The following is a 72,089-nucleotide window of genomic DNA, read 5'->3' as shown; positions in this document are numbered from 1 at the left end:
ATATATACTAAGGATTTTGAGGGTTTTTGGACAACACAAAACAGCCACGTGCTGCCCTCTCTCTCTCTAGATCTGTTTCTCCACTAGTTTCACCGGTGCTTAGGCGAAGCCCTGCTGGAATAGCATCACCACCACCACCACGCCGCCGTGCTGGAGAACTCATCTACCTCTCTGCCCCCTCTTGCTAGATCAAGAAGGCGGAGATCGTCATCGAGTTGTACGTGTGTGGAACGCGGAGGTGCCGTCCGTTCGGCACTTGATCGGGATGTATCGTGGGACGGATCGTGAGACAGTTCATGGTACGATTCGTGGGACGGATCGTGAAGACGTACCACTACATCAACCACGTTTATTAACGCTTCTGCTTAGCGATCTACAAGGGTATGTGGATCCGATCTCCCTCTCATAGATGATCATCACCGTGATAGGTCTTTGTGTGCGTAGGAATTTTTTTTGTTTCCCATGTGACATCCACCAACAGTGGCATCATGAGCTAGGTTCATGCGTAGATGATATCTCGAGTAGAACACAAAAGAGTTTGTGGGCGTTGATGTTCGATTTGCTGCCCTCCTTAGTCTTTTCTCGATTCGACGGTATTGTTGGATTGAAGCGGCCCGGACCAACCTTACTCGTACGCTTACGAGAGACCGGTTTCATCGACTAACATGCAACTTGTTGCATAAAGATGACTGGCGGGTGTCTGTTTCTTCAACTTTAGTTGGATCAGATTTGATCGAGGCGGTCCTTGGAGAAGGTTAAATAGCAAATTGCATATCACTGTTGTGGCTTTGCGTAAGTAAAATGCGATCATACTAGATACCCATAGCAGCCACGTAAAACATGCAACAACAAATTAGAGGACGACTAACTTGTTTTTGCAGGGTATGGATGTGATGTGATATGGCCAAGGACATGATATGATATATTGGATGTATGAGATGATCATGTTGTAATAGTTAAATATCGACTTGCACGTCGATGCTACGGCAACCGGCAGGAGCCATAGGGTGTCTTTAAACTAACGTTTGAAAAGGACGTGGATGTCGCCTAGAGGGGGGGGGGGTGAATAGGCGCTTTAAAATAGTTAAGGTTTAGGCTTGAACAAATGCGGAATAAAACTAACGTTTAATATGTCAAGCACAAAACCTACAAACAACTAGGTTCACCTATGTGCACCAACAACTTATGCTAAGCAAGATAAACAACTAAGTGATAGCAAGATATATTACAATAAACAATATGTCTATCACAAAGTAAAGTGCATAAGTAAAGGGTTCGGGTAAGAGATACCGAGGCACGGGGAGACGATGATGTATCCCGAAGTTCACACCCTTGCGGATGATAATCTCCGTTAGAGCGGTGTGGAGGCACAATGCTCCCCAAGATGCCACTAAGGCCACCGTAATCTCCTCACGCCCTCGCACAATGCAAGATGCCGTGATTCCACTAAGGGACCCTTGAGGGCGGTCACCGAACCCGTACAAATGGCAACCCTTGGGGGCGGTCACCGAACCCGTACACGTGGCAACCCTTGGGGGCGGTTACCGGTACCCGTACAAATTGCTCGGGGCAATCTCCACAACCTAATTGGAGACCCCGACGCTTCCCGGAGCTTCACACCACAATGATTGAGCTCCGAGACACCACCAAGCTTCTAGGACGCGAAAGCATCCACGAAGAACAATATCAAGGGTACTAAGTACCAAAGGTAGTAAGCTTCTCAACTTCTCACTTCCACGTATCACCGTGGAGAACTCAAACCGATGCAACTAATGCAATGGCAAGAACACACGAAGTGGTCAAGTCCCTCACACTCAAATCCCTCCACAACAACAAAAGATATGGAGAAATATGAGAGGAAGAACAAGGAGCTCACAAAGAACTCCAAGATCAAGATCCAAGGGGTTCCCCTCACATAGAGGAGAAAGTGATTGGTGGAGATGTGGATCTAGATCTCCTCTCTCTTTTCCCTCAAGAACAAGCAAGAATCATTGGAGGGATTGAGAGTAAGCAAGCTCTAAGAATGTCAACAATGGAGGTAGAACAAGAGCTCAACGGATGGATAAGACCATGGGGGAAGAAGACCCCCTTTATATAGTGGGGGAAGGAATCAGACCGTTACCCCCACTTTCTGCCCGAGCTCCAGTGGTACTACCGCTGGCTGCAGCGGTACTACCGCTGGCACTCCAGCGGTACTACCGCTAGCACTCCAGCGATACTACCGCCAGCTAGCGGTACTACCGCTGGCACTCCAGCGGTACTACCGCTGGGCCCATGATAGTGCAACGGCACTACCACCGCCAAGAAAGTCTTCGCAAAAAGGTCCGTCCACGAACAACCGCTAGGCAGGCGGTACTAAGCTCCTGGAGCGGTACTACCGCTGACCAGGGGCGGTACTACCGCCAGTCAGCGGTACTACCGCTAGGGCCAGCGGTACTACCGCCAGCTCCAGCGGTACTACCGCTCGCCACTGAAACAGCCATAACTTTCGCATACGAGCTCCGAATCGAGCAAACCCAAGCTTGTTGGATTGAGGACGACAAGGGAAATCTTAAGACCATGCGGTTATGAATATGCCAAAGCTCTAGAGATGTGAGATCTCTATGAATGAAGAACCGGCAAAAACTCCAACATCGAAAACGTCATAGTAGATGCATATGGACTCCGTTTTCGATGAACTCGAGCTTGTCACGAAGATGACCATAAGCTCTAAAACTCACAAAGGGAAACACCAAACAAGAACCAAGAAGTATGATGCAAGGATGCAAATGGTTTGAGCTCTCAACGAATGATACAATCAAGCTACTCACTTGAGAGCCCCCCTTGATAGAACCACAATCTATCCTAACCAGAAAACCTATCAAGGGGAAACCTATACCTTGCACCTCGTCCTCTTGAGCTAGATGATGATGATCTTGGCTTCCTCAAGATGGACCACCTTTCTTGATTGTGTTGGCTTGATGAAGACTAGTTGATTTCTCCCCCATACTCACTATGGGTGAGCCACTCTTCAGCATATCTTCACAAGTCCATTGTCACCACAATGGACGGCAAGCTTCAAGCATGCTATCTTCGTGCTGATCCACTTGAACTTGCACATCGCAATCTTGATGACGATCACAACTTGACGTCATACTCCATGGGTTGTATGAGATCTTCCCTTTTACGCAAGCCCATGGAAACACACCTAACCCCCACATAGAACTCTCACGAAGACCATGGGTTAGTACACAAACACGTAATGGACAATGCTTACCATACCATGGGATCACTTGATCCCTCTCGATACATCTTGTACGCTTTGTGTGTTGATCATCTTGATTTACTCTTTGTCTGAGATCTTGATCAACCATTGATGATGATCACAACTTGACGACTCCATGGGTTGTATGAGATCTTCCCTTTGACACAAGCCCATGTAAACACACCTAACCCCCACATAGAACTCTCACGAAGACCATGGGTTAGTACACAAACACGTAATGGACAATGCTTACCATACCATGGGATCACTTGATCCCTCTCGGTACATCTTGTACGCTTTGTGTGTTGATCATCTTGATTTACTCTTTGTCTGAGATCTTGATCAATCATGTGTCTCTATGACCATTCTTTGGATAATACCTTGAATACCATCTTGGTCATCATATAAACTCCTTGAACCCAACTGATGGACTTCAAGAAGTGCCTATGGACAAATCCATACCATGGGATCACTTGATCCCTCTTGGTACATCTTGTACGCTTTGTGTGTTGATCATCTTGATTTACTCTTTGTCTGAGATCTTGATCAACCATGTGTCTCTATGACCATTCTTTGGATAATACCTTGAATACCATCTTGGTCATCATATAAACTCCTTGAACCCAACAGATGGACTTCAAGAAGTGCCTATGGACAAATCCTATAAATGTAACTTAAGGCAACCATTAGTCCATAGGAATTGTCATCAAGTACCAAACCACATATGGAGATATATGCTCCAACAACGTTTGTGCTTGCAGATGCGTTTACTATATTGCTAGGTTGTAGCTTTAGTAGTAATATCATAGATAGCACGACAACCACGATGGCGGCATGATACGTCTCCAACGTATCTATAATTTTTGATGGTTTCATGCTATTATCTTGTCAAACTTTGGATGTTTTGCATGCCTTTTATTTATATTTTGGGACTAACTTATTAACTTAGTGCCAAGTGCCAGTTCCTGTTTTTTCCATGTTTTTGACCCCTTTCAGAGGAGATTTTGAAACGGAGTCCAAACGGAAGAAAATCCCCGAAAAGATTTTTTCTGGAACGGAAGAAGATCGGGGAGCTTGGGAGGCAAGGCAGGGGAGCCCCAGGGGCCCCACAAGCCCCCACCCCGCGGCCAGGGGGAGGCCGCGCCATCGAGGCTTGTGGGCCCCCTGAGCGTCCCCTGACCTAGGGGTTGCGCCTATATATTCCCTAAAAATCCCAAAAAAATCAGGAGATCATCGAAAGTACTTTTCCGCCGCCGCAAGCTTCTGTCTCCGCAAGATCCCATCTGGGGCACGTCTTGGTGCCCTGCCGGAGGGGGGATTCAGACACGGAGGGCTTCTTCATCAACACCATGACCTCTCCGATGATGCGTGAGTAGTTCACCATAGACCTACGGGTCCATAGCTAGTAACTAGATGGCTTCTTCTCTCTCTTGGATCTTCAATACAAAGTTCTCCATGATCTTCATGGAGATCTATCCGATGTAATCTTCTTTTGCGGTGTGTTTGTCGAGATCCGATGAATTGTGGATTTATGATCAGATTATCAATGAATCTTATTTGAGTTTCTTCTGATATCTCTTATGCATGATTTCAGATCCTTGTAATTCTCTTCGAGTTGTGGGTTTTGTCTGGCCAACTAGATCTATGATTCTTGCAATGGGGTAAGTGCTTGGTTTTGGGTTCGTACCGTGCGGTGACCTCACCCAGTGATAGAAGGGGTAGCAAGGCACGCATCGTGTTGTTGCCATCAAGGGTAAAAAGATGGAGTTTTCATCATTGGTTTGAGATTATCCCTCTACATCATGTCATCTTGCTTAAAGCGTTACTCTGTTCTTCATGAACTCAATACACTAGATGCATGCTGGATAGCGGTCGATGTGTGGAGTAATAGTAGTAGATGCAGAAAGTATCGGTCTACTTGTCTCGGACGTGATGCCTATATGTATGATCATCGCCTTATATATCGTCATGACTTTGCGCGGTTCTATCAATTGCTCGACAGTAATTTGTTCACCCACCGTAATACTTGCTATTTTGAGAGAAGCCTCTAGTGGAAACTATGGCCCCCAGGGTCTACTCCACACCATATTTTTAGCCTTACACTTTTTACTTCGTTGCACTTTCCGCCTTCAGATCTCACTTTGCAAACAATGTTGAAGGGATTGACAACCCCTTTGAAGCTTTGGGTGCAAGCTTGTTTGTGTTTGCGCAGGTACTTTGGACTTGACGAGACCCTCCTTCTGGATCGATACCTTGGTTCTCAAACTGAGGGAAATACTTACTGCTCCTGTGCTGCATCACCCTTTCCTCTTCAAGGGAAAAACCGACGCAAACCAGAGAAGTAACAAGAAGAATTCCTAAGCGCCAGGGAAGGACTTTTGTTGCCGCAGCAGAAGAATTTCTGGCGCCGTTGCCGGGGAAGAAGATCAAGTCAAGAACTCATCCAATTAGGTGTCGCAAACTCATCTCTTGCATTTACTTTGTTTGCTAGTTGCCTCTCGTTTTCCTCTCCCCCACTTCACCAATTTGCCTTTTTCGTTCGCCCTTTTTCTCGCCTGCTTTTTGTTTGCTTGTGTGCTTGCTTGCTTGCTGAAGTCGCCATGAACGAAAACACCAAACTTTGTGACTTCTCAAATACTAATAATAATGATTTTATTAGTACTCCGATTGCTCCCGCCACTAGTGCGGAGTCTTACGAAATCAATGCCGCTTTGCTGAATCTTGTTATGAAAGAGCAATTCTCTGGCCTTCCTAGTGAAGATGCCGCATCCCATCTCAATACCTTCATTGAGCTTTGCGATATGCAAAAGAAAAAAGATGTGGCTAATGACGTGATTAAATTGAAGCTTTTTTCCTTTCTCATTGCGAGATCGTGCAAAAACTTGGTTTTCTTCTTTGCCCAAAAATAGTATCGATTCTTGGGATAAGTGCAAAGACGCTTATATATCCAAGTATTTTCCGCCAGCTAAGATTATCTCTCTGTGTAATGATATCATGAATTTCAAGCAACTTGATCATGAACATGTTGCACAATCTTGGGAGAGAATGAAATTAATGATTATAAATTGTCCCGCTCATGGCTTGAGTCTTTGGATGATTATTCAAATCTTTTACGCTGGCTTGAATTTCGTTTCTAGAAATATCTTGGACTCTGCCTCAGGTGGAACGTTCATGGAAATCACGTTAGGTGAATCCACAAAGCTCTTAGACAACATCATGACAAACTACTCTCATGGCACACTGAAAGGTCACCTACTAGTAAGAAGGTACACACTATAGAAGAAATTAACTCGTTGAGTGCTAAGATGGATGAGTTAATGAATTTGGTTGCTAGTAGAAGTGCTCCTTTGGATCCTAATGATATGCCTTTGTCTTCTTTGATTGAGAGTAGCAACGCTAGCTTGGACGTTAATTTTGTTGGTAGGAATAACTTTGGCAACAACAATGCTTTTAGAGGAAACTATGTACCTAGGCCTTTTCCCAGTAACTCCTCTAATAACTTTAGCAACTCCTACAACAATACTCATGGAAATTACAATAGGTTACCCTCTGATCTAGAGAGTAATATCAAAGAGTTCATCAACTCTCAAAAGATTTTCAATGCGTCCATAGAGGAAAAACTACTCAAAATTGACGATTTGGCTAAGAGCGTTGATAGAATTTCTTGTGATGTTGATGCTTTGAAAGTTAGATGTGCTCCTCCCAAAATCAACATGGATGAAACTTTGAAAGCTATGCGTGTTCCCATGATTGAGAGCTAAGAAAGAACAGCCCAAATTCGTGCTAGACATGAATGGCTTAAAAAGGCGTGTTCTCGTGATGAGGATCACGAAGATCTTAAAGTGCTTGGTGTGACTCCCATTGAATCTTTGTTTTCTTGTGTCAAACCTAATGATTATGGGGCTGGATATGAATCCACTTTGGTTGAAAAGTGCCCCAATGATTCGGAGTCCATCTATCTTGATGCTAAAAGCATTAAAAGTGGAGTAGAAGACGTTAAAACTTTGAGTAGTAATGAAATTACTACCGTGGATTTCAAGGAATTCAATTATGATAGTTGCTCCTTGATTGAATGCATTTCTTTAATGCAATCCATGTTGAACTCTCCACACGCTTATAGCCAAAACAAAGCCTTTACCGATCATATCGTCGAAGCTATGATGAAATCTCTTAAAGAGAAACTTGAATTGGAAGTCTCCATCCCTAGAAAGCTTCATGATGAGTGGGAACCTACCATCAAAATCAAAATCAAAAACTATGAGTGCAATGCTTTGTGTGATTTGGGTGCTAGTGTTTCTGCGATTCCAAAGTCTTTATGTGATGTTCTGGGTTTTAATGAGATTGAAGAGTGTTCTCTTAATTTGCATCTTGCTGATTCTACTGTCAAGAAACCCATGGGAAGGATCAATTACGTTCTTATTATTGTAAATAGGAACTATGTACCCGTGGATTTCATTGTGTTTGACATTGATTGCAATCCTACATGCCCTATTATTCTTGGTAGACCTTTCCTAAGGACTATTGGTGCTATCATGGATATGAAGGAAGGGAATATTAGATTTTAATTTCCTTTAAGGAAGGGCATGGAACACTTTCCTAGAAAGAAAATAAGACTGCCTTATGAATCCATGATGAGGGCCACTTATGGTTTGAGCACCAAAGACGACGATACGTGATTCTGTCGCTTCTATGCCTAGCTAAGGGCGTTAAACAGTAGCGCTTGTTGGGAGGCAACCCAATGAACTTATCTTTTTCTTTCTGTTTTTTTGCGTCCACACTTTCATAGTTCTGTTGTGCTTGTGTTTTTTGTGTTTGAGCCAAGCAAAGCCTTTATGACTAGTCTTGGTAATGGTTGTTTGATCCTGCTGGAAAAAGACAGAAAATTTTCGCTCACGAGATGATTTTTCATTTTTATTCAGAAAGAGATTTTGAGTTGATTCTTTTTGCTTCTGATTGATATGCTTTTTCCCAGGCTGTCGTAATTTTTCATATTTTTTTGAGGTACCATAAGTATACGAAGTATACAGATTGGTACAGACTGGTCTACTTTTGACAGATTCTGATTTTGTTGAGTTGGTAACTTTTTTTGATGAAACTATGGTTAGTATCGGGGGGTACTAGCCATGGAAAAGTGAGAATACAGTAGCCCATCATCAATATAGATGGAATTCAAGTTTGCTACAGTACCAAAAGAAGTGGTAGTTTGTTTTCTTGTACTAATGTTATCACAAGTTTCTGTTTAAGTTTTGTGTTGTGAAGTTTTCAAGTTTTGGGTGATGTTCTCATGGACAAAGAGATAAGGATTGGAAAGAGGTCAAGCTTGGGGATGACCAAGGCATCCCAAGCCAAATTCAAGGACACCAAAAATCCTAAGCTTGGGGATGCCCCGGGAAGGCATCCCCTCTTTCGTCTTCCATCCATCGGTAACATTACTTGGAGCTATATTTTTATTCACCACATGATATGTGTTTTGCTTGGAGCGTCTTGTATCATAGGAGTCTTTTCTTTTTGTTGTGTCACAATCATCCTTGCTGCACACCTTTTTGAGAGAGAGAGAGAGAGAGACATGCACTCATCGTGATTTTGCTAGAATGCTCATAGTGCTTCACTTATATCTTTTGAGCTAGATACTTTTGCTCATAGTGCTTCACTTATATCTTTTGAGCTAGATACTTTTGCTCATAGTGCTTCACTTATATCCTTTGAGCTAGATACCTTTGCTCTTGTGCTTCACTTATATCTTTTGGAGCACAGCGGTGCGGGATTTGGTAGTTGGCTTATGCTATGAAAGTAGTCCAAAATGTGCTAGGTACCCAAAGAGGACGCAAAAACCTCCATCTTCATGTGCATTGAGTAGAAAGAGAAGTTTCGATTCCTCTCAATTAGTTTTGAGACATGGATTCGGTAATATTAAGAGTTATGTTAGTAGGGTGTTGTGAATCTAGAGATACTTGTGTTGAAGTTAGTGATTCCCGTATCATGCACGTATGGTGAACCGCTATGTTAGGAAGTCGGAGCATAATTGATCTATTGATTGTCATCCTTTGTGTTGATGTCGGGATCGCGCGATGGTTTACACCTACCAACCCTTCCCCTCGGAGTATGCGTTTAGCACTTTGTTTCGATTACTAATAAAAATTTCCGCAACAAGTATGTGAGTTCTTCATGACTAATGTGAGTCCATGGTATAGATGCACTTTCACCTTCCACCATTGCTAGCCTCTCTAGTGCCGCGCAATTCTCGCCGGTGCACAAACCCACCAAATTCCTTCCTCAAAACAGCCACCATACCTACCTACTATGGCATTTTCATAGCCATTCCGAGATATATTTCCATGCAACACCCACCGTTCCGTCTCATGACTTGTGCCGTCACTCTCATATTGCCTTTGCATGATCGTAAGATAGCTAGCGAGATGTTGCAACATCATACGCCATGCTAGATCGTTGCACATCCCGGTACACTGCCGGAGGCATTTCTTATGGAGTCATCATCATTGTGATCTTTGAGCTTTGAGTAAATAAAAGTGTGATGATCATCATTATTAGAGCATTGTCCCATGTGAGGAAATAAAAAAAAGATCCCAAAGAGCCCAAAAAAAAAAGAGAAAAGAAAAGAAAAGAAAAAAAGAGAGGCCTAAGAGCCCAAATAAAAAAAAGAAAAGAGAGAAAAAGAGAGAAGGGACAATGCTACTATCTTTTTCCACACTTGTGCTTCATGTTAGAACCATGTTCTTCATGACTGAGAGCTTCTTGCTTTGTCACTACCATATGCTAGTGGGAATCTTCATTTTATAACTTGGCTTGTATATTCCAATGATGGGCTTCCTCAAAATTGCCCTAGGTCTTCGTGAGCAAGCAAGTTGGATGCACACCCACTAGTTTTCCTTTTGAGCTTTCACATACTTATAGATCTAGCGCATCTCTTGTATGGCAATCCCTACTCATTCACATTGATATCTATTAATGGGCATCTCCATAGCCTATTGATACGCCGAGTCAGTGTGACCATCTCCTCCTTTTTTTGTCTCACAACCACCACCACACTCTATTCCACTTATAGTGTTATATCCATGGCTCGCGCTCATGTATTGCGTGATAGTTATAAAAACTTTGAGAAAGTAAGAGTGCGAAAACAATTACTTGGCCAATTCCGGGGTTGTGCATGATTTACATTAGTTGTGTGAGGATGATGGAGCATAGCCAGACTATATGATTTTGTAGGGATAACTTTCTTTGGCCTTGTTATTTTGAAAGTTCATGATTACTTTGCTAGTTTTCTTGAAGTATTACTGTTTCCATGTCAATAGCAAACTATTGCTTTGAATCGTACAGATCTGAACATTCTTGTCACGTGAAAGAAGTTGCAAAGGACAACTATGCTAGGTAGCATTCCACATCAAAAATTCATTCTTTATCACTTCCCTACTCGAGGACGAGCAGGAGTTAAGCTTGGGGATGCTTGATACGTCTCGAACATATCTATAATTTTTGATGGTTTCATGCTATTATCTTGTCAAACTTTGGATGTTTTCATGCCTTTTATTTATTTTTTGGGACTAACTTATTAACTCAGTGCCAAGTGCCAGTTCCTGTTTTTTTTCTTCATGTTTTTGACCCCTTTCAAAGGAGATTTTGAAACGGAGTCCAAACGGAATAAAATCCCTGAAAAGATTTTTTCTGGAACGGAAGAAGATCGGGGAGCTTGGGAGCCAAGGCAGGGGAGCCCCAGGGGCCCCACAAGCCCCCACCCTGCGGCCAGGGGGGAGCCGTGCCATCTAGGCTTGTGGCCCCCCTGAGCATCCCCTGACCTAGAGGTTCCGCCTATATATCCCCTAAAAATCCCAAAAAAATCAGGAGATCATCGAAAGTACTTTTCCGCTGCTGCAAGCTTCTGTCTCCACAAGATCCCATCTGGGGCACGTCCTAGTGCCCTGCCGGAGGGGGGATTCGGACACGGAGGGCTTCTTCATCAACACCATGACCTCTCCGATGATGCGTGAGTAGTTCACCAAAGACCTGCGGGTCCATAGCTAGTAACTAGATGGCTTCTTCTCTCTCTTGGATCTTCAATACAAAGTTCTCCATGATCTTCATGGAGATCTATCCGATGTAATCTTCTTTTGTGGTTTGTTTGTCGAGATCCGATAAATTGTGGATTTATGATCAGATTATCTATGAATCTTATTTGAGTTTCTTCTGATCTCTCTTATGCATGATTTCATATACTTGTTATTCTCTTCGAGTTGTGGGTTTTGTCTGGCCAACTAGATCTATGATTCTTGCAATGGGAGAAGTGCTTGGTTTTGGGTTCATACCATGCGGTGACCTCACCCAGTGACAGAAGGGGTAGCGAGGCACGCATCGTGTTGTTGCCATCAAGGGTAAAAAGATGAGGTTTTCATCATTGGTTTGAGAGTATCCCTCTACATCATGTCATCTTGCTTAAAGTGTTACTATGTTCGTCATGAACTCAATACACTAGATGCATGCTGGATAGCGGTCGATGTCTGGAGTAATAGTAGTAGATGCAGAAAGTATCGGTCTACTTGTCTCGGACGTGATGCCTATATGTATGATCATTCCCTTAGATATGGTCATGACTTTGCGCGGTTCTATCAATTGCTCGACAGTAATTTGTTCACCCACCGTAATACTTGCTATTTTGAGAGAAGCCTCTAGTGAAAAATATGGCCCCCAGGGTCTACTCCACACCATATTTTCAGCCTTACACTTTTTACTTCGTTGCACTTTCCGCCTTCAGATCTCACTTTGCAAACAATCTTGAAGGGATTGAAAACCCCTTTGAAGCGTTGGGTGCAAGCTTGTTTGTGTTTGCGCAGGTACTTTGGACTTGACGAGACCCTCCTTCTGGATCGATACCTTGGTTCTCAAACTGAGGGAAATACTTACTGCTCCTGTGCTGCATCACCCGTTCCTCTTCAAGGGAAAAACAGATTCAAACCAGAGAAGTAACAAGGAGAATTCCTAAGCGCGAGGAAAGGACTTTTGGTGCCGCAACAGGCACAATTATGGAGATCATGATGATGGAGATCATGGTGTGGTACCGATGACGATGAAGATCATGCCGGTGCTTTGGTGATGGAGATCAAGAAGCACAAGATCATGGCCATATCGTGTCACTTATGATTTGCATGTGATGTTAATCCTTTTATGCACCTTATTTTTCTTAGAATGACGGTAGCATTATAAGGTGATCCCTCACTTAAATTTCAAGATAAAATTGTGTTCTCCTCGACTGTGCACCGTTGCGACAATTCGTCGTTTCGAGACACCACGTGATGATCGGGTGTGATAGACTCAACGTTTACATACAACGGGTGCAAAATAGTTGGACACGTGGAACACTCGGGTTAAACTTGACAAGCCTAGCATGTACAGACATGGCCTCAGAACACAAGAGACCGAAAGGTCGAGCATGAATCATATAGTTGATATGATTAACATGGAGATGTTCACCACTGAAACTATACTCAACTCACGTGATGATCGGACTTGAGTTAGTGGATTTGGATCATGCGCCACTCGAATGACTAGAGGGATGTCTATTTGAGTGGGAGTTATTAGTAATATGATTAGCTAAACTCAATTATCATGAACATAGTCAAAAGGTCTTTGCAAATTATGTTGTAGCTTGCGTTGTAGCTCTACTGTTTTTAGATATGTTCCTAGAGAAAATTTAGTTGAAAGATGATAGTAGCAATTATGCGGACTGGGTCCGTAAACTAAGGATTGTCCACATTGCTGCACAGAAGGCTTATGTCCTTAATGCACCGCTCGGTGTGCTGAACCTCGAGCATCGTCTGGGGATGTTGCGAACATCTGACATACACGTTTTTTATGACTACGTGATAGTTCAGTGCGTAATACTTAACGGCTTAGAATTGAGTCGCTGAAGACGTTTTGAATGTCACGGAACATATGAGATGTTCTAAGAGATGAAATTGGGATTTCATGCTCGTGCCCTTGTTGAGAGATATGAGACCTCCGACAAGATTCTTTGTCTACAAAGTAAAGGAGAAAAGCTCAATAGCTGAGCAAGTGCTCAGATTGTCTGAGTGCAATAGTCGCTTGAATCAAGTGGGAGTTAATCTTCCAGATGAGATAGTGATGGTTCTCCAAAGTCACTGCCACCAAGCTACTAGAGCTTCGTGATGAACTATAACATATCAAGGATAGATATGATGATCCTTGAGCGATCGCAATGTTTGACACTACGAAAGTAGAAATCAAGTAGGAGCATCAATTGTTGATGGTTAGTAAAACCACTAGTTTCAAGAAGGGCAAGGGCTAGAAGGGATACTTCATGAAACGGCAAACCAGTTGCTGCTCTAATGAAGAAACCCAAGGTTGAACCCAAACCCGAGACTAAGTGCTTCTGTTATGAGGGGAACGTTCACTGAGGCGGAACTACCCTAATACTTGGTTGATGAGAAGGATGGCGAAGTCGACAGAAGTATATTTGATATACATGATATTGGTGTGTACTTTACTAGTACTCCTAGTAGCACGAGAGTATTAGATAGCGGTTCAGTTCCTAAGTGTTAGTAACTCAAAATAAAAGCTACGGAATGAACGGAGACTAGCTAAAGGCGAGGTGGCGATATGTGTTGGAAGTGTTTCAAAGGTTGATGTGATCAAACATCGCACACTCCCTCTACCATCGGGATTAGTGTTAAACCTGAATAATTGTTATTTGGTGTTTGTGTTGAGCATGAACATGATTAGATCGTGTATATTGCAATACGATTATTCATTTAAAGAGAATAATGGTTATTCTATTTGCTTGAATAAATACCTTCAATAGTTTATTGAATCTCGATTATAGTGATACACATGTTCATAATATTGATGCCAAAAGATACAAAGTAGTAATGATAGTACCACTTACTTGTGGCACTGCCGCTTGAGTCATGTTGGTATAAAATGCATGAAGAAGCTCCATGCGGATGGATCTTGGTAATCACTCATTTTTGAAACGTTTGAGACATGCAAACCATGCCTATTGGTATAAACGCATGAAGAAACTCCATGCACATGGATCATTTGGACTCACTTGATTTTGAATCACTTGAGACATGCAAATCATACCACATGGGCAAGATGACTGAAGGCCTCGTTTTCCTGTGAGATGGAACTAGAAAGTAACTTAATGGAAGTAATACATTTGGATGTATGTAGTCCAATGAGTGTTGAGGCACGCAGTGGATATCGTTATGTTCTTATTTCACAGATGATTTGAGTAGATACTAGTGTATTTGCTTGATGAAACACAGATCGGAATTATTGAAAGGTTCAAAGTAGTTTCAGAGTGAAGTTGAAGATCGTTGTGACAAGAGGGTAACATGTCTACGATATGATCATAGAGATGAATATCTGAGTTGCGAGTTTGGTACACAATTAAGACAAATGTGAAAATTGTTTCACATCTCATGCCACCTAGAACACCATAGTGTGATGGTGTGTCCGGATGTCATAGCTGCGCCCTATTTGATATGGTGCATACTATGATGTCTCTTATCGAATTACCACTATCGCTTATGTGTTATGCATCAGAGACAACCACATTAACTTTAAATAGGGCACCACCTATATCCGTTCAGATGACACCATACGAACTATGGTTTGGAGAAACCTAAACTGTCGTTTTTTTAAAGTTTGGGGTTGTGATGCTTATGTGGAAAAGTTTCAGCATGATAAGCTCAAACCCAAAGCGGATAAATGCATCTTCATAGGACACCCAAAATAGTTGGGTATACCTGTTGGGGAACGTCGCAAGGGAAACAAAAAATTTCCTACGCGCACGAAGACCTATCATGGTGATGTCCATCTACGAGAGGGGATGTGTGATCTACGTACCCTTGTAGACCGTACAGCAGAAGCGTTAGTGAACGCGGTTGATGTAGTGGAACGTCCTCACGTCCCTCGATCCGCCCCGCGAACCGTCCCGCGATCAGTCCCACGATCTAGTGCCGAACGGACGGCACCTCCGCGTTCAGCACACGTACAGCTCGACGATGATCTCGGCCTTCTTGATCCAGCAAGAGAGACGGAGAGGTAGAAGAGTTCTCCGGCAGCGTGACGGCGCTCCGGAGGTTGGTGGTGATCTTATCTCAGCAGGGCTCCGCCCGAGCTCCGCAGAAACGCGATCTAGAGGAAAAACCGTGGAGGTATGTGGTCGGGCTGCCGTGGAAAAGTCGTCTCAAATCAGCCCTAAAACCTCCGTATATATAGGGGGAAGAGGGGGAGCCTTGCCTTGGGGTCCAAGGTCCCCTAAGGGTTTCGGCCGAGCCAAGGGGGGCAGCCCTCCCCTTCCAAACCGAGTCCAACTAGGTTTGGAAGGAGGAGTCCTTCCCCCTTTTCCAACCTCCTCTTTTTTTTTCTTTTCTCTTTGATTTTCTTCCTATGGCGCATAGGGCCTTCTTGGGCTGTCCCACCAGCCCACTAAGGGCTGGTGCGCCACCCCCAAGGCCTATGGGCTTCCCCGGGGTGGGTTGCCCCCCCGGTGAACTCCCGGAACCCATTCGTCATTCCCGGTACATTCCCGGTAACTCCGAAAACCTTTCGGTAATCAAATGAGGTCATCCTATATATCAATCTTCGTTTCCGGACCATTCCGGAAACCCTCGTGACGTCCCTGATCTCATACGGGACTCCGAACAACATTCGCTAACCAACCATATAACTCAAATACGCATAAAACAACGTCGAACCTTAAGTGTACAGACCCTGCGGGTTCGAGAACTATGTAGACATGACCCGAGAGACTCCTCGGTCAATATCCAATAGCGGGACCTGGATGCCCATATTGGATCCTACATATTCTACGAAGATCTTATCGTTTGAACTCAGTGCCAAGGATTCATATAATCCCGTATGTCATTCCCTTTGTCCTTCGGTATGTTACTTGCCCGAGATTCGATCGTCAGTATCCGTATACCTATTTCAATCTCGTTTACCGGCAAGTCTCTTTGCTCGTTCCGTAATACAAGATCCCGCAACTTACATTAAGTCACATTGCTTGCAAGGCTTGTGTGTGATGTTGTATTACCGAGTGGGCCCCGAGATACCTCTCCGTCACACGGAGTGAAAAATCCCAGTCTCGATCCATGCCAACTCAACGAACACCTTCGGAGATACCTGTAGAGCATCTTTATAGTCACCCAGTTACGTTGCGACGTTTGATACACACAAAGTATTCCTTCGGTGTCAGTGAGTTATATGATCTCATGGTCATAGGAACAAATACTTGACACACAGAAAAACAGTAGCAACAAAATGACACGATCAACATGCTACGTCTATTAGTTTGGGTCTAGTCCATCACGTGATTCTCCTAATGACATGATCCAGTTATCAAGCAACAACACCTTGTTCATAACCAGAAGACACTGACTATCTTTGATCAACTGGCTAGCCAACTAGAGGCTTGCTAGGGACAGTGTTTTGTCTGTGTATCCACACATGTATTTAAGTCTTCATTCAATACAATTATAGCATGGATAATAAACGAGTATCTTGATACAGGAATTATAATAATAACTATATTTATTATTGCCTCTAGGGCATAATTCCAACAGTCTCCCACTTGCACTAGAGTCAATAATCTAGCCCTCACATCATCATGCGAATTACATTGTAATAAATCTAACACCCTTACAGTTCTGGTGTTGATCATGCTTTGCCCGTGGAAGAGGTTTAGTTAGCGGGTCTGCTACATTTAGATCCGTGTGCACTTTGCATATATTCACGTCCTCCCCTTCGACGTAGTCGCGGATGAGGTTGAAGTGTCGTTTGATGTGTCTGGACTTCTTGTGAAACCATGGTTCCTTTGCTAGGGCAATGGCACCCGTGTTGTCACAGAACAAGGTTATTGGATTCAGTGCGCTTGGCACCACTCCAAGATCCGTCATGAACTGCTTCATCCAGACACCCTCCTTAGCCGCCTCCGAGGCAGCCATGTACTCCGCTTCACATGTAGAATCTGCTACGACGCTTTGCTTGGAACTGCACCAGCTTACTGCACCCCCATTTAGAATAAATACGTATCCGGTCTGTGACTTAGAGTCATCCGGATCTGTGTCGAAGCTTGCATCGACGTAACCTTTTACGGCGAGCTCTTCGTCACCTCCATACACGAGAAACATCTCCTTAGTCCTTTTCAGGTACTTCAGGATATTCTTGACCGCCGTCCAGTGATCCACTCCTGGATTACTCTGAAACCTACCTGCCATACTTATGGCCAGGCTAACGTCCGGTCTAGTGCACAGCATTGCATACATGATAGAACCTATGGCTGAAGCATAGGGGACGGTGCTCATATGCTCTCTATCCTCATCAGTTGCTAGGCATTGAGTCTTACTCAATCTCGTACCTTGTAAAACTGGCAAGAACCCTTTCTTGGACTGTTCCATTTTGAACCTCTTCAAAACTTTATCAAGGTATGTGCTTTGTGAAAGTCCTATCAGGCGTTTTGATCTATCCCTGTAGATCTTAATGCCTAGAATGTAAGCAGCTTCTCCTAGGTCCTTCATAGAGAAACTTTTATTCAAGCAATCCTTTATGCTCTCCAAAAACTCTACGTTGTTTCCAATCAGCAATATGTCATCCACATATAATATTAGAAACGCCACAAAGCTCCCACTCACTTTCTTGTAAATACAAGATTCTCCAACCACTTGTATAAACCCAAATGCTTTGATCACCTCATCAAAGCGTTTGTTCCAACTCCGAGATGCTTGCACCAGTCCATAAATGGATCGCTGGAGCTTGCACACCTTGTTAGCATTCTTAGGATCGACAAAATCTTCGGGTTGTATCATATACAACTCTTCCTTAAGAAAACCGTTAAGGAACGCCGTTTTGACATCCATCTGCCAGATTTCATAATCGAAAAATGCAGCTATTGCTAACATGATTCGGACGGACTTAAGCATCGCTACGGGAGAGAATGTCTCATCGTAGTCAACTCCTTGAACTTGTGAAAAACCCTTTGCCACAAGTCGAGCTTTATGAACGGTCACATTGCCGTCAGCGTCCGTCTTCCTCTTAAAGATCCATTTGTTCTGAATAGCCTTGCGGCCCTCAGGTAGTTCCTCCAAAGTCCACACTTTGTTCTCATACATGGATCCTACCTCGGACTTCATGGCTTCTAGCCATTTGTTGGAATCTGGGCCCGCCATTGCTTCTTCATAATTTGCAGGTTCATTGTTGTCTAACAACATGATTGACAAGACGGGATTACTGTACCACTGTGGAGCAGCACGTGGTCTCGTCGACCTGCGTGGTTCGACAGAAACTTGAACCGGAGTTTCATGATCATCATCATTAACTTCCCCCTCAACCGGTGTCGCAACGACAGAGGTTTCCCCTTGCCCTGCGCCACCATCCAGAGGGATGAGAGGTTCGACAACCTCATCAAGTTCTATCTTCCTCCCACTCAATTCTCTCGAGAGAAACTCCTTCTCGAGAAAAGCTCCGTTTTTAGCAACAAACACTTTGCCCTCGGATTTGAGATAGAAGGTGTACCCAACTGTCTCTTTTGGGTAACCTATGAAGATGCACTTTTCCGCTTTGGGTTCCAGCTTTTTAGGCTGAAGCTTTTTGACATAAGCATCACATCCCCAAACTTTAAGAAACGACAACTTTGGCCTTTTGCCATACCACAGTTCGTATGGTGTCGTCTCAACGGATTTTGATGGTGCCCTATTTAAAGTGAATGCAGCTGTTTCTAATGCATAACCCCAAAACGATAACGGAAAATCGGTAGGAGACTTCATAGATCGCTCCATCTCTAATAAAGTACGATTACGACGTTCGGACACACCATTACGCTGTGGTGTTCCAGGTGGTGTCAACTGTGAAACAATTCCACATTGTCTTAAGTGAGCACCAAACTCGAAACTCAGATATTCACCCCCACGATCAGACCGTAGGAACTTGATCTTCTTTTTACGATGATTTTCAACTTCACTCTGAAATTGCTTGAACTTTTCAAATGTTTCAGACTTGTGCTTCATTAAGTAGACATAACCATACCTACTCAAATCGTCAGTGAAGGTGAGAAAATAACGATATCCGCCGCGTGCCTCTACGCTCGTCGGACCACACACATTGGTATGTATGATTTCCAACAAGTCACTTGCACGCTCCATTGTTCCGGAGAACGGAGTTTTAGTCATCTTGCCCATGAGGCATGGTTCGCACGTGTCAAGTGAATCAAAGTCAAGTGACTCCAAAAGTCCATCGGCATGAAGTTTCTTCATGCGCTTTACACCAATATGACCTAAGCGGCAGTGCCATAAAAATATGGCGCTATCATTGTTAACTCTAACTCTTTTGGTCTCAGTGTTATGTATGTGTGTATCGCTATCAAGATTCAATATGAACAATCCTCTCACATTGGGTGCACGACCATAAAAGATGTTACTCATAGAAATAGAACAACCATTATTCTCTGACTTAAAAGAGTAACCGTCTCGCAATAAACATGATCCAGATATAATGTTCATGCTCAACGCAGGCACTAAATAACAATGATTCAAGTTCTTAACTAATCCTGATGGTAACTGAAGTGAAACTGTGCCGACGGCGATTGCATCAACCTTGGAACCATTTCCTACGCGCATCATCACTTCATCTTTAGCCAGCCTTCGTCTATTCCGCAGTTCCTGTTTCGTGTTGCAAATATGAGCAACAGAACCGGTATCGAATACCCAGGCACTACTACGAGAGCCGGTTAAGTACACATCAATAACATGTATATCAAATATACCTGATTTTTCTTTGGCCGCCTTCTTATCAGCCAGATACTTGGGGCAATTGCGCTTCCAGTGACCCATACCCTTGCAATAGTAACACTCTGTTTCAGGCTTAGGTCCAGCTTTTGGTTTCTTCGTCGGATTGGCAACAGTCTTGCCGCTCTTCTTTGATTTACCCTTCTTGCCTTTGCCGTTTCTCTTGAAACTAGTGGTCTTATTCACCATCAACACTTGATGTTCTTTACGGAGTTCAGACTCTGCGACTTTCAGCATCGCAAAAAACTCGTTGGGTGACTTGTTCATCCCTTGCATGTTGTAGTTCAACACAAAGCTTTTATAGCTTGGCGGCAGTGATTGAAGGATTCTGTCAGTGATAGCCTCTTGCAGGAGTTCAATCCCCAGCTCAGCTAGACGGTTTGAGTACCCAGACATTTTGAGCACATGTTCACTGACAGACGAGTTCTCCTCCATCTTGCAAGCATAGAATTTATCGGAGTTCTCATACCTCTCGATCCGTGCGTTCTTCTGAAAGATAAACTTCAACTCCTGGAACATCTCAAATGCTCCATGACGCTCAAAGCAACGTTGAAGTCCCGGTTCTAAGCCATACAAGACTGCACATTGAACTACTGAGTAGTCCTCCTTACGTGCTAACCAAGCGTTCTTAACATCCTGATCAGCCGTAGCGGGTGGTTCATCTCCTAGCGCAGCATTAAGGACATAATCCTTCTTCCCATCTTGTAAGATTAGCTTAAGATTACGAGCCCAGTCTACAAAGTTGCTTCCATCATCTTTCAACTTAGCTTTCTCTAGGAACGTATTAAAATTCAGGGTGACTGTTGCGTGAGCCATGATCTACAACACAAATATATTCAAAGTGGACTTAGACTATGTTCAAGATAATTAGAGTTTAACTTAATCAAATTACTCGCTAAACTCCCACTCAAAAAGTACATCTCTCTAGTCATTTGAGTGGTTCATGATCCACTTACACTAGCTCAAGTCCGATCATCACGTGAGTTGAGCATAGTTTCAGTGGTAAGCATCCCCATGCTAATCATATCTTCTATATGATTCATGATCGACCTTTTGGTCTCATGTGTTCCGAGGCCATGTCTGCACATGCTAGGCTCGTCAAGCTTAACCCGAGTGTTCCGCGTGCGCAACTGTTTTGCACCCGTTGTATGTGAACGTTGAGTCTATCACACCCGATCATCACGTGGTGTCTCGAAACGACGAACTGTAGCAACGGTGCATAGTCGGGGAGAACACAATTTCGTCTTGAAATTTTAGTGAGAGATCACCTCATAATGCTACCGTCATTCTAGGCAAAATATGGTGCATAAAAGGATTAACATCACATGCAATTCATAAGTGACATGATATGGCCATCATCACGTGCTCCTTGATCTCCGTCACCAAGCACCGGCACGATCTTCTTGTCACCGGCGCCACACCATGATCTCCGTCAACGTGTCGCCATGCTATTACTACTAAAGCTACATCCTAGCAAAATAGTAAACGCATTTGCAAGCACAAACGTTAGTATAAAGACAACCCTATGGCTCCTGCCGGTTGCCGTACCATCGACGTGCAAGTCGATATTATCTATTACAACATGATCATCTCATACATCCAATATATCACATCACATCGTTGGCCATATCACATCACAAGCATACCGTGCAAAATCAAGTTAGACGTCCTCTAATTTTGTTGTTGCATGTTTTACGTGGTGATCATGGGTATCTAGTAGGATCGCATCTTACTTACGCAAACACCACAACGGAGATATATGAGTTGCTATTTAACCTCATCCAAGGACCTCCTCGGTCAAATACGATTCAACTAAAGTTGGAGAAACTGACACCCGCCAGTCATCTTTGAGCAACGGAGTTACTCGTAGCGATGAAACCAGTCTCTCGTAAGCGTACGAGTAATGTCGGTCCGAGCCGCTTCGATCCAACAATACCGCGGAATCAACAAAAGACTAAGGAGGGCAGCAAAACGCAAATCACCGCCCACAAAAACTTTTGTGTTCTACTCGAGAAGACATCTACGCATGAACCTAGCTCATGATGCCACTGTTGGGGAACGTCGCAAGGGAAACAAAAAATTTCCTACGCGCACGAAGACCTATCATGGTGATGTCCATCTACGAGAGGGGATGTGTGACATACGTACCCTTGTAGACCGTACAGCAGAAGCGTTAGTGAACGCGGTTGATGTAGTGTAACGTCCTCACGTCCCTCGATCCGCCCCGCGAACCGTCCCGCGATCAGTCCCATGATCTAGTGCCGAACGGACGGCACCTCCGCGTTCAGCACACGTACAGCTCGACGATGATCTCGGCCTTCTTGATCCAACAAGATAGACGGAGAGGTAGAAGAGTTCTCCGGCAGCGTGACGACGCTCCGAAGGTTGGTGGTGATCTTATCTCAGCAGGGCTCCGCCTGAGCTCCGCAGAAACGCGATCTAGAGGAAAAACCGTGGAGGTATGTGGTCGGGCTGCCGTGGAAAAGTTGTCTCAAATCAGCCCTAAAACCTCCGTATATATAGGGGGAAGAGGGGGAGCCTTGCCTTGGGGTCCAAGGACCCCTAAGGGTTTCGGCCGAGCCAAGGGGGGCAGCCCTCCCCTTCCAAACCGAGTCCAACTAGGTTTGGAAGGAGGAGTCCTTCCCCCTTTTCCCACCTCCTCTTTTTTTTTCTTTTCTCTTTGATTTTCTTCCTATGGCGCATAGGGCCTTCTTGGGCTGTCCCACCAGCCCACTAAGGGCTGGTGCGCCACCCCAAGGCCTATGGGCTTCCCCGGGGTGGGTTGCCCCCCCGGTGAACTCCCGGAACCCATTCGTCATTCCCGGTACATTCCCGGTAACTCCGAAAACCTTCCGGTAATCAAATGAGGTCATCCTATATATCAATCTTCGTTTCCGGACCATTCCGAAAACCCTCGTGACGTCCGTGATCTCATCCGGGACTCCGAACAACATTCGGTAACCAACCATATAACTCAAATACGCATAAAACAACGTCGAACCTTAAGTGTGCAGACCCTACGGGTTCGAGAACTATGTAGACATGACCCGAGAGACTCCTCGGTCAATATCCAATAGCGGGACCTGGATGCCCATATTGGATCCTACATATTCTACGAAGATCTTATCGTTTGAACCTCAGTGCCAAGGATTCATATAATCCCGTATGTCATTCCCTTTGTCCTTCGGTATGTTACTTGCCCGAGATTCGATCGTCAGTATCTGTATACCTATTTCAATCTCGTTTACCGGCAAGTCTCTTTACTCGTTCCGTAATACAAGATCCCGCAACTTACATTAAGTCACATTGCTTGCAAGGCTTGTGTGTGATGTTGTATTACCGAGTGGGCCCCGAGATACCTCTCCATCACACGGAGTGACAAATCCCAGTCTCGATCCATGCTAACTCAACGAACACCTTCGGAGATACCTGTAGAGCATCTTTATAGTCACCCAGTTACGTTGCGACGTTTGATACACATAAAGTATTCCTCCGGTGTCAGTGAGTTATATGATCTCATGGTCATAGGACTAAATACTTGACACGCAGAAAAACAGTAGCAACAAAATGACACGATCAACATGCTACGTCTATTAGTTTGGGTCTAGTCCATCACGTGATTCTCCTAATGACGTGATCCAGTTATCAAGCAACATCACCTTGTTCATAATCAGAAGACACTGACTATCTTTGATCAACTGGCCAGCCAACTAGAGGCTTGCTAGGGACAGTGTTTTGTCTATGTATCCACACATGTATTTAAGTCTTCATTCAATACAATTATAGCATGGATAATAAACGATTATGTTGATACAGGAATTATAATAATAACTATATTTATTATTGCTTCTAGGGCATAATTCCAACAATACCTCCTATCTCAGATCCAGAAGCAAAGTGTTTGTTTCTAGGAACGGGTCATTCTCGAGGAAAAGTTTCTCTCGAAAGAATTGAGTGGGAGGGTGGTGGAACTTGATGAGATTATTGAACCGTCACTTCAACCAGTATGTAGCAGGGAGCAGGAAGTTGTTCCTGTGGCGCCTACGCCAATTGAAGTGAAACTGATGATAGTGATCATTAAGCTTCAGATCAAGTTACTAGAAACCTTGTAGGTCGACAAGGTCACGTACGGCTACAGAGTGGTACGGTAACCCTGTCTTGGAGGTCATGTTGTTGAACAACAATGAATCTACGAGCTATGGAGAAGTGATGGTGGGCCCGGATTCCGGAAAATGGCTGGAGGCCATGAAATCTGAGGTTCGCGGACTTCAAGACGGTTGGGGAGTACAATTTGGGTCTGCACCGGATTTGTAAAACTCTTCAGTTGTACGGTACTGAGGTTAGCGACAGTGAGAAGATTGAGAAAACCCTATCCACTTTCCATCCTGACGCGGTCCAGTCCTCACGGAACTACCGCCACGGGAACTACATGAGGTATTCAGAGCTGATCGACATCCTCCAGGTGGCAGAGGCGCAAGACGAGGTTCTAAAGAAGAACTTTCTCGCGCAACCACTTGGGGGAGTTCTCGCCAGGAGGTGAACCCTCTGAAGGTCCGCAAGCCTCTCTAGAATAAGAGGGCTCGCAAGGGCAACAAGAAGGGCCCTCACCCCCCCCCCCCCCGCTCCGGCTAAGCAGCAAAATCCGGGCAAGGGGGACAGAGGCCTCACGACTGCTTCCGGTGTGGATCATTGGAGCATTTCTCCTGCCAGTGTCGTGCACCAAAGGAGGTGGTTGCTGCGTATAAGGCTCGGAAGGAGCGTGAGATGCACCTCGCCTTGGTTAAGGAGGAATCACTACTGGCGCCACCGGCGGCTCTCCTACGTCAACAAAAGTTCTTCCCTGGCAATGGTGCCAGAGATCCTTCTGTCGTCTCTTCAGCTTGCGTTGGTTTTTCCCTTGAAGAGGAAAGGGTGATGCAGCACAAGAGCAGTAAGTATTTCCCTCAGTTTGAGAACCAAGGTATCAATCTAGTAGGAGAATCTCGTCAAGTCCAGAGTACCTGCACAAACACAAAAGATCTTGCACCCAACGCTATGAAGGGGTTTTCAATCCCTTCAAGATTGTTTGCAAAGTGAGATCTGAAGGCGGAAAGTGCAACGGAGTAAAAAGTGTAAGGCTGAAAATATGTTGTGGAGTAGACCCTGGGGGCCATAGTGTTCACTAGAGGCTTCTCTCAAAATAGCAAGTATTACGGTGGGTGAACAAATTACTGTCGAGCAATTGATAGAACTGCGCAAAGTCATGACGATATCTAAGGCAATGATCATACATATAGGCATCACATCCGGGACAAGTATACTGATACTTTCCGCATCTACTACTATTACTCCACACATCGACCGCTACAATATGCATCTAGTGTATTGAGTTCATGACGAATAGAGTAACGCCTTAAGCAAGATGACATGATGTAGAGGGATAATCTCAAACCAACGATGAAAACACCATCTTTTTACCCTTGATGGCAACAACACGATACATGCCTCGCTACCCCTTCTGTCACTGTGGGAGGTCACCGCACGGTATGAACCCAAAACCAAGCACTTCTCCCATTGCAAGAATCATAGATCTCGTTGGCCAGACAAAACCCACAATTCGAAGAGAATTACAAGGATATGAAATCATGCATAAGAGAGATCAGAAGAAACTCAAATAAGATTCATGGATAATCTGATCATAAATACACAATTCATCGGATCTCGACAAACACACCGCAAAAGAAGATTACATCGGATAGATCTCCATGAAGATCATGGAGAACTTTGTATTGAAGATCCATGAGAGAGAAGAAGCCATCTAGTTACTAGCTATGGACCCGTAGGTCTATGGTGAACTACTCACGCATCATCGGAGAGGTCAGGGTGTTGATTAAGAAGCCCTCCATATCCGAATGCCCCCTCCGGCAGGGCACCAGAACGTGCCCCAGATGGGATCTTGCGGAGACAGAAGCTTGCGGAGGCAGAAAAGTACTTTCGATGATCTCCTGATTTTTTGTGGAATTTTTGGGGATATATAGGCGCAAACCCTAGGGAAAAGGAGGTCCTGGGGGTCCACAAATCTATGGGTTGTGGCCTCCCCCTGGCTCCGGGGTGAGGGCTTGTGGGGCCCCTAGGCCCCCCTGCCTTGGCTCTCAAGTTTCCTGATCTTCTTCCGTTACGGAAAAAATCTTTTCAGGGATTTTATTCCGTTTGGACTCCGTTTCAAAATCTCCTTTGAAAGGGGTCAAAAACATGAAAAAAAAACAGGAACTGGCACTTGGCACTGAGTTAATTAGTTAGTCCCAAAAAATATATAAAAGGCATGCAAAACATCCAAAGTTTGACAAGATAATAGCATGAAACCATCAAAAATTATAGATACGTTGGACACGTATCAAGCATCCTCAAGTTTACCTCCTGCCCGGCCTCGAGTAGGGAAGTGATAAAGATTGAATTTTTGATGTGGAATGCTACCTAGCATAGTTGTCCTTTGCAACTTCTTTCACGTGACATGAATGTTCAGATCCGTAAGATTCGAAACAATAGTTTTCTATTGACATGAAAACAATAATACTTCAAGCAAACTAGCAAAGTAATCATGAACTTTCAAAATAACAAGGCCAAGGAAAGTTGTCCCTACAAAATCATATAGTTTCGCTATGCTCCATCATCCTCACACAACTAATGTAAATCATGCACAACCCCGGTATTGGCCAAGTAATTGTTTTCGCACTCTTACTTTCTCAAACTTTTTATAACTATCACGCAATACATGAGCGTGAGCCATGGATATAGCACTATAGGTGGAATAGAGTGTGGTGGTGGTTGTGAGACAAAAAGGACGAGATGGTCACATTGACTCGGCGTATCAAAAGGCTATGGAGATGCCCATTAATAGATATCAATGCGAATGAGTAGGGATTGCCATACAAGAGATGCACTAGAGATATAAGTATGTGAAAGCTCAAAAGGAAAACTAGTGGGTGTGCATCCAACTTGCTTGCTCATGAAGACCTAGGGCAATTTTGAGGAAGCCCATCATTGGAATATACAAGCCAAGTTATATAATAAAGATTTCCACTACCATATGGTAGTGACAAAGCAAGAAGCTCTCAATCATGAAGAACATGGTGCTATTATGAAGCACAAGTGTGGAAAAAGATAGTAGCATTGTCCCTTCTCTCTTTTTCTCTCTTTTCTCCTTTTTTCATTTGGGCTCTTAGGCCCCTCTTTTTTCTTTTCTCTTTTCTCTTTTTTTGGGCTCTTTGGCCTCTTTTTTTTATTTCCTCACATGGGACAATGCTCTAATAATGATGATCATCATACTTTTATTTACTCATAGCTCAAAGCTTCGAAATGACTCTATAGGAAATGCGTCTGACGGTGTACCGGGATGTGCAACGATCTAGCTTGGCGTATGATGTTGAAACGTCTCGCTAGCTATCTTACGATCATGCAATGGCAATATGAGAGTGACGACACAATTCATGAGACGGAACAGTGGGAGTTGCATGGCAATATATCTCGAAATGGCTATGAAAATGCCATAGTAGGTAGGTATGGTGGCTGTTTTGAGGAAGGCATATGGTGGGTTTGTGCACCGGCGAGAATTGCGCGACACTAGAGAGGCTAGAAATGGTGAAAGGTGAAAGTGCATCTATACCATGGACTCACATTAGTCATGAAGAACTCACATACTTGTTGCAAACGTTTTTATTAGTAATCAAAACAAAGTGCTAAACGCATACTCCTAGGGGAAGGGTTGGTAGGTGTTAACCATCGCGCGATCCCGACCTCAACACAAAGGATGACAATCAATAGATCAATTATGCTCCGACTTCCTAACATAGCGGTTCACCATACGTGCATGCTACGGGAATCACTAACTTCAACACAAGTATTTCTAGATTCACAACACCCTACTAACATAGCTTTTAATATTACCAAATCCACGTCTCAAAACTAATTGAGAGGAATCAAGACTTCTCTTTCTACTCAATGCACATGAAGATGGAGGTTTTTGCATCCTCTTTGGGTACCTATCACATTTGGGACTACTTTTCATAGCACAAGCCAACTACCAAGTCACGCAGCACCGTGCTCTAAAAGATATAAGTGAAGCACTATGAGCAAAAGTATCTAGCTCAAAAGATATAAGTGAAGCACTATGAGCATTCTAGCAAAAATCAAGATGAGTGCATGTCTCTCCCTCTCAAAAAGGTGTGCCGCAAGGATGATTGTGACACAACAAAAAGAAAAGACTCCTAATATACAAGACGCTCCAAGAAAAACACATATCATGTCGTGAATAAAAATATTGCTCCAAGTAATGTTACCGATGGATGAAGACGAAAGAGGGGATGCCTTCCCGGGGCATCCCCAAGCTTAGGCATTTTGGTGTCCTTGAATTTGGCTTGGGATGCCTTGGGCATCCCCAAGCTTGAGCTCTTTCCACTCCTTATCTCTTTGTCCATGAGAGCATCACCCAAAACTTGAAAACATCACAACACAAAACTCAAACAGAAACTCGTGATAACATTAGCACAAGAAAACAAACTACCACTTCTTTTGGTACTGTAGCAACTTTAATTCTATCTATATTGGTGTTGGGATACTGTATTCTCACTTTTCCATGGCTAGTACCCCCTGATACTAACCATAGTTTCATCGAAACAAGCAACCAACTCAACAAAAAAAGAATCTGTAAAAAACAGACCAGTTTGTAGCAATCTATATACTTCGTATACTTCTGGTACCTCAAAAAATCTGAAAAATTACGACTGCCTGCGCAAACGGCATAACAACCGGCAGCACAAGGAATCAACTCAAAAGCTCTTTCTGAATAAAAATGAAAAATCATCTCGTGAGCGAAAAGTTTTTGTCTTTTTCCAGCAGGATGAAACAACCATTACCAAGACTAGTCATAAAGGTTTTTCTTGGCTCAAACACAAAAAGAAACACAAAAAACACAATCACAACAGAATTATGAAAGTGTGGACGCAACAAAACAAAAAGAAAAAGATAAATTCATTGGGTTGCCTCCCAACAAGCGCTATTGTTTAACGCCCTTAGCTAGGCATTGATAATTCAATGATGCTCACACAAAAGAAAAGAATTGAATCACAACGAGAGCATCATAAAGCATGTGAAAATCACATCTAAGTTTAACATACTTCCTATGCATAGACATTTTATAGGAAAACAGATTTTCAAGACAACCAATAGTTACCATATGCAAGGAGGAAGAAAGAGACAATAGCTATCTCCACATAACGAGAGGTAATTTGGTAACATGAAAGTTTCTACCACAATATTTTCCTCTCTGATAGAAATTACATGTGGGATGATAATCAAATTCAACAATATAGCTATCACAAAGGTTACTCTTTTCATGATCCACATGCATGCAAAGTTGACGCTCTTCAAAAATAGTGGGATTATCATCAACTAAAGTCATGACTTCTCCAAACCCACTTTCAATATTATTGCAAATACCATTGCAACAAGTAGTGGACATAGCAAAACTAGCATCCCCAAGCTTAGGGTTTTGCATATTCTTAGCATGATTGTCACTAATAGAATTTATAGTGAAACCATTGCAATCATGCTTTTCATCCAAGGAGCCCTCGTGAATCACTTCATAAATTTCTTTCTCACAATTTTCAGATTCATGCATCTCAAGCAAAACTCCATAAAGATAGTCAAGTGCACTCAACTCACTAGCAATTGGATCAACATAATTGGATCTCTTAAAGAGATTAGCAAGTGGATGAGGATCCATATCACTAGAATTTCAACAAGCGAAGATGCAAGCATATGGAAGACACATGGCACACAAGCGAACAGAAAGCAAGCGAGAGAAAAGGACGAACGAAAAAGGCAAACGAAAAAAGGCAAATTGGTGAAGTGGGGGAGAGGAAAACGAGAGGCAACTGGCAAACAAAGTAAATGCAAGAGATGAGTTTGCGACACTTACTTGGATGAGTTCTTGACTTGATCCTCCCCGACAACGGCACCAGAAATCCTTATGCTACGTCAACAAAAGTTCTTCCCTCGCAATGGTGCCAGAGATGTCGTCTCTTCAGCTTGTGTTGGTTTTTTCCTTTAAGAGGAAAGGGTGATGCAACACAGGAGCAGTAAGTATTTCCCTCAGTTTGAGAACAAGGTATCAATCCAGTAGGAGAATCTCGTCAAGTCCAGAGTACCTGCACAAACACAAAAGAGCTTGCACCCAACGCTATAAAGGGGTTGGCAATCCCTTCAAGATTGTTTGCAAAGTGAGATCTGAAGGCGGAAAGTGCAACGAAGTAAAAAGTGTAAGGCTGAAAATATGGTGTGGAGTAGACCCTGGGGGCCATAGTGTTCACTAGAGGCTTCTCTCAAAATAGCAAGTATTACGGTGGGTGAACAAATTACTGTCAAGCAATTGATAGAACCGCACAAAGTCATGACGATATCTAAGGCAATGATCATACATATAGGCATCACGTCCGAGACAAGTAGACCGATACTTTCTGCATCTACTACTATTACTCCAGACATCGACCGCTATCCAGCATGCATCTAGTGTATTGAGTTCATGACGAACAAAGTAACGCCTTAAGCAAGATGATATGATGTAGAGGGATAATCTCAAACTAATGATGAAAACCCCCATCTTTTTACCCTTGATGGCAACAACACGATACGTGCCTCGCTACTCCTTCTGTCACCGGGTGAGGTCACTGCTACTGCAACAAAAGACCTTCCAACGGCGTCAGAAACACGTGCTGACGGGAGACTATTCTTGTCTTGATACTCCTCAACAACGGCACCAGGAATCCTTCTGCTACGGCTACGCCTTTAGGGACTTCCTTGGAAAATATTCAAAGGATTCCCCCGTGGCCCCGGAGCCTTGCGTTGGTGTTCCCTCGAAGCGGAAAGGGTGATGTAGCACAGCGGCGGTAAGTATTTCCCTCAGTTTTGAGAACCAAGGTGTCGATCCAGTGAAGGAATATCACAAGTACCTGCACAAACACAAAGAGCTTGCACCCAATGCTATGAAGGGGTTGTCAATCCCTTATAGATTGTTTGCCAAGTGAGAACTGAAAGCAACAAAGTAACATAGCAAAGTAAAAGCAAAAGTGGAAACGATAGGTGTGAATAGACCTGGGGGCCGTAGTGTTCACTAGTGGCTTCTCTCATGAAAGCAAGTAGACGGTGGGTGAACAAATTATTGTCGAGCAATTGATAGAACCGCGCAAAGTCGTGACGTTATCTATGGCAATGATTATATCTATAGGCATCACGTCCAAAACAAGTAGACCGATACTTTCTGCATCTACTACTATTACTCCACACGTCGACCGCTATCCAGCATGCATCTAGTGTATTAAGTCCAAAAGAACAGAGTAACGCCTTAAGCAAGATGACATGATGTAGATGGACAATCTCATATCTACGATAAAACCCCATTTTGTTACCCTTGATGGCAACAACACGATGCGTGCCTTGCTGCCCCTTCTGTCACTGGGAAAGGTCACCACATGGTATGAACCCAAAACCAAGCACTTCTCCCATTGCAAGAATCATAGATCTAGTTGGCCAAACAAAACCCAAGACTCGGAGAGACTTACAAGGATATCAAATCATGCATATAAGCAATCAACAAAGACTCAAATATATATCATAGATAATCTGATCACAAATCCACAATTCATCGGATCTCGACAAACACACCGCCAAAGAGGATTACATCAGATAGATCTCCATGAAGATCATGGAGAAGTTTGTATTGAATATCCAAGAGAGAGAAGAAGCCATCTAGCTACTAACTACGGACCCGTAGGTCTGAAGTGAACTACTCACGAGTCATTGGAGGGGCGATGATGATGATGTAGAAGCCCTCCAACTCCAAAGTCCCCTTCGGCAGGGCACCGGGAAGGGTCTCCAGATGAGATCTCGTGAAAACGGAAGCTTGCGGCGGCGGAAAAGTGTTTTCGTGGATTCCCTAAAAAAAATTCTGTATTTTAGGGAATATATAGGTGAAGGAGCTAGGTCAGGGGGGCGCCAGGGAGGCCGCAAGCCTGGTAGCCGCCGCCCCCTGGTGGCGGCTACAGGGTTTGTGGGCCCCTTGTAGCTCTGTTGCCTTGGCCCTCAAGCCCCTTGATCTTCTTCCGTTCTGGAAAAAAAAATTTCGGGGATTTTATTCCGTTTGGACTCCCTTCAAAAATCAGATCTGAAAAGAGCCAAAAACACAGAAAAAATAGGAACTGGCACTTGGCACTAAATTAATAAGTTAGTCTCAAAAAAAGATATAAAAGGTAAACAAAACATCCAAAGATGACAAGATAACAACTTGAAACCATCAAAAATTATAGATACGTTTGAGACGTATCAAGCATCCCCAAGCTTAACTCCTGCTAGTCCTCGAGTAGGGAAGTGATAAAGAATGAATTTTTGATGCTTTCATGCTACCTAGCATAGATGTCCTTTGTAACTCCTCTTATGTGACGTGAATGTTCAGATCCATTAGATTCAAAACAATAGTTTGCTATTGACGTGGAAACAATAATACTTCAAGAAAACTAGCAAGGTAATCATGAACTTTCAAAATAACAAGGCCAAAAGAAAGTTATCCCTACAAAAGCATATAGTCTGGCTATGCTCTATCATCATTGCACAATGAATTTAAATCATGCACAACCCCGGTATTGGCCAAGTAATTGTTTCCACACCTTTACTTTCTCAAACCTTTTCAACCCTCACGCAATACATGAGCGCGAGCCATGGTTTTAGCACTATAAGTGGTGTGGAGTGTGGTGGAGGTTGCAAGACAAACAAGGAGAAGATGATCACATTAACTAGGCATATTAATGAGCTGTGGAGATGCTCATCAATAGATATCAATGTGAATGAGTAGGGATTGCCATACAAATGATGCACTAGAGCTAAGAGTATGTGAAAGATCTTAAAGAAAACTAGTGGGTGTGCATCCAACTTGCTTGCTCACGAAGACCTAAGGAAATTTTGAGGAAGCCTATCATTGGAATATACAAGCCAAGTTATATAATGAAAATTTCCCACTAGCTATATGGTGGTGAAAAAACGAGAGACTCTCAATCATGAAGATCATGGTGCTTAATAAGCACAAGTGTGGAAGGATGGTAGCATTGTCCCTTCTCTCTTTTTCTCTCATCATTTTTTTTGTGGGCTCTTTGGCCTCTTTTATTTCCTCACACGGGACAATGCTCCATCAATGATGATCATCACACTTTCAACTCAAAACTTAGAGCAGCGATGACTCTATATGGAATGCCTTTGGTAGTGTACCGTGACAATGATCTAGCATGGCATAAATATTAATGGAAACATCATGCTAGCTATCTTACGATCATGCAATGGCAATGTAGAAGTGGTGGCACACGTCATGGTGGTAGTTGCATGGCAATATATCTCGGAATGACTTTGAAAAAGCCATAGTAGGTAGGTATGGTGGCTGTTTTGAGGGAGGCTAATGGTGGGTTTTGTGCACCGGCGAAAGTTGCACAACACTAAGAAGATAGTGATGGTGGAAGGTGAAAGTGCATCTAAACCATGGACTCAACATTAGTCATGAAGAACTCATATACTTGTTGCAAAAAATTTAGTAGTAATCGAAACAAAGCATTCAACGCATAGTCCTGGGGGAAGGGTTGGTAGGTATAAACCATCGCGCGATCCCGACCGCCACACAAAGGATGACAATCAATAGACTAATCATGCTCAGACTTCATCACATAGCGGTTCACCATACGTGCATGCTACGGGAATCACTAACTTCAACACAAGTATTTCTAGATCCACAACACCTTACTAGCATAACTTCAATATTACCACAACCACAACTCAAAACTAATTGAGATGAATCAAACTTCTCTAACTATTCAATGCACATGAAGGTGGAAGTTTTCATATCCCTTTGGATAACTACTCCTTTTGAGACTAATTTCATAGAATAAGCCAACTACCAAGCCATGCACCGCCGTGCTCTAAAAGATATAAGTGAAGCACATAGAGCAAAATCAACTAGCTCAAAAGATATAAGTGAAGCACATAGAGCAAAATCAACTAACTCAAAAGATATAAGTGAAGCACATGTGAGCTGAATTGTCTACCAAAGGATATAAGTGAAGCTCGACAAAATCACGGTGAGTGCATGTCTCTCTCTAGGTGTGCAGCAAGGATGATTGTGACACAACAAAACTAAAAGACTCCTACGATACAAGACGCTCCAAGCAAAACACATAACATGTGGTGAATAAAAATATAGCCCCAAGTAACGTTACCGATGGATTGAAGACGAAAGAGGGGATGCCTTCCCGTGGCATCCCCAAGCTTAGGCTTTTACGGCATCCTTGAATCTCTTGGGGTGCCTTGGGAATCCCCAAGCTTGAGCTCTTGCCACTCTTTATCTCTTTGTCCATAAGAACTTCACCCAAAACTTGAAAACTTCACAACATGAAACTAAAATAGAAACTCGTGATAACATTAGTATAAGAAAGCAAACCACCACTTCCTTAGATACTATAGCAAACTTAAATTCTACTTATGTTGATGTTGGGTTACTGTATTTTCAATATTCCATGGCTAATACCCTCCGATACTATCCATAGTTTCATCAAAATAACCAACCAACTCAACAAAAACAGAATCTGTTAACATCAGACCAGTCTGTAGCAATTTGTATACTTCGTATACTTCTGGTACTTCACAAATTCTGAAAAATTACGACAGTCTGAAGAATTTGCGTACCAATCAGAAGAAAATAAAATCAACTCAAAAACTCTTACAGAAAAAAATGAAAATTCTTTTTGTGAGCAGAAAGTTTCTGTCTTTCCCAACATGACCAAACGATCAGCCCCAAGACAAATCATAACGGTTTTGCTTGGCACAAACGCAAAAAGAAAAACCAAGAACACAATCATAACAGAATTATGGAAGTATGGAAAACACAAAATAGAAAGAAAAAGGATAGATTCGTTGGGTTGCCTCCCAACAAGCGCTTTTGTTTAATGCCCTTAGCTAGGCAAAAGTTCATGGAATCACGTATAGTCATCTTTGGTGCTCAAACCATAAGTAGCCCTCATCATAGATTCATAAGGCAATCTTATTTTATTTCTAGGAAAGTGCTCCATGCCCTTCTTTAGAGGAAATTGAAATCTAATATTCCCTTCCTTCATATCGATGATAGCACAAATAGTCCTTAGGAAAGGTCTACCAAGAATAATGGGACATGAAGGATTGCAATCTATGTCAAGTAGAATGAAATCCACGGGTACATAGTTCTTATTTGCAACAATAAGAACATCGTCGATCCTTCCCATGGGTTTCTTGATAGTAGAATCCGCAAGATGCAAATTAAGAGAACACCCTTCAATCTCATGAAAACCAAGAATATCACATAAAGACTTTGGAATCGCAGAAACACTAGCACCCAAATCACACAAAGCATTGCACTCATAGTTTTTGATTTTGATTTTGATAGTAGGTTCCCACTCATCATGAAGTTTGCTAGGTATAGAGACTTCTAGTTCGAGCTTCTCCTCAAGAGATTTCATCATAGCATCTACGATATGCGCGGTAAAGGCTTTGCTTTGGCTATAAGCATGCGGGGAGTTTGTAATGGATTGCATCAAAGAAATGCATTCAAACAAGGAGCAATTATCATAATTGAATTCCTTGGAATCCAAAGTGGGAGTTTCATTACTACCCAAAATTTTGATTTCTTCTACTCCACTCTCCACACCTTTATCATCAAGATGGGTGGACTCTGAATCATTGGGGCGTTTTTCAACCAAAGTGGATTCATATCCAGCCCCTTCATAAATAGGTTTGACACGCGAAAACAAAGATTCAAGAGGAGTCACACCAAGCATTTTAAGATCTTCGTGATTTGCATCACTAGAACACACCCTTTTAAACCATTCATGCCTAACGCGAATTTGGGTGGTTCTTTCTTTGCTCTCATTCATGGAGACGCACATAGCTTTTAAAGTTTCATCCAAGTTGACCTTGGGAGGAGCACATCTAACTTTCAAAGCATCAATATCACAAGACATCCTATCAACGCTCTTAGCCAAATCGTCAATTTTGAGTAGTTTTTCCTCTATGGACGCATTGAAAATCTTTTGAGAGTTGATGAACTCTTTGATATTACTCTCTAAATCAGAGGGTAATTTGTTGTGATTTCCATAAGTGTTGTTGTAGGAATTTCCATAATTGTTACAGGAGTTACTAGGAAAAGGCCTAGGAACATAGTTTCCTCCAAAAGCATTGTTGTTGCCAAAATTGTTCCTACCAACAAAATTAACGTCCAAACTAGCGTTGCTACTCTCAATCAAGGAAGCTAGTGGCATGTCATTAGGATCTAAAGGAGCGTTTCTACTAGCAACCAAATTCATCAACTCGTCCATCTTAGCACTAAGCGAGTTAATTTCTTCTATAGCGTGTACCTTTTTGCTAGCAGGTGACCTTTCAGTGTGCCACTGAGAGTAGTTGGTCATGATATTGTCTAGGAGTTTTGTAGTGTCTCCTAACGTGATTTCCATGAACATTTCACCTGAGGCGGAGTCCAAGATATTGCGAGAAGCAAAATTCAAACCAGCGTAAAAGATTTGTATAATCATCCACAAACTCAAGCCATGAGCGGGACAATTTCTAATCATTAACTTCATCCTCTCCCAAGATTGTGCAACGTGTTCATGATCAAGTTGCTTGAAATTCATGATATCGTTATGTAAGGAGATGATCTTAGCCGGCGGAAAATACTTGGATATGTAAGCATCTTTGCACTCACCCCAAGAATCGATACTATTTTTAGGCAAAGAAGAAAACCAAGTTTTTGCGCGATCTCGCAACAAGAAAGGAAAAAGCTTCAACTTAACCACGTCATTATCCAGATCTCTTTTCTTTTGCATATCGCAAAGCTCAATGAAGGTATTGAGATGGGATGTGGCATCTTCACTAGGAAGGCCAAAGAATTGCTCTTTCATAATAAGATTCAGCAAAGCTGCGTTGATTTCATACGATTCCACACTAGTGGCGGGAGCAATCGGAGTACTAATAAAATCATTATTATTGATACTCGAGAAGTCACAAAGTTTGGTGTTTTCAGCCATGATGACTTCAACAAACAAACAAGCACACAAGCAAGCAAGAAAACCGGCAAAGGGGAACGGCAAAAAGGCAAAAGGCAAAAGAAAACTGCAAAGGAGAAAAGCAAATGAAAACGGCAAATGTGAAGTGGGGGAGAGGAAAACGAGAGGCAACTGGCAAAAAAGTAAATGCAAGAGATGAGTTTGCGAGACCTACTTGGATAGATCTCTCCTTCCCCGGCAACAGCGCGAGAAATACTTCTGCTAGTGCAACAAAAGACCTTCCAACGGCGTGAGAAACACGTACTGACGGGAGAATTTTCTTGTCTTGATACTCCTCAGCAACGGCACCAGGAATCCTTGTGCTACGGCTACGCCTTTAGGGACTTCCTTGGAAAATATGCAAAGGATTCCCCCGTGGCCTTGGAGCCTTGCGTTGGTGTTCCCTTGAAGCGGAAAGGGTGATGTAGCACAGCGGCGGTAAGTATTTCCCTCAGTTTTGAGAACCAAGGTATCGATCCAGTGAAGGAATATCACAAGTACCTGCACAAACACAAAGAGCTTGCACCCAACGCTATGAAGGGGTTGTCAATCCCTTATAGATTGTTTGCCAAGTGAGAACTGAAAGCAACAAAGTAACAAAGCAAAGTAAAAGCGAAAGTGGAAATGATAGGTGTGAATAGACCAGGGGGCCGTACTGTTCACTAGTGGCTTCTCTCATGAAAGCAAGTAGACGGTGGGTGAACAAATTACTATCGAGCAATTGATAGAACCGCGCAAAGTCGTGACGTTATCTATGGCAATGATTATATCTATAGGCATCACGTCCAAAACAAGTAGACCGATACTTTCTGCATCTACTACTATTACTCCACACGTCGACCGCTATCCAGCATGCATCTAGTCTATTAAGTCCAAAAGAACAGAGTAACGCCTTAAGCAAGATGACATGATGTAGATGGACAATCTCATATCTACGATAAAACCCCATCTTGTTATCCTTGATGGCAACAACACGATGCGTGCCTTGCTGCCCCTTCTGTCACTGGGAAAGGTCACCACACGGTATGAACCCAAAACCAAGCTCTTCTCCCATTGCAAGAATCATAGATCTAGTTGGCCAAACAAAACCCAAGACTCGGAGAGACTTACAAGGATATCAAATCATGCATATAATAAATCAGCAAAGACTCAAATATATATCATAGATAATCTGATCACAAATCCACAATTCATCGGATCTCGACAAACACACCGCCAAAGAGGATTACATCGGATAGATCTCCATGAAGATCATGGAGAACTTTGTTTGAAGATCCAAGAGAGAGAAGGAGCCATCTAGCTACTAACTACGGACCCGTAGGTCTGAAGTGAACTACTCACGAGTCATTGGAGGGGCGATGATGATGATGTAGAAGCCCTCCAACTCCAAAGTCCCCTCCGCGCGGCACCAGGAAGGGTCTCCAGATGAGATCTCGCGGAAACGAAAGCTTGCGGTGGCGGAAAAGTGTTTTCGTGGATTCCCTAATTTTTTTCTGTATTTTAGGGAATATATAGGTGAAGGAGCTAGGTCAGGGGGCGCCAGGGAGGCCACAAGCCTGGTAGCCGCCGCCACCCCCTGGTGGCGGCTACAGGGCTTGTGGACCACCTGTAGTTCTCCTGCCTTGGCCCTCAAGCCCCCTTATCTTCTTCCGTTCTGGAAAAATTTATTTCGGGGATTTTATTCCGTTTGGACTCCGTTCCAAAATCAGATCTGAAAAGAGCCAAAAACACAGAAAAAACAGGAACTAGCACATGGCACTGAATTAATAAGTTAGTCCCAAAAAAAGATATAAAAGGTAAACAAAACATCCAAAGATGACAAAATAACAACATGAAACCATCAAAAATTATAGATATGTTTGAGAAGTATCAGTCACCGCACGGTATGAACCCAAAACCAAGCACTTCTCCCATTGCAAGAATCATAGATCTAGTTGGCCAGACAAAACCCACAACTCGAAGAGAATTACAAGGATATGAAATCATGCATAAGAGAAATCAGAAGAAACTCAAATAAGATTCATAGATAATCTGATCATAAATCCACAATTCCTCGTATCTCGACAAACACACCGCAAAAGAAGATTACATCGGATAGATCTCCATGAAGATCATGGAGAACTTTGTATTGAAGATCCAAGAGAGAGAAGAAGCCATCTTGTTATTAGCTATGGACCTGTAGTCTATGGTGAACTACTCACGCATCATCGGAGAGGTCATGGTGTTGATGAAGAAGCCCTCTGTATCCGAATCCCCCCTCCGCCAGGGCACCAGAACGTGCCCCAAATGGGATCTTGCAGAGACATAAGCTTGCGGGGGCGGAAAAGTACTTTCGATGATCTCCTGATTTTTTGTGGAATTTTTGGGGATATATAGGCGCAAACCCTAGGGCAAAGGAGGTCCAGGGGGCCCACAAGCCTGTGGGCCGCGGGGTGAGGGCTTGTGGGGCACCTGGGCCCCCCTTCCTCGGCTCTCAAGGTTCCTGATCTTCTTCCGTTACGGAAAAAACCTTTTCGGGGACTTCATTCCGTTTGGACTCCGTTTCAAAATCTCCTCTGAAAGGGGTCAAAAACATGAAAAAAAACACGAACTAGCACTTGGCACTGAGTTAATAAGTTAGTCCCAAAAAATATATAAAAGGCACGCAAAACATCCAAAGTTTGACAATATAATAACATGAAACCATCAAAAATTATAGATACATTGGATACGTATCAAGCATCCCCAAGCTTAACTCCTGCTCGTCCTCGAGTAGGGAAGTGATAAAGAATGGATTTTTGATGTGGAATGCTACCTAGCATAGTTGTCCGTTGCAACTCCTTTCACGTGACATGAATGCTCAGATCCGTAAGATTTGAAACAATAGTTTGCTATTGACATGAAAACAATAATACTTCAAGCAAACTAGCAAAGTAATCATGAACTTTCAAAATAACAAGGCCAAGGAAAGTTATCCCTACAAAATCATATAGTCTCGCTATGCTCCATCATCCTCACACAACTAATGTAAATCATGCACAACCCCGGTATTGGCCAAGTAATTGTTTTCGCACTCTTACTTTCTCAAACTATTTATAACTATCACGCAATACATGAACGCGAGCCATGGATATAGCACTATAGGTGAATAGAGTGTGGTGGTGGTTGTGAGAGAAAAAGGTGGAGATGGTCACATTTACTCGGCGTGTCAAAAGGCTATGGAGATGCCCATTAATAGATATCAATGTGAATGAGTAGGGATTGCCATACAAGAGATGCACTAGAGATATAAGTATGTGAAAGCTCAAAAGGAAAACTAGTGGGTGTGCATCCAACTTGCTTGCTCACGAAGGCCTATGGCAATTTTGAGGAATCACATCATTGGAATATACAAGCCAAGTTATATAATGAAGATTCCCACTAGCATAAGGTAGTGACAAAGCAAGAAGCTCTCAATCATGAAGAACATGGTGCTATTATGAAGCACGTGTGGAAAAAGATAGTAGCATTGTCCCTTCTCTCTTTTCTTTCTTTTCTCCTTTTTTCATTTGGGCTCTTAGGCCTCTTTTTTTCTTTTCTCTTTTTTTTGGGATCTTTGGCCTCTTTTTTTTTATTTCCTCACATGGGACAATGCTCTAATAATGATGATCATCACACTTTTATTTACTCACAGCTCAAAGCTTAGAAATGACTCTATAGGAAATGTCTCCGGCGGTGTACCGGATGTGCAACGATCTAGCTTGGCGTATGACGTTGAAACATCTTGCTAGCTATCTTACGATCATGCAATGGCAATATGAGAGTGACGGCACAAGTCATGAGACGGAACGGTGGGAGTTGCATGGCAATATATCTCGGAATGGCTATGAAAATGCCATAGTAGGTAGGTATGGTGGCTGTTTTGAGGAAGGCATATGGTGGGTTTGTGCACCGGCGAGAATTGCGCGGCACTAGAGAGGCTAGAAATGGTGGAAGGTGAAAGTGTATCTATACCATGGACTCACATTAGTCATGAAGAAATCACATACTTGTTGCGAAAGTTTTTATTAGCAATCGAAACAAAGTGCTAAACGCATACTCCTAGGGGAAGGGTTGGTAGGTGTTAACCATCGCGCGATCCCGACCTCAACACAAATGATGACAATCAATAGATCAATTATGCTCCGACTTCCTAACATAGCGGTTCACCATACGTGCATGCTACGGGAATCACTAACTTCAACACAAGTATTTCTAGATTCACAACACCCTACTAACATAGCTTTTAATATTACCAAATCCACGTCTCAAAACTTATTGAGAGGAATCAAGACTTCTCTTTCTACTCAATGCACATGAAGATGGAGGTTTTTGCATCCTCTTTGGGTACCTATCACATTTGGGACTACTTTTCATAGCATAATCCAACTACCAAGTCACGCACCGTCGTGCTCTAAAAGATATAAGTGAAGCACATAGAGCAAATTCAACTAGCTCAAAAGATATAAGTGAACCACTATGAGCATTCTAGCAAAAATCACGATGAGTGCATGTCTCTCTCTCTCAAAAAGGTGTGCAGCAAGGATGATTGTGACACAACAAAAAGAAAAGACTCCTAAGATACAAGACGCTCCAAGCAAAACACATATCATGTGGTGAATAAAAATATAGCTCCAAGTAATGTTACCGATGGATTGAAGACGAAAGAGGGGATGCCTTCCTGGGGCATCCCCAAGCTTAGGCTTTTTGGTGTCCTTGAATTTGGCTTGGGATGCCTTGGGCATCCCCAAGATTGAGCTCTTTCCACTCCTTATCTCTTTGTCCATGAGAGCATCACCCAAAACTTGATAACTTCACAACACAAAACTTAAACAGAAACTCGTGATAACATTAGTACAAGAAAACAAACTACCACTTCTTTTGGTACTGTAGCAAACTTGAATTCTATCTATATTGGTGTTGGGCTACTCTATTCTCACTTCTCCATGGCTAGTACCCCCTGATACTAACCATAGTTTCATCAAAACAAGCAACCAACTCAATAAAAACAGAATCTGTCAAAAACAAACCAGTCTGTAGCTATCTGTATACTTCGTATACTTCTGGTACCTCAAAAAATCTGAAAATTTACGACTGCCTGGGAAAACGGCATATCAACCAGCAGCAAAAATAATCAACTCAAAAGCTCATTGTGAATAAAAATGAAAAATCATCTCGTGAGCGAAAAGTTTCTGTCTTTTTCCAGCAGGATCAAACAACCATTACCAAGACTAGTCATAAAGGTTTTGCTTGGCTCAAACACAAAAAGAAACACAAAAGACACAATCATGATAGAATTATGAACGTGTGGACGCAAAAAAATAGAAAGAAAAAGATAAATTCATTGGGTTGCCTCCCAACAAGCGCTATTGTTTAACGCCCTTAGCTAGGCATTGATAATTCAATGATGCTCACACATTAGACAAGAATTGAAGCACAACGAGAGCATCATAAAGCATGTGAAAATCACATCTAAGTCTAACATACTTCCTATGCATGGGCATTTTATAGGAAAACAGATTGTCAAGACAACCAATAGTTACCATATGCAAGGAGGAAGAAAGAGACAATAGCAATCTCCACATAACGAGAGGTAATTTGGTAACATGAAAGTTTATACCATAATATTTTCCTCTCTCATAGCAATTACATGTGGGATCATGATCAAATTCAACAATATAGCTATCACAAAGGATATTCTTTTCATGATCCACATGCATGCAAAGTTGACGCTCTTCAGAAATAGTGGGATTATCATCAACTAAAGTCATGACTTCTCCAAACCCACTTTCAATATTATTGCAAATACCATTGCAACAAGTAGTGGACATAGCAAAACTAGCATCCCCAAGCTTAGGGTTTTATATATTATTAGCATGATTATCACTAATAGAATTTATAGTGAAACCATTGCAATCATGCTTTTCATCCAAGGAGCCCTCGTGAATCACTTCATAAATTTCTTCCTCACAATTTTCAGATTCACGCATCTCAAGCAAAACTCCATAAAGATAGTCAACTGCACTCAACTCACTAGCAATTGGATCAACATAATTGGGTCTCTTAAAGAGATTAGCAAGTGGATGAGGATCCATATCACTAGATTTTCAGCAAGCGAAGATGCAGGCATATTGAAGGCACATGGCACACAAGCGAACAGAAAGCAAGAGAGAGAAAAGGGCGAACGAAAAAGGCAAACAAAAAAAGGCAAATTGGTGAAGTGGGGGAGAGGAAAACGAGAGGCAACTGGCAAACAAAGTAAATGCAAGAGATGAGTTTGCGACACTTACTTGGATGAGTTCTTGACTTGATTCTCCCCGGCAACGGCGCCAAAAATCCTTCTGCTACGTCAACAATAGTTCTTTCCTGGCAATGGTGCCAGAGATCCCTCTGTCGTCTCTTGAGCTTGCGTTGGTTTTTCCCTTGAAGAGGAAAGGGTGATGCAGCACAAGAGCAGTAAGTATTTCCCTCAGTTTGAGAACCAAGGTATCAATCCAGTAGGAGAATCTCGTCAAGTCTAGAGTACCTGCACAAACACAAAAGAGCTTGCACCCAATGCTATAAAGGGGTTGTCAATCCCTTCAAGATTGTTTGCAAAGTGAGATCTGAAGGCGGAAAGTGCAACGAAGTAAAAAGTGTAAGGCTGAAAATATGGTGTGGAGTGACGTCAGCTGTGCTTCCCTGGCAATGGCTCCAGAAAAGGGCTGATCCTGCAATCTCTGGCGTTAGCTAGACGAATGCTTATAACAACAAACCTTCTCCTGCAACAGCACCAGAAGAATGCTGATAGCACTCCCCGACAATGAGACTGGAAGAATGTTGTTGATGGCCCACCAGCGCGTGGGTTTGCAACAGTTTTCGAGGTTAGAGTATTCGACCCAATTTGTTGGTTTACCAGTCAGGAGATGAGAGTATACTCTCAAGTATTAGCAGCTGAATTTGTCAGATTCAACCACACCTGAAAGATTAGTATCTGCAAGCACAGTAGTAACAGCAAAAAGCAAGTAACGGCAGTGTAACGAGCAATAGCAGCGGCAAGGAACAGCAGTAGTGACAGCAGTAGCAAGTAGCAATAGTAGCAAGCGACAGTAGTAGCAACAGTAGTAGGAGTAGCAGCAGAGCAAAACAAGTGACAATAGTAGCAACAATAGTAGCAGCAGAGCAAGACAAGTAAGAGAAGTAGCAGGACAAACTCCTAGGCAATGGGTCGGTGATTTGTTTGGATGACATTCATCATGCAACAGCTATAACATGGAGAGATATGTGGCTAGCTCCCGTTCGTCAATGTGATGTAGGCATGCATTCCGTATGTCGTCATACGTGCTTAGGGAAAAGAACTTGCATGGCATCTATTGTCCATCCCTCCCGTGGTAGCAGGGTCCAAAAGGAAACTACGGGATATTAAGGTTCTCCTTTTAATAAAGAACCGGACCAACGCATTAGCACTTGGTGAACACATGAACTCCTCAAACTATGATCATCATCGGGAGTGGTTCCGGTTATGGTCACTCCGGGGTTGCCGGATCATAACACATAGTAGGTAACTACAACTTGCAAGATCGGATCTAAAACACACATATATTGGTGACACCATAATAATTTCATATCTGAAATCATGGCACTCGGGCCCTAGTGACAAGCATTAAGCATGGCAAAGTAGTAGCAACATCAAAACTCAGGACATAGTGGATACTAGGGATCAATCCCCATCAAAACTAACTCGATTACATGATAGATCTCATCCTACTCATCACCGCGCAGCGAGCCTACGAATAGATTACTCACGAACGATGAAGAGCTTCATGGAATTGGAGAGGGAAAAAGGTTGATGATGACAATGGCGACGATTTCCCCTCTCCGGAGCCCAAGACGGACTCCAGATCTGCCCTCCAGATGAAGAACAGGTGGTGGCGGCGCCTCCGTATCGAAAACGCGACGAAAACTTCTCTTTTTATTTTTTCTCGAACGAAAGACAACTTATAGAGCTGGAGTTGGGGGCAGTAGGTGCCTGTGGGCCCCACAAGCCTGCCCACCGCCACTTGGGGGGTGGCGGAGCAGGGGCTTGTGGCCCACTGGCCCACCCCCTGAGGTGGAACTTGGCGCAGATATTTTTGATATTTTCCAAAACTGCTCCCCGTAAATTTTCAGGACGTTTGGAGAAATTTGATTTCTGCACAAAAATAACACCAATGCAATTTTGTTGAAAACAGCATTAGTCCAGGTTAGTTCCATTCAAATCATGCAAATTATAGTCCAAAACAAGGGCAAAAGAGTTTGGAAAAGTAGATACGTTGGAGACGTATCAACTCCCCCAAGCTTAAAACCTTGCTTGTCCTCAAGCAACTCAGTTGACAAACTGAGAGAGAAATAAATGGCATAATGACACAAAGGTCTCACGATAAACTAATATCAATGGCATAATCAGCTAACGAGCAAATAATAATGAGTTTCAAATACCAACACTTCAATCAAAACAATCATGAAGCAATATGAATAGGTGGTATCTCGCCAGCTCTTTCTGAAACCGCAAAACATAAATTCAGAGCACTTTCAAAGATCAAGGGCTGACTAAACATTGTAATTCATAGCAACGAAGATCTAGTCATAGTCATACTCAATATCAATCAAAAGCAAAGCATAAAAATGACAGAGGTGCTCTCTAATTGGTGCTTATAAAAGAGGAGGATGACTCGACAAGAAAATAAATAGACATGCCCTTCGCAGAGGGAAGCTTTGATTTGCAGAGGTGCCAGAGCTCAAGCTTTGAAAACAGAGATAATAATTTTGGGTGGCATGCTTTCATTGTCAACGCAATGACCAAGAGTTCTCAATATCTTCCATGCTACTCATGCTATAGGCGGTTCCCTAACAGAAAAGTAAAGTTTTAACTCCCCCACCACCAATCAATCACACTCCACGGCTAGCCGAATCCTCGGGTACCGTCCATACCAACATCAATTTGGGGGGAGTCTTGTTTTATAGTTATGTTTTTGATTTAAGCATGGAACTGGGCATCCCAAATACCGGCCCCTTTCTCGTGAAGGACTGTGAATAAACACATGTCAAGGATAACACTCCTAGCATGGAAGATACCAATAGCCCTGTGTCACCACATGAGCGGTTCGGGCATGCAAAACATATTTATTTCTTGAAGGTTTAGAGAATGGCACATGCAAATTTACGTGGAACGGCAGGTAGATACCGCAAATAGGTAGGTATGGTGGACTCTCATGGAAAAACTTTTGGGTTCATGGAAGTGGATGCACAAGCAGCATTCCCGCTTAGTACAAGCGAAGGCTAGCAAAAGACTGGGAAGCGACCAACTAGAGAGCAACAACAGTCATCAAGATGCAATGAGTTTGACTAACATTAAATGCAAGCATGAACATGATATAAATCACCATGAACACGAACATCATAGAGGCTATGTGTGACAGCCCGATGCCGACATTCCAGAAGATTCCCCTCTCTTTCCGTTTTTGTCGTGTGTCTATTTATATTGGTCGCATCATCACCGCATCATGCGCATCATATGCATTGCTTCGGCATCTCATTGCCGCCAGTTTTCAAACTTGCATTCGTTAGTAGTTGCCGGTTCTCGTCGTTGTCTGTTCTGTGTCCGACCGCACACGCACACGCCCACGGCACCGTCGAAACCCTGTTTTTAAAGTGTGCGTATAACTTTCTCTGATCGGGGTGAAACTTGGCATGCGGTTGTGATTAGATATAGCCAGGCCGCCTGTCGAATTTCGTCGCGATCGGAGTTCGTCTGGTACCTGAACGGTCGATCGTAGCGGCACCATATTCGGTCTATTGTCGGACGTTTCGGTATTTTAAACACTGTCGCCGGGCTGCCCGTTTTCCCTCTCATCTCCGGCTAGCCTCTCTGCACAGTGCATCGACCCTACGCGCAGCCCAGTCCGAAAACCTCCTGGAACCCGAACCCTACGATCATGACCGTTGGGTCCGGATCAACCCCGTTTTACCGCAAACCATCTTCGGTTTGTCCATTGGACCCTAACCAATTTTATCGGGACCGTTCGATTATGATCGGAGGGCCCTAAGCTAGTTTCTTTTCTTATATGGACCAACCCTAGCCCTAGACAGAGAAACCTCCTAGTTTTCCTCCCGCGCCGCCACCCTGTGTCTCCCACCTCGAGATCGTCCCGATCCAAAAATCCATGCCCAAGCCCCAATCCCCTCTGCTTCTCCAGCTTCTCCAGTGCCTCGCCTCTGCGACCTGGACGCATCCATCAACCTCAGCCGCCTCGTCCGCATGACCATAAGAGCAGAAGCTCCTGCAGGCACGCATCGCCAGAAGCGGTCTCGTCCCTCATGCCAGGCGACCCGGGTCCTCTCTCCTCCATGCCGGGAACCTCCTCCTCTTGATTCCCTCTCTTCCGTGATCTCTTTTCTTATTTTTTTGTCTTCCTTAGGATCTCCTCGCTGTGCCTGGGAACCAGCAGGTTCAGCAACACCGCAGGTGCAGTAGCTCTGCCAACAACAGTTGGATCTGGCCATGTGATGCATGAACCGCAACATCCCTCCGCCGCCGAAGCTCGATGCCATGGTCTTCCCCGTCGCCGTACGGCCAGCACGTCGAGAATTGCCGGAGCTCCTCCATGCCGCGGCAACGGCAGCCGAGGCCTCGCGCCCGAGCCCCCTCGCTCTCCTCATAGGACCGGCAGCCGCCGGCAACCGAACCAGCTGTCCAGGACCCCGCGTTCCTTCGATCCCCTTCCCCTCGTTTCCCTCTCCACCTGCTATCTCCCTCATCTCATCCCTCTCTCATGTGTTTTGATTTAGGAATTCAGAACCGTATGCCACAACAATGGAGCCAGCCATGGGAGTACTTCGAGTTGCTGAACCTTGTCGCCTCCGACCAACAGCAGGTCAACCGCAGCCTCGCCCCGTGCTTCTCCATGTCCGCCATGACCCTGCTCCGGCCGGCCACCGGTGACCTCCAGGATGATCCCCTTGTCTCTGCGTCCTTTCTCTATGTCAGGAACAGAACGGAATCCCGCTGCACCCATGGAGCTCCCTCGTCTGGACCGCCACGAGCCCCGCTGTCACCGGGAATGGAGCAGGTGCTCCCGGATCTGCCCATCCCGCTGGCGCCCCGCTGAAGCTAGGAGCCAACCCATGGCCGCCCAGACCTGCATCCTCGATCTGGCACACAGAGCATCCCTGTTTGTGTTACAGTTTTCTTAGATTCGCGCCATGGTATGTTCATTTCATCCTAAACCCATGCTTTGTCATAAGTTGCTTGCTAGTGGAGCTGGTCATTCCCGTGTGCAATCCTCCGAGAGGTGCAGAGTTCGAATCCCATGTCACCCATTATTTTGCAGATGTTTTTGTTTTGCACTTCCTCAGCAGATTGGGCCTAATTCTGCGTGGGCTGCTGCTCTAAGTTGCAATCCGGCCCAGTTATTTTTTTTACTCGCTGCGATTTGTCTTTTATTTCAGGTTTTCTAATAATTTCACAAAAAGCATTGATTTTCAAAAGAGGGTAGTTTCTAAACCGTGCATCGGATCGGAGTGAGTTATATGTGGTTTTTGACTAGAATTTTGCGTAGAGTATTATTTTCCAACTCTCATGCATAATTAGAACTGTTTAGTGTGTTGTTTGCATCGGTTTTCATGCCGACGTGTTGGAAACGGTTTAGGACGTAACTATTTGTCCGTAGCTCCGTTGGAGTTGTGCTATATATGTAAATGGACCAGAACGACGAGTAGAATCACGTGAACCACTTAGTTTTGCTGTTTAACAAACTTAAAATGTGATTAGGACAAATATGGACAGAATTAGAATTTAACACGTGGGGTCATCTCGGAGATGCTCTAAGTTGTTTCCGACCTCATTTAAAATGTCTAGATAGGTAGTTTAATTTCCGCTTCACCTCTTGCATGTTTAACCACATTTAATATTGCTGTGTATTTAATTGGGATAGAACTAAATAAATTAACGTGGAGTTTCGTCAATATGCAACTCGTTGCATATCGAACTTCACTTAATGTGTAGTGTTTGATTGTTGTGATTGTCATGCCTTGCATTAGACCGTTCATGCATCATATGTGTCTTGCATCGTGTGGTGAATATCGTGTGTTGATGCTTGTTTCCGTTTCCCTCTGTCTCGATAGAGTTCCGCAAGCGTGTCGGATGTGAGGACCGTTCGACTACGTCGGTTCGTCTGCTTCACGGAGTCATTCTTCTTCTCACCGGGATCTCAGGCAAGATGATCATTTCCCCAGATCCCATTACTATCATTGCCATGCTAGTTATTTCGATGCTATCGCTTATGTCTCGTTTCCTACCACATGTTAAATATCAGCCTCTCAACAATGCCATGTTAACCTTCAACCTGGTCGACCTAGCAAACCACTGATTGGCTATGTTACTGCTTGCTTAACCCTGTGTTAGCGTTGCTAGTTGCAGGTGCAATTGCTTCCATGTGAAAGCACGGGTTCCTTGTGATATCACCATATTAAATGATATTTAATTTAATGCACCTATATACTTGGTAAAAGGTGGAAGGCTCGGCCTTTCTAGCCTGGTGTTTTGTTCCACCTTTGCCCCCTTAGTTACCGGCTACCGGTGTTATGTTCCATAATTGATTGCTCCTAACACGATCGGGGTTGTTATGGGGATCCCCTTGATAATTCGCTTTAGATTAAAGCTGGTCTGGCAAGGCCCAACTTTGGTACTACATCTGCATAATCACCTAATAATAATGCATAGGGACCCGTCGGCACCCGCGGACTATTTTAATCAACCCCCGGGCCAGTGCTCCTCATGAGTGTTGGTCCAAAACAGAGCACCGTGCGGGGCCACCGCGAGGAAACTCGAGGTTTGGTACCCGTACGCTTCGCTTATCCGTCGTGTCCTGAGAACGAGGTACGCGACTCCTATCGGGATCGTCGACACGTCGGGCGGCCTTGCTGGATTAGTTTTACCTTTGACGAGATATCTTGTGCATCGGGATTCCGGTGATGCTTTGGGTAATCTCAGAGTTGAGGTTTTCTACTAGGGAATCCAACGAGATCGCGAGCTTCATGATTGAGGATTTCTATGCGGCTTGTGGTAATTTGTGATGGACTAGTTGGAGCACCCCTGCAGGGTTAAATCTTTCGGAAAGCCGTGCCCGCGGTTATGTGGCAACGTGGAAGCTTTGTTTAACACTGGTTCTAGATAACTTGAAGTTAACTTAATTAAAATATGCCAACTGTGTGCGTAACCGTGACTGTCTCTTTCGTGAGTTCCTTCTCCGATCGAGGACACGGTGGGGTTATGTATGACGTAGGTAGGTGTTCAGGATCATTCATTTGATCAACTATAGTTCACGTCCGTTATGCGTAGATCTTCCCCCTCTTATTTCTTGTACTCGTAAGTTTAGCCACCAAATATATGCTTAGCCGCTGCTGCAACCTCACCACTTAACCATGCCTCACCCATTAAGCTTTGCTAGTCTTGATACCTTTGGAAATGAGATTGCTAAGTCCCCTGTGGCTCACAGATTACTACAACACCAGTTGCAGGTATAGGTAAAGGTTACTTGCCACGAGCGCGTTGATTGTTCATTTGGAGTTGCTTCTTCTTCTTCTTCTTCATCGGTCTAGGATGGGTTCCAGGCCGGTAGCCTGGGATAGCAAGGATGGACGTCGTTCTTGTTTTGTCGTTTGTTTTCGTCCGTAGTCGGACCCTGCTCTTACTCTTGATGATTATGTAATGTGCTGATGTGACTCTGATGTAGCTTGTGGCGAGTGTAAGCCAACTCTATATATATCTCTTCTTTTCAGTACATGTACTTGTAACGATATCCATTCTTGCGACACGACGAGATGCGCTTCTATCCTTGACGAGGCCCTCTTGCCAAATTGAGGATAGGGTCGCATCTTGGGCGTGACAAGTTGGTATCAGAGCAAGGACCGACCTAGGAGCCCCCTTGATTGATCGAACTTGGCCGAGTCGAGTCTAGTGAAAATCTATTTGAGTCTTAGTTATATATCGGAGAGTAGGATTCTTTTTTGTCCTCTTCTATGCTCTCGTGAGGAATCTTGACGTAATATTTTAATTCTACTCCTCTTCTCACTCAAATTTTTTTAGGATCACGCGGATATTCTTGGGGTCTATATGATGCCGATGTGACGGAGTTCTGTCTTGGTGCCTCCTGTCTGACTTGATCTTCTTCCGGGGAGTTGAGCTCCAGGGGATTCTCGAGCACATCATTATCATTCAGATTTCTTAGTATCTCAGGACGAAGGATGTTCGTAATTGCTTCAATACTAGTAGTGGCGAGATAACCCCGATGTCCCTAGTACTGGTGCATATTGTTCGGGGGTACTGCCATACTTTGTATCATTGTGATCACGAGGGTCTGTTGTAGATGAAGGTCCTAGATTCTGGTCGTGTGTTGACGGATGTGATACAGGTGACGGGTTAGTTTAGGAGTTGTGCGAAATACTCCTTGTATCCGTGTACCAGATTGCATGACCAGATATTTCGGGAATTCATAGGTGGGAATTCAAGTAGCTACTTATAGGACATTCTTCCAACAAATACATGATGTTAGGTTGGGTTCGACATCTAGTGGATTCGTTTCTTCATGGTCGACTTACAGCGGTACACGTTGTGTCTTAAAGAGTCCTTGTAGCTTGCTACGACTCGGGGACGCTTCGTATGTCGGGTGCACTACTTTGCACTTGATGGCTACTGTAAAATCGTGCCCGTGCGATCCTGTCCACGAAAATATCGGACGAAATCTTTCTCATGAGTTTGTTCTGGCTTGTTTCATAAGCCTCATCCTTTGTTTTGTTGAATATGGTAATTCAAGTTGTTTCGATGTCAAGTGGTGATTTCAGATCTTTTCTAAGCAGTGTTCTCATATTTTTATGTGAGAATGCAAATTCTTTTGTTCATTCAAATCATCTTATCAATTCTTGTCAACAGGAGTCACCGTATCAGTTCTTTTCCAACCGGTGTGTTTCTCTTCAAATGAATTCCATCCTCTCCTATTTTGCAAGATCATTCTCTGAATTATTTCCGGAGTTTATCTCATCTGTCCCAAGTTGTCTTTGTTTTTCCCGCCCTCCCACCCTTTTTGTTCAGGGATTCAATTTTCATCCAAGAGTTTTCTCTTCGTTGTGCTTCCGCTGTCTGTTCTTTCTCTCTTATCCGGTGATTCATCGTGAAGATTCCCAGGAGCTTCATGTTCATCCTTATTCATTCTTGTCATCTTTTCCGATGAATTCAATTCAGTTGTCCGTGTTCATCATATCCTTTTCATCCTTGTAATTATTTCCTATGTTGGAATTTTTTATCAGTCTAGTTTCTTGTTGTTATTTCTCTCTATTCTATCCGGAGCATTGAAGTTATCTCAGAATTCTTGTTCTCAATTCTTTAATTGTTTCGGGGTGCTAACCTCATCTAGTTCTCTTCATACCGGTGCAATATCTATCGTTCTAGCAATCTTTTCAATGGTGGTTTCTTTGAGTGGGCCCATAACCCACAGGTTTTCCCAGGATCTTTCCTGACTCTTCTAATCTTTCCGGAGATCTTTAATTCTTTTTAACTATGACATAAGTATGAATTTCATCAGTCATGCCCCTTCTCCAAGGCCTATTTGAACTAAATCTCATATTTGGCTCAACCTTTCATTCTTCATTATTCCGGAGTGTCTCAGCTATTCTTGGTGTTGTTCCTCGTCATCATTCTCCCTTGCAAATTCGAAGGAGTGTTTCTCTCAGTCTTTTTCCATTCTTGTGAAGATTGTCATCTCAGCTTCATGTTATCCTCTCATTTGTTGTCAATCATGAGTAATCTCTTTCTTGCTATCCGGTGCGTTTCTGAGTTGTTTTTTATTTCTCGTTCCTCCGAAGGCCATCATTTCAGAAGATTCTTCATTCTCATCTTTCAGCTTTCATCCTCGATTCTTCTCAATTGTTGTCTCTTCGTTCGTCTCTCGATTATCCGGTGCCTTGTTCTAGCTTTATTTCAGGTGGATCATGATCTCTTCATTCTCATGTATCTCCATTAATTCTTGGTATCCCCATTTAATCCAATTCTCACCTGTGCTTCCTTCAATTATGCCTCAAGTGGTGCTTATATCTCTATGCATCTTCAAGATTCATTTCTAGTAGAATAAGTTGTATGCTAGATCCGTTGTTTGTCATCAATTTAATTTGATGAAGGATAAGCATAACATAATTCTTATTCTTGTTCATAGTAACCTGAATTCTTCTTCCGGAGTGGCTCATGGTTTCAAGTCTTTTCTCAGTGTGCTTATCTTTTCTTTTCCGGAGTTCCAAGTTTTATCAAGTATCTCTTTGTGAGGCATCATCTAAATCTTGGCAAGGTCATAATCTTATTCCTGCTACCTTCATATCTTTTCATCATTCATTTGTATACGGTGGTCCTTCATGGTGGTTCATCAAGGTATCAATTCATTCTCAAAGTGTTCTTCAAGATTCTTGTTGGAGAACCTCAAGTATGCGTTCTCTTGCATTCCCAAGTGCATTTGTTCTTCCTTTATCCTTTGAGGTGGTAGTATAGCCTTCTCTTTAGTGTAGGAGTCTCAAAGATATTTTATTTCAAGAAGGAGATAATTAAACCCACCAATTCTTTGATCATGCAATATTTTCAACCCATGATTTCTTCATTTGAGCTATCTTGGTTTGGATTTCACCTAAAGCTTTTCCTATGGATTACGCTATCATGGTGCTTGTCATTAATCCAAGTTCTCAATGTATCCTCTTAGTGTAAGTTTGTTCATATCTTGTTTCTCCCAATCTATCCTTGTTTCTTTTAGTGGTTGTTTGTCACCTCATATTTGTTGAGATGATTTCCATAAGCCCACTACTATCTTGTCTTTTCGTTGTTGGTTTTCTAACCACTACGTCAATTCTATGACCGAGGGCTCTTCTATTCTATTGTGATGGTAGTTGTCATTCTCTCTTCATTCTCTTCTTCCGCTTGAGCTAGTTCCTATTCTATTGTTCCGGAGGCATTGTGATGTTGCTCATTTGGGTCAATCTTGTTGTTCTATCAAGATCATGGTCTTTCCTTGCTCTATTTAGTTGTTTTTTATGAATATTGTCTATTTCTTCCATCTTATCAAAAAAAAATTGTCCCATTTTCCTACCGAAGTGCTGCCGAAATTTTCCGTGAATTCTTGCTTCTTCTCTTATCATTCCTCATCTTGTTGCAACCTTCAAGGATTGTTGGTTTCACTCGTTTGTGAAAGAAGCGACTAAGTTTTTACCTCTTGTTCTTCCTCATCCTCTTCCCCCTTTCATTCTTGGATCTCGGGGCGAGATCCTCTTGTAGTGTAGGAGAGTTGTGACAGCCCGATGCCGACGTTCCAGAAGATTCCCCTCTCTTTCCGTTTTCGTCGTGTGTCTATTTATATTGGTCGCATCATCACCGCATCATGCGCATCATATGCATTGCACCGGCATCTCATTGCCGCAGTTTTCAAACTTGCATTCGTTAGTAGTTGCCGGTTCTCGTCGTTGTCTGTTCTGAATCCGACCGCACACGCACGCGCCCGCGGCACTGTCGAAACCCTGTTTTTAAAGTGTGCGTATAACTTTCTCTGATCGGGGTGAAACTTGGCATGCGGTCGAGATTAGATATAGCCAGGCCACCTGTCGAATTTCGTCGCGATCGGAGTTTGTCTGGTACCTGAACGGTCGATCGTAGCGGCACCGTATTCGGTCTATTGTCGGACGTTTCGGTATTTTAAACACTGTCGCCGGGCTGCCCATTTTCCCTCTCATCTCCGGCTAGCCTCTCTGCACAGTGCATCGACCCTACGCGCAGCCCAATCCGAAAACCTCCTGGAACCCGAACCCTACGATCATGACCGTTGGGTCCGGATCAACCCCGTTTTACCGCAAACCGTCTTCGGTTTGTCCATTGGACCCTAACATATTTTATCGTGACCGTTCGATTACGATCGGAGGGCCCTAAGCTAGTTTCTTTTCTTATATGGACCAACCCTAGCCCTAGACAGACAAACCTCCTAGTTTTCCTCTCGCGCCGCCACCCTGTGTCTCCCACCTCGAGATCGTCCCGATCCAAAAATCCATGCCCAAGCCCCAATCCCCTCTGCTTCTCCAGCTTCTCCAGTGCCTCGCCTCTGCGACCTGGACGCATCCATCAACCTCAGCCTCCTCGTCCGCGTGACCATAAGAGCAGAAGCTCCTGCAGGCACGCATCGCCAGAAGCGGCCTCATCCCTCATGCCAGGCGACCCGGGTCCTCTCTCCTCCATGCCGAGCACCTCCTCCTCTTGATTCCCTCTCTTCCCTGATCTCTTTTCTTATTTTTTTTGTCTTCCTTAGGATCTCCTTGCTGTGCCTGGGAACCAGTAGGTTCAGCAACACCGCAGGTGCAGTAGCTCTGCCAACAACAGTTGGATCTGGCCATGTGATGCATGAACCGCAACATCCCTCCGCCGCCGAAGCTTGATGCCATGGTCTTCCCCGTCGCCGTACGACCAGCACGTCGAGAATTGCCGGAGCTCCTCCATGCCGCGAAAACGGCAGCCGAGGCCTCGCGCCCGAGCCCCCTCGCTCTCCTCATAGGACCGGCAGCCGCCGACAACCGAACCAGCTGTCCAGGACCCCGTGTTCCTTCGATCCCATTCCCCTCGTTTCCCTCTCCACCTGCTCTCTCCCTCATCTCATCCCTCTCTCATGTGTTTTGATTCAGGAATTCAGAACCGTATGCCACAACAATGGAGCCAGCCATGGGAGTACTTCGGGTTGCTGAACCTTGTCGCCTCCGACCAACAGCAGGTCAACCGCAGCCTCGCCCCGTGCTTCTCCATGTCCGCCATGACCCTGCTCCGGCCGGCCACCGGTGACCTCCAGGATGATCCCCTTGTCTCTGCGTCCTTTCTCTATGTCAGGAACATAACGGAATCCCGCTGCACCCATGGAGCTCCCTCGTCTGGACCGCCACGAGCCCCGCTGTCACCGGGAATGGAGCAGGTGCTCCCGGATCTGCCCATCCCGCTGGCGCCCCGCTGAAGCTAGGAGCCAACCCATGGCCGCCCAGACCTGCATCCTCGATCTGGCACACAGAGCATCCCTGTTTGTGTTACAGTTTTCTTAGATTCGCGCCATGGTATGTTCATTTCATCCTAAACCCATGCTTTGTCATAAGTTGCTTGCTAGTGGAGCTGGTCATTCCCGTGTGCAATCCTCCGAGAGGTGCAGAGTTCGAATCCCATGTCACCCATTATTTTGCAGATGTTTTTGTTTTGCACTTCCTCAGCAGATTGGGCCTAATTCTGCGTGGGCTGCTGCTCTAAGTTGCAATCCGGCCCAGTTATTTTTTTTACTCGCTGCGATTTGTCTTTTATTTCAGGTTTTCTAATAATTTCACAAAAAGCATTGATTTTCAAAAGAGGGTAGTTTCTAAACCGTGCATCGGATCGGAGTGAGTTATATGTGGTTTTTGACTAGAATTTTGCGTAGAGTATTATTTTCCAACTCTCATGCATAATTAGAACTGTTTAGTGTGTTGTTTGCATCGGTTTGCATGCCGACGTGTTGGAAACGGTTTAGGACGTAACTATTTGTCCGTAGCTCCGTTGGAGTTGTGCTATATATGTAAATAGACCAGTACGACGAGTAGAATCACGTGAACCACTTAGTTTTGCTGTTTAACAAACTTAAAATGTGATTAGGACAAATATGGACAGAATTAGAATTTAACACGTGGGGTCATCTCGGAGATGCTATAAGTTGTTTCCGACCTCATTTAAAATGTCTAGATAGGTAGTTTAATTTCCGCTTCACCTCTTGCATGTTTAACCACATTTAATATTGCCGTGTATTTAATTGGGATAGAACTAAATAAATTAACGTGGATTTTCGTCAATATGCAACTCGTTGCATATCGAACTTCACTTAATGTGTAGTGTTTGATTGTTGTGATTGTCATGCCTTGCATTAGACCGTTCATGCATCATATGTGTCTTGCATCGTGTGGTGAATATCGTGTGTTGATGCTTGTTTCCATTTCCCTCTGTCTCGATAGAGTTCCGCAAGCGTGTCGGATGTGAGGACCGTTCGACTACGTCGGTTCGTCTCCTTCACGGAGTCATTCTTCTTCTCACCGGGATCTCAGGCAAGATGATCATTTCCCCAGATCCCATTACTATCATTGCCATGCTAGTTATTTCGATGCTATCACTTATGTCTCGTTGCCTACCACATGTTAAATATCAGCCTCTCAACAATGCCATGTTAACCTTCAACCTGTTCGACCTAGCAAACCACTGATTGGCTATGTTACTGCTTGCTTAACCCTGTGTTAGCGTTGCTAGTTGCAGGTGCAGTTGCTTCCATGTGAAAGCATGGGTTCCTTGTGATATCACCATATTAAATGATATTTAATTTAATGCACCTATATACTTGGTAAAAGGTGGAAGGCTCAGCCTTTCTAGCCTGGTGTTTTGTTCCACCTTTGCCCCCTTAGTTACCGGCTACCGGTGTTATGTTCCATAATTGAGCGCTCCTAACACGATCGGGGTTGTTATGGGGATCCCCTTGATAATTCGCTTTAGATTAAAGCTGGTCTGGCAAGGCCCAACTTTGGTACTACATCTGCATAATCACCTAATAATAATACATAGGGACCCGCCGGCACCCGTGGACTATTTTAATCAACCCCCGGGCCAGTGCTCCTCATGAGTGTTGGTCCAAAACAGAGCACCGTGTGGGGCCACCGCGAGGAAACTCGAGGTTTGGTACCCGTACGCTTCGCCTATCCGTCGTGTCCTGAGAACGAGGTACGTGACTCCTATCGGGATCGTCGACACATCGGGCGGCCTTGCTGGATTAGTTTTACCTTTGACGAGATATCTTGTGCATCGGGATTCCGGTGATGCTTTGGGGAATCTCAGAGTTGAGGTTTTCCACTAGGGAATCCAACGAGATCGCGAGCTTCATGATTGAGGATTTCTATGCGGCTTGTGGTAATTTGTGATGGACTAGTTGGAGCACCCCTGAAGGGTTAAATCTTTCAGAAAGCCGTGCCCATGGTTATGTGGCAACGTGGAAGCTTTGTTTAACACTGGTTCTAGATAACTTGAAGTTAACTTAATTAAAATATGCCAACTGTGTGCGTAACCGTGACTGTCTCTTTCGTGAGTTCCTTCTCCGATCGAGGACACGGTGGGGTTATGTCTCACGTAGGTAGGTGTTCATGATCATTCATTTGATCAACTATAGTTCACGTCCGTTATGTGTAGATCGTCCCCCTCTTATTTCTTGTACTCGTAAGTTTAGCCACCAAATTTATGCTTAGCCGCTGCTGCAACCTCACCACTTAACCATGCCTCACCCATTAAGCTTTGATAGTCTTGATACCTTTGGAAATGAGATTGCTGAGTCCCCTGTGGCTCACAGATTACTACAACACCAGTTGCAGGTACAGGTAAAGATTACTTGCCGCGAGCGCGTTGATTGTTCATTTGGAGTTGCTTCTTTTTCTTCTTCTTCTTCATCGATCTAGGATGGGTTCCAGGCCGGCAGCCTGGGATAGCAAGGATGGACGTCGTTCTTCTTTTGTCGTTTGTTTTCGTCCGTAGTCGGACCCTGTTCTTACTCTTGATGATTATGTAATGTGCTGATGTGACTCTGATGTAGCTTGTGGCGAGTGTAAGCCAACTCTATATATATCTCTTCTTTTCAGTACATGTACTTATAACGATATCCATTCTTGCGACACGACGAGATGCGCTTCTATCCCTGACGAGGCCATCGTGCCAAATTGAGGATAGGGTCGCATCTTGGGCGTGACACTATGTTGATTTTGTTTCAACTACATGCATGAACATGCGCCAAGTCAAGCCACTTGAAACATTCAAAGGAGAATACCATCCTATCATACTACATCAAAGTCATCTCAAAATCTATGTTGGCAATCGAGACAAACTATTATAAGCTCTCAACTGAATAAGCATGGCATCAGAAACTATGATATCTAAGTTGTCATTGCAAACATGGTTCTCTCACAACAAAGCTAAATCTGGGTCGACAAGCTAGTCATATTTACAAAAAAAAATAGATAGAGTTCATACCAGCTTTTCAGTCTCAGTCACTTCATCATATATCATCATTGTTGCCTTTCATTTGCACGATCGAACAATGAAAACGATAATAAGCGCATTGGACTAAGCTGAATCTGCACGCAAACACAAAGGAGAAGACAAAATAATATGGCTCTTTGAAAGCTAAACAGGTAAGCATGTAAGAACCACTAAGCATTGTAACCAATATCTTCTACCTTGACACAAAGAAAAAGAAAACTATTTACACGGGAAAGCTCCCAACAAGCAAAAGAAGAAATAAAAATCTTTTTGGGTTTTCTCAAAAGGACACAAAACAAGAAAACAAGAAAAAGAAAAGAAACTACCATGGATAATACAGTGGCAAAGTGTAAACACCGGCTAACAGAGTGAAAGCATAAGCATGAATATAAAGTCGGTGAGAACACGTACTCCCCCAAGCTTAGGATTTTGGCCTAGCTTGGTCTACTCCCATGGTGGGAAATAACCAGCTCCAGGATACTCTGGAGCAGACTGTGGATGGCCACTGCTGTGTGAGCTCCTCTGGCTCCCACTGATAAACTGGCATCTGGTACTCGACTGGCGGCTCGGGCACGGGCGCCTGTGGTTGGGCCAAACCCCAATATGCGTAGATGTCCACGGGCATAATAGTGTACCTTCCTGCATGAAGATCAAACAAATAAGGAACAGGCAAAGTAATAGTCTCCCGAGTACCGTGACTAAACACCAGGTTATAAATCATCCGTCTACTAACATCTCTATCCACAAAATCATGGTGAACCATGCTGTCATAATCCAGATATCTCTCAGGGAGAAGCATCTCTCCTTCCTCTCCCAGTCTAATGGGTATCTCAAAGTGTCTGGCAAGACGGGTAGCATAGATACCTCCATAGACGACACCCTTGGAACGGTTCAGGTTCAACCGTTGAGCGACTATAGCGCCCAAGCTATAAGTCTTATCGTTATAAAGGCCTTCGTGCAAAACCGCGAGGTCTGGAGAACTAAGTGATCCAGCCTCCCCACGGCCAATCAAACATTTTCCCACAAATAGTGAGAAGTACCGAAGCACAGGAAAATTTATGCGAGCAATTCTAGCGCGAGACACTCCTCTCTCCTCTCCAACAGCAATGGAACCAATGAAATCCTCCAAGTCCCGTGGACGAGGGTCATGGATATCCCCAACATAAGGTAATTTGCATACATTGCAAAAGTCCTGCATCGTCATACACTGGGGAATATAGTAAATCATGAACTCAACCATGAGAGGATTCTTCCTCGGATAAAAGTTGAAGCTTTGAACGAAAATATTGGTGAGGAGGAGATATTGTGGGCACTTATCTTCAACAAACGCAGTAAGACCTGCGTTCTCCACCAAGTAATAAAAGTATTCATAAAGTCCGGCAGCGCGCAAAAATTCATCACTTGGCCACTCGCACGCTCGAACTTCTGTGACTCGAGGGACTACATACTTGGGGTGGTTCTTCTCATCCTCCTTGTGGTTACGGTTTCAAGAGCCTCTCAAGAACCTCCTCATCTTTTCCTTTTTCTAGCTCTGAAAAATTCTGAAATTTTTAGAGACTTCGAAAAAAAGTGAATAAGGATTAACCCAACTTGTAGCAACTACTCCTACTAGTGCCTAGAGACCGTATCACACGCTAAAACCACTGGGGACCAGCTAAAATCAACTTTTGTAGCACAAGAACAGGGTCATCAAGGTAGCAAGAATTCGCGAAGGATAAAGCACTAGAGCAAAAACTAATTGGACCAATGGAGGAGTCACTTACCAAGGAGTAATTTCCCCAAAATAGTTCGGAGAATGGTGCTTTGAGCAAGGAGATCAAAAATCACAGCCAAATGAGCAAGAACACGGGTTTGAGCTGCGAAACAATTTTTTCTGGAGGTGGAAGAAGAGGCTGGGAGCTGGAATGAGTGGATGGGGTGCCTGTGGGCCACACAAGCTTGCACCCTGCCACCAGGGGGTAGGTGGCGGTGGGGGGGCCTTGTGGCCCACTGGTCAGGCCCCCTGACCAGCTCTCAGGCCTAGAAATTTTCAAAAATTCCAGAAACAATCATACTAAATTTTCAGGACCATCGGAGAACTTTTATTTTCGAGGTAGTTTTCTCCGGGACGCTAAAACAGAAAACAGGAAAAGCTAAACTAATCCTATCATATTTCTTCTAAGCAATAGAAAATGAAGACTCAAAACAAAGGTATGTGACTCTCTGATTCATCCGTTTCATGGTCATCGGAAGAAATCCGTCAATGGGGTTGATCAAGTCCTTATGACAAAACCTTCTCGGATCGCAAGAGAGTACGGAGAATTTTCGAATAGCCACTAAGTCACCTCAATGGGGATATGAATCTCCCCAACAAGAAAATCATACTTCATCTTGACACGAGGGATAGGGCATTCAAAGCTCCCAATAAGAATCGATGAAGTCTTTTCAATAGCATTGATGCAATGTACTGGACATCGTTTCTTCGGAAAGTGCACTCTGGGCTCGTTACCGTTCACATGGAAAGTGAAATTGCCTTTGTTGCAATCTATAACAGCCCCTGCGGTGTTTAAAAAGGGTCTTACGAGGATGATAGCCATGGCATCGTCCTCGGGAATATCCAACATAACAAAGTCTGTTAAGATAGTGGTGTTAGCAACCACAACAGGCACATCCTCGCAAATGCTGATAGGAAAAGCAGTTGATTTGTTGGCCATTTGAAGAGAAATTTCAGTGGGTGTCAACTTATCCAACTCAAGTCTACGATAAAGAGAGAGCGGCATAACCTTAACACCGGCTCCAAGGTCACATAAGGACGTTCTTACGTAGTTTCCTTTAATGGAGCAAGGTATAGTGGGCACTCCGGGATCACCAAGTTTCTTAGGAGTTCCACCTTCGAAAGTGTAATTGGCAAGCATGGTGGAGATCTCAAGATCTGGTATCTTCCGTCTATTAGTCACGATATCTTTCATGTACTTGCCATACGGATACATCTTGAGCATATCAGTTAACCGCATCTGCAGAAAGACGGGTCTTATCAACTCAATGAAGCGCTCAAAATCATCATCATCCTTTTTCTTGGATGGCTTAGGAGGAAAGGGCATAGATCTCTGAACCCATGGCTCTCTTTCTTTACCATGCTTCCTAGCAGTAAAGTCATTCTTGTCGTATCTCTTAGGTTCTGGATTATCAGGATTAACCGTAGGTTCAATCTCCACATCCTCATCATGGCTAGGTTGAGCATTATTATGAACATCACTGTCCACATTGTCACCAGGTTCATGTTCATCGCGTGATTGTGTTTCTGCATCAGACACAGAAATATCATTAGGTTCTTCAGGTGTGACAGTATTTGGTGAACTGGCGTGCAGGTTTCTATCATCCTTCTTCTTCTCCTTAGGATGACTAGGTGTATCAGCCTTGATTCCTTGAGAATATTGATCAATTCTCTTAGGATGACCTTTAGGATACAAAGGTTCCTGAGTCATTTTTCCTCCTCTAGTAATGACTCTGACAGAGTTGTCATTTAATTCATTGATCAAGTCATTCTGAGCTTTAAGTACTTGTTCTACCTGAGTAGTAATCATAGAGGCATGTTTACTCAGAAGCTTCAAGGCGTTGACATTTCTGTCTACACAAGCACTTAAAAGGCTAAGCATACGAGCACTTTGTTCCAAATGTCTGCTAACATAATCATCGAAACTCTGTTGTTTGGCAACAAAGTTATCAAATTCATCAAAGCATAGGCTAGCAGGTTTATCAAAAGGAATATCACTCTCATCAAACCTACGCAGAGAATTGACTTCTACTACCTGTATCGGGTTATCGAGACCATGGATCTCTTCGATAGGTGGTAGATTTTTTACATCTTCAGATCTAATGCCTTTCTCTTGCATAGATTTCTTGGCTTCTTACATATCTTCGGGACTGAGGAATAGAATACCTCTTTTCTTAGGAGTTGGCTTAGGAGGTGGTTCGGGAATAGTCCAAGCATTATCGTTGATCAAGAGGTTATTCAGTAGGGTCTCAGCTTGTTCTACAGTTCGTTCCCTAAAAACACAACCGGCACAACTATCTAGGTGGTCTCTAGAGGCATCGGTAAGTCCGTTATAGAGGATATCAAGTATCTTGTTCTTCTTAAGAGGGTGATCAGGCAAAGCATTCTGCAGCTGGACGAGCCTCCCCCAAGCTTGTGGAAGACTCTCTTCTTGGAGTTGAGCAAAGTTGTATATTTCCTGCAAGGCAGCTTGCTTCTTATGGGCAGGGAAATATTTCTCACAGAAGTAATAGAGCATCTCCTAGGGACTACGCACACATCCAGGAGCAAGAGAGGTGAACCAGGCTTTAGCATCATCCTTTAGAGAGAAAGGAAACATCTTAAGGATATACTAGTAGCGGATCTTCTCCTCATTAGTGAAAAGGTTGGCTATTTCGGATAGTTTGGCAAGATGGGCTATGACCGTCTCAGACTCATAACCGTGAGAAGGATCAGATTCGACTAGAGAGATTATCTCAGGCTTGACAGAGAATTCATAATCCTTATCGGTGACAAAGATAGGCGAAGTGGAAAACTTCAGATCATTTTTCATCCTAACTTCCCGAGATTTTTCCTTCCACTTGAGAATTAATTTCTCAGCGTCATAGGCATCCTTACATGCAAGAAAATCCTCAACTATCTCTCCCTCCATAACGTAACCCTCAGGTATATCAGGCAATTCACATCTAGGAGAGCTAGATCTAGCAGGAGCAAAAGCAGGTTCTATCTCAATAGTATCGGTAGTTTCAGAAGCATCACAAGCATTGGCAGTAACTCTAGCAATATGAGCATCAAGGAACACTCCTAGTGGAACATCATGCAAAGGAGCATCTCTAGCAGTATCAAGCATAGCATCATCAGGCAAAATAGCATCTCTAGCATCATCACGCAAAGTAGTATCAAGCATATCATCTCTAGCAGTATCAGGCATAGCATCTCTAGCAGTATCAGGCATAGTATCAAGCATAGTATCAAGCATAGCATCATCAGGCATAGTATCAAGCATAGCATCATCAGGCATAGTATCAAGCATAGCATCTCTGGCAGTAGTATCACAAGCATCATCAAGCACATGTGACATATCAAGATTTCTAGCAGGAGGTGATGTCGCAAACTTACTCATAACTGAAGGTGAATCAAGTGCAGAGCTAAATGGCAATTCCTTACCTCCCCTCGTAGTGGAGGGCAAGACTTTGGTCTTCGGATCCTTCAGATTCTTCATAGTGATCAGCAGATATAAATCCCAAGTAACTCAGAGAATATAGCAATACCTCCCCGGCAACGGCGCTAGAAAAATGCTGACGTCAGCTGTGCTTCCCTGGCAATGGCTCCAGAAAAGGGATGATCCTGCAATCTCTGGCGTTAGCTAGACGAATGCTTATAACAATAAACCTTCTCCTGCAACGGCACCAGAAGAATGCTGATAGCACTCCCCGGCAATGAGAGTGGAAGAATGTTGTTGATGGCCCACGAGCGCGTGGGTTCGCAGCAGTTTTCGAGGGTAGAGTATTCGACCCAATTTGTTGGTTTACCAATCGGGAGGTGAGAGTATACTCTCAAGTATTAGCAGCTGAATTTGTCAGATCCAACCACACCTGAAAGAATAGTATCTGCAAGCACAATAGTAACAGCAAAGTAGCGAGTAACGGCAGTGTAACGAGCAATAGCAATGGCAAGGAACAGCAGTAGTGACAGCAATAGCAAGTAGCAACAGTAGCAAGCGACAGTAGTAGCAACAGTAGTAGCAGCAGCAACAGAGCAAAATAAGTGACAGCATTAGCAACAGTAGTAGCAGCAGAGCAAGACAAGTAACAGCAGTAGTAGGACAAACTCGTAGGCAATGGGTCGGTGATTTGTTTGGATGATATTCATCATGCAACAACTATAACACGGAGAGATATGTGGCTAGCTCCCATTCGTCAATGTGATGTAGGCATGCATTCCGTGTGTCGTCATACGTGCTTAGGGAAAAGAACTTGCATGACATCTATTGTCCATCCCTCCCGTGGCAGCAGGGTCCAAAAGGAAACTACGGGATATTAAGGTTCTCCTTTTAATAAAGAACCGGACCAACACACTAGCACTTTGTGAACACATGAACTCCTCAAACTATGATCATCACCAGGAGTGGTTCCGGTTATTGTCACTCCGGGGTTGCCGGATCATAACACATAGTAGGTATCTACAACTTGCAAGATCGGATCTAAAACACACATATATTGGTGACAACATAATAATTTCAGATCTGAAATCATGGCACTCGGGCTCTAGTCATGGCAAAGTAGTAGCAACATCAAAACTCAGAACATAGTGGATAATTGCGATCAATCCCCATCAAAACTAACTCGATTACATGATAGATCTCATCCTACTCATCACCGCCCAGCGAGCCTACGAATAGATTACTTACGAACGACAAAGAGCTTCATGGAATTGGAGAGGGAAGAAGGTTTATGATGACGATGGCGACAATTTCCCCTCTTCGGAGCCCAAGACGGACTCCAGATCTGCCCTCCAGATGAAGAACAGGTGGTGGCGGCGCCTCCGTATCGAAAACGCGACGAAAACTTCTCTTTTTATTTTTTCTGGGACGAAAGACAACTTATAGAGCTGGAATTGGGGGCGGCAGGTGCCTGTGGGCCCCACAAGCCTGCCCACCGCCACCAGGGGGTGGCGGAGCGGGGGTTTGTGGCGCACTGGCCCACCCCCTGAGGTGGAACTTGGCGCAGATATTTTTGATATTTTCCAAAACTGCTCCCCGTAAATTTTCAGGACGTTTGGAGAACTTTGATTTCTGCACACAAAAAAACACCAAGGCAATTCTGCTGAAAACAACGTTAGTCCAGGTTAGTTCCATTCAAATCATGCAAATTATAGTCCAAAACAAGGGCAAAAGAGTTTCGAAAAGTAGATACGTTGGAGACGTATCATGGAGTAGACCCTGGGTGCCATAGTGTTCACTAGAGGCTTCTCTCAAAATAGCAAGTATTACGGTGGGTGAGCAAATTACCGTCGAGCAATTGATAGAACCGTGCAAAGTCATGACGATATATAAGGCAATGATCATACATATAGCCATCACGTCCGAGACAAGTAGACCGATACTTTCTGCATCTACTACTATTACTCCACACATCGACCGCTATCTAGCATGCATCTAGTGTATTGAGTTCATGACAAACATAGTAACGCCTTAAGCAAGATGACATGATGTAGAGGGATAATCTCAAACCAATGATGAAAACCCCATCTTTTTACCCTTGATGGCAACAACACGATATGTGCCTCGCTACCCCTTCTGTCACTGGGTGAGGTCACCGCACGGTATGAACCCAAAACCCAGCACTTCTCCCATTGCAAGAATCATAGATCTAGTTGGCCAGACAAAACCCACAACTCGAAGAGAATTACAAGGATATGAAATCATGCATAAGAGAGATCAGAAGAAACTCAAATAAGATTCATAGATAATCTGATCATAAATCCACAATTCATCGGATCTCGACAAACAGACCGCAAAAGAAGATTACATCGGATAGATCTCCATGAAGATCATGGAGAACTTTGTATTGAAGATCCAAGACAGATAAGAAGCCATCTAGTTACTAGCTATGGACCCGTAGGTCTATGGTGAACTACTCACGCATCATAGGAGAGGTCATGGTGTTCATGAAGAAGCCCTCCTTATCCAAATCCCCCCCCCCAGCAGGGCACCAGAACGTGCCCCAGATGGGATCTTGCGAAGACAGAAGCTTGCGGCGGCGGAAAAGTACTTTCGATGATCTCCTGATTTTTTGTGGAATTTTTGGGGATATATAGGCGCAAACCCTAGGGCAAAGGAGGTCCAGGGGGCCCACAAGCCTGTGGGCCGCGGCCTCCCCCTGGCCTCGGGGTGAGGGCTTGTGGGCCCCCCTGCCTTGGCTCTCAAGTCTCCTGATCTTCTTCCGTTACGGAAAAAATATTTTCGGGGATTTTATTCCGTTTGGACTCCATTTCAAAATCTCCTCTGAAAGGGGTCAAAAACATGAAAAAAAACAGGAACTGGCACGTGGCACTGAGTTAATAAGCTAGTCTCAAAAAATATATAAAAGGCATGCAAAACATCCAAAGTTTGACAAGATAATAGCATGAAACCATCAAAAATTATAGATACGTTGGAGACGTATCAGGCTCCCGTGATGATATTTACGTCTCCTCCTACGCCCATAGTGGCAACCTCAGCTGTGACTATAGCGGCAGGCTTCGTGGTCTCTAACGACGTCGACGCTGCCATGGAGTTTGAGCACACGGTGATGACCTACGGTGCCACCACTGGATGTTGATGCTGCTACCTCAGCTGTGACCTACGGTGCCACCACTGGATGTTGATGCTGCTACCAAGATGATGACTATCGAGGAGGGGCTGACTAGTCTAGAGATTAAGGCTGAAGTCAATGGCTTCTTTGCCGAGTCTACTTAGCCCACCTCGTTAGCGATCATGATTCCGTGATTTCAGACAATGCATTCGAATAAATTTGATTTGGTTGTAAGCTCTATGAGAGCACAAAACTTATTCTTTATTTCATGACGCTTGGATGACATTTATATCATTCATTTATTTCATTATTTATACATGATAGTATGTTATGTTCTGAAATATGTGCACTTATTATTAATGTATGTTCTTCCTCGTTACATTAATTAGATGTCATATTTTAGAACGCGTGTGGCGCCCGAATGGAGGAAACGTTCCTTGCTGATAGTGCCACTACACTGTAACATCCCAAAATTATAAATTTTGGAATGTTAATATAATTATTATATTGATTGTTTGTTTGTTTGCTGAGTGATTGAAACTTGTGTGAAATTTGAAACTTTTCGAAACTTTCGAATGAGAGGGAATAAAATGACTTTCCCCTTCTCCGGTGAATTCAAATTAAAGCTTTTAAAAGCAACGAGAGAAGATGACATGACTTCTTCAATTATAAAGAATTTGAACGGAGATGTTTGCACTCGAATTTCCTTGCATTTCCATTTGTTTTTCTTCGTGCAACAAAATGCCGGGAAATGCATTCTGTCAAACAGAAAAGAGCGGAGGAACATGACCCTCAAATACCCGGGCATTTTGAATGTTATTTGCAACCTCAAACTTAGAGGATCATTTGAAAATTATTTGCAAAAAGAAATAATACTTTTAGGGATTTTGGAAAAATAATTTGTTCTAAAGTTTTTATTTTGGCTTTAAAAAAATGTTATTCGGGTAGAGATTCTTTTTCTGATTTTTTTGATATATTATACCATATATTAATATTTTGATTTACTTTCTTTTTTGTCATTTTATTTTCTGTTTTGGAAAAACTTAGAGATTAGGAAGTATTTTTTTTAGTGGCAGTTGCCCTGGGTGCTAGATAGCCTAGCCTGAGATCCCCTGTAACCTGGGATTCGAAATCCCTAGAAACCGGCCGCCCTACCCCAACTTTCCCTCTCTCCTCTCCTGCCCAAGGGCCCCACTGGCCGAACCCACCCACTCGAGCGGCCACCCTTCTCCTTCCTCGTTCCTTCTGCACCCGAAAACGAGCCACCCCGCAGAGCACGGGATCCCCTGCCGCCTCCTCCCTCTCCTTCCTTAGCCGAGCCCCTCCTAGCCTATATAAGTGCACCGCCCCGGCCACCCCGTTCCCACTTTTACACTGCCGAGCCGCCGACCCGTCCCCTCGCCCTGCCGCTCGCCAGTAGCAACTTCTGCCCCGTCTACACCCCTACAGGAGCAGCCCAGCGCCACCCCGTCGCCACCCTTGCACCCCTCCATCGCCGCCCCTTGCCACCCCCCGCCACCCCTCCACCGCCGCCGCCTCCCCTCTCCCCTCGCCGCCTCGCCACGAGCTGCCGCCGGAGCAGCAGCCGCAGCAAGCTACTGCACGTCTACCCCGCCCCTGGGAGCAGCCCATGTCGCCGCCTCTCTCCCCCAAGCGCCTCCCCCCCCCCCCCCGAGGAGGAGGACCCCGCCACCGCCGCCCCTCCTCCCCACTGCCCCCGGAGCTCCCTCTCCCCCTCGCCGGCAAATAGCACCTCGCCGGAGTACACCCCCGTCACGGTACTCTCCCCCTCCCCTCGCTGTTCTCCCTCTCCCTCTGTTACTTTTCTCTTCTGTTTTATAACCGTTGGATCTAAGAGGATGGCTTAGATTAGATATAGGAAATAACCTTTCGGTTTATTTCAGTTAACCCACGGTTTTCTTTTCACTTATCATTTAACCAGTGAGTTTGTTAGAGCTAGGCTGTTTGCTCTTAGCGCAGCAACAAACATCCTCCACAGCCAATAGAAGCTTGCCACGTATACCCCTCTTTTAGCACTAGTAGCTGCATTTTTTCTGCAAAAACAGCAACTTTCAATCTTGTTTTGGCCACAACTTTTTATACCGAAGTCCAATGACTTTGATTCTTTTTCCAGTAGCTCAAAAATTTCCTGTAGTTTTTAAAAATATATAATTTGTCTATGTTTGAGATTTTTAAATATAAGTTAGAGCAGATTTAGTTTAAAACTTGTTCTGCCTATTCCAGGAGTTTGAAAAATGATTTTGAGTTGATTCTTTTTGCTACTGTTTTCTAGTGATAAAAGCTTACTGTGGTAAAAATGTCAGATTTGTTTGAGTATTTTAGCTCACTGTTTCATGTGAAACAATTTCTGTTTCACCGCTTTTAGGATTTCGGCTAATTCATTTTCTACTTTTGTTTTAAAATATTTTCTTTATTATTTCAGAAAGATTATTATTGTTTGTTTATGTTAGTTAACAGTAGTTTTGCAACAAGTTGTTATTTTATTTTTATTTGTTTTAATCAAATCAATTCTAGTTCGTTGGTAACTTGCAATTGGTTTCCACGTGTTTCAAATCCCGTTTGGGAATACTTTCAAAAGCTTTTGTGAAAAACACTTTATTTTATCTTAGTTAGGATTTATATCTTAGTTCCTTGTATTATTTTCTGTTAGACAAAACTATTTAGTGTTTGTCATAGTAGAAGACTCTTTAGTTCTATTTGAAGTTTCTTTCGGTGTCTCATTCGCTTTCGCTCTTTTGTTTGATTGCTAGAATGATTGCTAGTATGAGTGCTTATGTGAATGTTATGTTTGCTATATAGATTTTCATCAGAGAGTGACGAGTAGTCTATCAAGTTATTTTCTCGAGAAATTCTTCTTCGTCAACATCACAGGCAAGTCACTTTGATCATACTTTCACCTATGTTTTATGCATTGTAGTTCTACCATCCTATGCCCACTTGCATGCTGCCTAGGTACTTGGAAACTTTAGTCTAGTTGTAGTATCATGTGGTAGGAACACAACAACCCCGACACTTGGCCCCGGGACGACAATTTCTTAATGCTATGCTTGAGTAGACGGGTTATCGGTTGAGAGTATACCACGAGTGATGCGAGATTGATATAATAATCAAGACCGGACTAAGACAAGATTTTCAAGACCTCGGACGCAATGCAACACTGGGTGAAGGACGGTTGATCGGCTCCCTGGAAAACCCAGTGGATGCCCGGGATGCTGGAGAGGCCATGTCATCCTGCGGAAAGCTTCACCCAGGCTCAAAGAGACGGACGGATATTTTCAAGGCCCAAGGCTTACCTGCACAGCCACAAGTCATTATGGGCTCTGGCTTGGTTGGACAACGCGACGACTCTGGACAGGCGGTGCTAGCAGATGTAGACGAACGGTAGGAATGGATGGGCACCGACAGGGATTCAGAGGGACCCGTTGAAAGACCATGTTTTGATCATCCGGTCTTCAAACACCCTGAAGTGCGAGGACAAACCCGGAGGCGATCAAATCTTGTGGGGAACGTGTGCAAAACTCTGCAGAGTACTCAAACCTAATCGATTAGCCGTGTCCACGGTCATGGACAACTTGAGCCAAAGGAACTGAAGTTATCTGGATTTCTCAACACCATTACATATATTTGATGAGGGTAATTATTGACAACTCGGGTACGAGAACTGGTTGGCGGAACCATCTCGTTAACAACAAACCTTGTAGTAACATTTTGCTTTCAACCCCTCTTGTTGTAGGATAAAACTGGCTTTATGCAAAACTTAGCTCCACCGACCAAATATGCATGTAGAGATAGTTGATTATTACTTTACCCCTCTCTTGTGTGACTTGCCGGCATATTCAATATGCTGACCTACACGGCCGCAACGTCTTATGTTGCAGATATTTTCTTCGACGAGTAAGAGTACGATTCAGGGTTACGGTCTACACTCAACTTTGCCGTTGGTGTTTATTGGGACTCCACTCCCTTGACCGCTTCCGCTGAGATATTTAAGGTATATATCAGTTTTACGCTATTTACATGTGATTGCACTTTGATATATACATTGATGTACTGTGTGTGCCAGCATACTGATCCAGGGATGGCAGAGAAACACAGAGGCTTGACTCGTCTTGAGTCGGGTCGCTACATACACATACCATTTTACGTGAAACTAAGTACTTTGAGTCTATTAAAAAATCTTCGGGAAGTATTATGACAATCGTCGGTTGCGGTTCGAACATAGTCGGCTTCGGACGAGCTACTATCATACTTCCCATGGGAACAACTTTGATCATTCATGATCCATTGTTGCACCTAGAGTGGACTCGTACTCTTCTGAGCTTTAAAGACATCCGCGCTAATGGTTTCCATGTTGAGACCGATGATGACAACAACAAGGAGTGCTTCCTCATCACGAAGCGGGATGCAAATGGTAAACATGTTATCGAAAGGCTTCCGTCGTTCGACACAGGGATATACTACACCAA

At 43.8% G+C, this 72,089-nt stretch overlaps 1 long non-coding RNA gene across 1 annotated transcript; it reads left to right on the top strand.

Annotated features, from left to right (window-relative positions):
- Positions 1-47,965: 47,965 nt before the first annotated feature.
- LOC123429605 lies at positions 47,966-48,533 on the top strand. Its single transcript, XR_006622713.1, has 2 exons — positions 47,966-48,085; positions 48,199-48,533. It is a non-coding gene; the product is annotated as an uncharacterized LOC123429605 (long non-coding RNA).
- The last annotated feature ends 23,556 nt before the right edge of the window (positions 48,534-72,089 follow it).

This window comes from Hordeum vulgare, chromosome 2H, assembly GCF_904849725.1.
Source record: "Hordeum vulgare subsp. vulgare chromosome 2H, MorexV3_pseudomolecules_assembly, whole genome shotgun sequence".
NCBI lineage: Eukaryota > Viridiplantae > Streptophyta > Magnoliopsida > Poales > Poaceae > Hordeum > Hordeum vulgare.
The sequence above is the reverse complement of the archived record's forward strand: the minus strand, read 5'-3'. Positions and strand labels throughout refer to the sequence as shown.